This window comes from Camellia sinensis, chromosome 10 (assembly GCF_055761805.1).
Source record: "Camellia sinensis isolate YWXY chromosome 10, ASM5576180v1, whole genome shotgun sequence".
Classification (NCBI taxonomy): domain Eukaryota; kingdom Viridiplantae; phylum Streptophyta; class Magnoliopsida; order Ericales; family Theaceae; genus Camellia; species Camellia sinensis.
Window position 1 is genome coordinate 21,325,380 of NC_138970.1, and position 72,089 is coordinate 21,397,468.

General features: G+C 33.3%; 1 protein-coding gene and 3 long non-coding RNA genes across 6 annotated transcripts in view; 2 read left to right on the plus strand and 2 right to left on the minus strand.

Moving 5' to 3' along the window:
• The first annotated feature begins 1,330 nt into the window (after positions 1-1,330).
• LOC145801004 (uncharacterized) lies at positions 1,331-16,218 on the plus strand. Of its 2 annotated transcripts, XR_014341786.1 has the most exons (4): positions 1,333-3,011; positions 5,731-6,362; positions 13,934-14,686; positions 16,035-16,218. It is a non-coding gene; the product is annotated as an uncharacterized LOC145801004 (long non-coding RNA). The 2 variants fall into 2 exon arrangements; XR_014341785.1 differs by lacking the exon at positions 16,035-16,218 and having other exon boundaries at positions 1,331-3,011; positions 13,934-15,115.
• Positions 16,219-40,816: 24,598 nt separating this feature from the next.
• On the plus strand, positions 40,817-60,014 carry LOC114261960 (disease resistance protein At4g27190). Of its 2 annotated transcripts, none has more exons than XM_082891020.1 (5): positions 40,817-44,835; positions 51,714-52,451; positions 55,473-56,124; positions 58,207-58,275; positions 59,602-60,014. In XM_082891020.1, exons 1-4 carry the CDS (start codon positions 41,563-41,565, stop codon positions 58,227-58,229), a joined length of 4,686 nt encoding a protein of 1,561 aa, XP_082747146.1. In that variant the 5' UTR covers positions 40,817-41,562; the 3' UTR covers positions 58,230-58,275; positions 59,602-60,014. The 2 variants fall into 2 exon arrangements, with proteins under 2 accessions (XP_082747146.1, XP_082747147.1); XM_082891021.1 differs by having other exon boundaries at positions 55,473-55,676.
• Positions 60,015-70,691: 10,677 nt separating this feature from the next.
• LOC114261974 (uncharacterized) lies at positions 70,692-71,622 on the minus strand. Its single transcript, XR_014343191.1, has 4 exons — positions 71,538-71,622; positions 71,317-71,371; positions 71,089-71,236; positions 70,692-70,969 (listed from the first exon to the last, which is right to left on the minus strand). It is a non-coding gene; the product is annotated as an uncharacterized LOC114261974 (long non-coding RNA).
• A 235-nt stretch (positions 71,623-71,857) lies between these two features.
• Positions 71,858-72,089, minus strand: part of LOC114261976 (uncharacterized) — a 1,549-nt gene continuing 1,317 nt past the window's right edge. The window contains exon 3 of the long non-coding RNA XR_003629185.2: positions 71,858-72,089. This exon is cut by the window's right edge and continues 67 nt beyond it. This is a non-coding gene — a long non-coding RNA (uncharacterized LOC114261976).

Below are 72,089 nucleotides of genomic sequence, written 5' to 3' on the forward strand. Positions count from 1 at the left end.
AATTTATACACATTTAAAAAATATAAAAATATAAAAAAAAATCTTTAAAAAATTCACAAATACAAAATATAAAAATTAATTTAGTATATATTTTATCTTTATTATTATTATTTTTAATTTCAAAAATATTTTACTTTTTAAGTTTATCTAGAATTAAAATAAATCTAAAAAATACGAAATATTTAATTACAATATTTAAAAAAATTATTAAAATAAAAAATACAAATTAAAAACTTAAAAAATCAGTTGAAATTAGGGGTGGGCGCGGGTCGGTTGCGGCCACGGAACCTCTAATCCACCATTCGTCCGCCAGATTGGCAGATTGGAGAAAATCAATTCGCATCTGTCCGCCAATCCGGCGGATGTGGATTGAGCGGATTGGCGGATGGATGCGAATCGGTTTGGCGGTTTAAAATTTTATAAATTTTCAACATAATTTAACTTGTGCACTACCTCAAAAAAGAAAGAAAGAAAGTATTATAGTCAATGACTTAAAAAATATTACAATCACTGCATGTCTCATCCAAAGTAAGAAAGTTTGAAACTTTAGAATATCACAATCACTGCATGTCTCATCCACATACTACAATCATAACATACCTCATCCACATAAAGTATTACAATCTATGGTTCTTAAAATATAAAAACAATTCAAACCACCAAAACCATGAACAGAGCAGTGGTAGAGATTGTAGGTCTCTGTATTGTTACATCTATATCTGTTTTTGAAAACAAAAACCAACCAGCATATATCATATTTTCTATTTATTATTTTAGAGATAGATTTAAAAATAAAAAATATAGATAAATAATACATTTATTTTTTTCAATTCAAAAAAAATATTCAAGTTGAAAACTTTTTTTCAATAGAATATTTAAACTCTTTTTTAATTTAAAACACAAATAAAATATTTAAACAAATTGAAAACACAAAATCTGATAAATTACTAGGGGCGCTCGCGGTTTGGCGGTTCGGTTGCTGCCAAAGGAATTTCAAATTCGCCATCCGTCTGCCAGATTGGCGGATTGGAGAAAATCAATTCACAACCGTTTGCTCGTCATCACGCATCCGTAAAAAATGCGGCGGATCAGATCGGTTCGATCGATTTTGACGGATCGATATATCCGCTAAACACTAGTATTTTGGGAACTTGCTGAGCAAACTTTTTGACTTTTAAATTTTTTTACATAAAAAAATCACAAAAAGTCAATTTTTTTTTTTTGTCAAAAAAACCACAAAAAAAACCAAAAAATTAATTTTTACCAACTTCCCAAACTATATTATAATAAACTAATCCCTAATAAATGGTAATACCGTAATAACCCACCTCTAATAAAATAATCCCTAATCGTCATACTCAAGAGCAACGTCAGAGCTTCACTTGTATTTGGTCTTGGAATTTCTTCAATTTTTCCGTCGAACCAGTCATCTGCACAAACCCTAATTGTTTCGATTCAATTCGATCTCGTTCTTGCTCTTCCCTGCCAACTGGTTGCTATCTTGTGCATTTTTCACCTACTAGAGCCAGAGAGTAATATTTCAAAGGTTTTTCTTTCTTCATTTCCACTTCTATTTACAATTTTCAACTATAATTTTGTTCTCTCTCTACAGTTTTATTATAATTTTGCTTACCCTGAAAGCTTTGTAATCTCCTCCTCTGCAACTCTATCATTACTCTGTTGTGTTGAGCAATTACCAGAACAATATTTTCTGTGTTCTGTTTTCATTTTACCAATCTCTCTTTCTTCTTTTCTGTTTCTGTTTTAGTAAAAAAAGTTCTCTTTTCTATATTCAACCTTGTTTGCCCAATAAAAAAACTTTGTACCCCTTTTGATTTTTCTCAGTGTTCATTTCCTAATCTTTGTTCAACTATTATCTAACCCCCCCCCCCCCCAAAAAAAAAAAAAAAAAAAAACTTTGTATCCCTTTTTGATTTTGCTCAATGTTCCTTTCCTATATTCATATCTCTTTGTTCTATTTCATTTTGCAAAGCTCACTTTCCTCATTTCCATTTTGATTGTTGTCCCAAAAGCTCTTTGTTCTGTTCTTGTTTTACATTTTTCTTTGCACAATCCTCAAAAAAAAATACTTGAGAAGGGTGGGGTTGGGGGTATGCATGGGTTCTGGCCAGAGAATGTTCGACTAAAAAATTATGCTGTAATTTCATTAAAACTTGATGGTATGCATGGGCTTCCTGGTAATTTAGAATTTCCAAATCTCAAGCTTCTACAGCTGGATTGCAATGCTAGATTACCACGAATCTCATATGATCTCAACTCAACAAAAGAATGGAGGTCAAAGTGCAAGAGACCCAAGATAGTTTCTAACAAGGAATGAAAGAACTTAAAGTGCTAGCTTTATCCTATGTGTTCAGCTTATTGCTGACATCATTTGGATGCTTGATCAACCTCCGAACCTTGTCACTTTTTCGTTGCCGACTTATTGATGATGATATCTCTGTAATCGGAGCATTAGAGAATCTGGAAATTTTGAGCTTTGCTGGCTCTTATATCAAGGAATTGCCAAAGGAAATAATAGGTCACCTTGCTCACTTGAAGGTACTTGATTTGTTGGGATGTATAGTGGAAAGGATTTACCCCGGGGTTTTGTCAAGCTTATTAAAGCTAGAAGAGCTGTATGTTGGAACCACGTTTCAACGGTGCTGTAAAGTTGAAGAAAGCAAAGAAGGTGCTAAAGCAATTATCGTTGAGCTGGTGTCCTTGTCCAATTTGGTGGCTTTGGATATTGCTCTAATGAACATTACCTTCTGGCCGAGAGGTTTGGTCGTTGAGAAGGTAAAAAAGTTTAATATAGTTGTTGGCGTGACTGACTTTGACTACATCATTGACCCTTGTTATTCGTTATCAAATCTGTTGGAGCTCCAAGTTCAAAATGTGAGTGACATTATTGAAACAAGGCTTAAATTGCTGTTGAAGGGCACTGAAATTCTGGATGTAAACTCAAGAACAAAAGGTTTGAAAATTCTGTGTGATTTGGTTGACGAAGATGGGTTTTGTGAAAAATTGAAGTATTATTGATTGAAGTGTTGATGTAGTGTATATTACAATTACAAGGATTCCTATTATATAGGAGTGTGTTTGGGAGTAGGTGGAGAGTAGGTGAAGTGGAGGTGGTAGTGGTGTAGTGGGTTAGGTTTAGTGGAGTAGGTGAGGTGGTAGTGGTGGTAGGTTTATGGTAAATTCTAACAGCCCCCCGCAAACTCAAGGGGGATAGGAACTAACCAACTTGAGTTTGGAGATAGTAACAAAACAAGAAAATACATAAAAATAAAAAAGGATAGGAGACACTGTATGGTCGTGTCAGACCATTGGTGAAGACACTGGATGGTGGTGTCATAACGTTGTAGAGGACACTGTATGGGGGTGTCATAACGGTGTAGAGGACACTGGATGGTGGTGTCAGACCGATGTAGAAGACAGTTTATGGGGTCATGTCGGACCGTTGTAGAAGACAGTTTATGGGGTCATGTCGGACCGTTGTAGAAGACAGTTTATGGGGTCATGTCGGACCGTTGTAGAAGACAGTTTACGGAGTCTTGTCGGACCCTTGTAGAAACTAACCGGAATCTATGTCGGGACAGTTTACAGAGTCTTGTCGGACCCTTGTAGAAACTAACCGGAATCAATGTCGGGACAGTTTACAGAGTCTTGTCGGACCCTTGAAGTAGCTAACCGGAATCAATGTCGGGACAGTTTACAGAGTCTTGTCGGACCCCTAAAAAGTCGCACCCTCAAAAGGTGTGCCCAATCTGTTAAAAGGCGTGCCCTCAAAAAGCGTGCCCAAGTCATCAAAAGGTGTGCCGGACATGATGGCGAGGCACGTGGGCGCCTTGGCTTGCGTGCCCGTTTGTCGGCTGGTGGGAAGAGGCGCGCGATGCGCGTGGCTGCCTCGGCTATAAGACAGAGGCTGAGGCTGAGGCAAAAAACTTGCGAGAGATATTCTGAGAGAGAGTGCTGAGAGAGATTCTGTAACATTCTGTTTTCTGAGAGAGAGTTCTGAGAGAGATACTGTGTGACACTCTGTTGCCTAGAAAATGGCTTCATCGTCTTCCCGCGGGCTGCTCACCCTCTTTCCCGACCTCAACGAGGCAACGAGAGAGAGAACTGGTGCGGTGGCACTGGAAACTCAACCAAGCGCCCCGGAGTTTGCTCCGTTGAACTTTCCGATGCGGTCGGTGGAGCAAAGAATGGCAGTGCAGTCGGATGTGGAGGCCAATCAGTATACTCTGAAGGCATGTGTGGAAAGCATGACGGCGGTCACAAACTTGTCGAACCGGCTGCAGAGTAGGACAAATGAGGTGCAGCATGTAAACTCCCAGCTGGCTCTGCTCCAACGCATGTATAAGGATGCGCGAGCAGAGATAAGCGTGCTAAGGGCAGAAAACAAGGAGCTGAAGCGGAAGGCCACCGTGATGTTCCGATTTGGAGGGCCGCCATATGCTGCAGTGGAGGAGCAGGGAGTAGTGATCGTGCCCAGTGGAGTGGGAAACACGGAGGCAACACCGGCAAGGACTGCCCAGGACGGAGGCAAGAAGAAGAGACCGGCGGCAGAGTAGAGAAGAAAAATCCCACCTGTGGATGTGGTTGTTTGTTTGTATTTTTTTTTTTATTTTTTATTGTTATTTTTATTTTTTTTGGTTTTGTATGGGGTAAAATGGTGATCGGGGTGAGCCCCGACATGAATAAAAGGTGTTTGGTTTGCAGTCCGTCTTCGTTTTTTTTTTTTTTATTGTTTTTTTTGTATTTTTTTTGTTTGTTTATTTATTTATTTATTTATTTTGTTTATATTGTAGTTATTTATTTATTTATTTATTTTTTTGAATAAGAATAATAAGAAAAACATCGTAATGGAGAAAGCAGAGGCGCGGGTGGAAGTTACAGGGAAAAGATATAAAGAGGGATTAAAATAAAAATAAAAGAAAATGATGAGGGAATGTCAGGGAAGGAGAGTGCAGAAATGAGATGATGATGTTTGTTTTAAAAAAAAGAAGAGAAGGGAAAATATAAAAAAATATATAGAGATTAAAATAAAAAAATATATCTAAATGCTGTCAACCACTATCTCAGGTGCATGAACCTTTGCTTTATCTGCATACTCCTCCTTTGCAGAGTGCACAACATGCTCCACGTGATTTAGGTCTTCTTTTCGACAACGCAACAAGACGGCAGGCTCTTTCAGCCTCAGCAAACTCTGAACAATGAGCTCTTGTAGAAGCTTTGATACGAGATGCATTGAGCTGCATAGAGTACTCGATTTTTTTTTTTTTTTTGTCCGAACTTCGACTTGCTTCTCTGACCGACGGGATCCCCTCGCGGGTTGCACCGTCGACCGACCTTGATCTTCCGAGAAGGGTTCGAGTGCGAGTTGGGCGTGAAGGTGGTGGACCCGAAGAAATTTCAAGGTATGTGTAAAAAATTTTATCAGACTAGGTTGAGGTCCGGCGGGCGGCTAAGGTGAGGTTGCCGCCCGCCGGGGAAGCGAAAATATTAGGTTCTAAACCTGCTCTGATACCATGTGAAAAATTGAAGTATTATTGATTGAAGTGTTGATGTAGTGTATATTACAATTACAAGGATTCCTATTATATAGGAGTGTGTTTGGGAGTAGGTGGAGAGTAGGTGAAGTGGAGGTGGTAGTGGTGTAGTGGGTTAGGTTTAGTGGAGTAGGTGAGGTGGTAGTGGTGGTAGGTTTATGGTAAATTCTAACAGGTTTGAATGCTTAACGAAGTTTGTTCCTACGACACATGTATGATTTGGAATACCTCATCAATACAGCAGATGGGGTTCCACAGAGTGCTTTCCCTGTGTCAGAGTTTCTGAATCTTAATGGTCTACATAATTTCAAAGGGATTGCTAGTCATGAAAGCCGACTACCAAACAAGGCTTTCAGTGCATTGAAAGTGTTGGTAATGGAATTCTTGTCTGAACTGACAAATTTGTGGAAGGGTCCCACCCAACTTGTATGGCTTGGCAACCTGATGTCTGTACATGTGTGGCATTGTGAGAAACTGGAAAGTATGTTCTCACTTTTCATAGCTAGAGATCTACTGCAACTGCAGGACCTTTCCATAGGACGCTGTGATATGATGGAAATTATTGTTTGGAGTGAAGGAGGAGAGCATGAAATAGCAACAGATAAAATTGAGTTTCCTAAACTAAAGCAATTGCATCTTAGAAACCTGCCAAGTTTTACTGCTATCTGCAAAGCTATGAATATAATTGAGCTGCCACAACTGAGTTACTTGGTACTGTGGGAAATACCAAAGCTGAAGCCTCTCTGGCCTGCTTGAGATTCAGAGTGTAATTGTGATCCCATCATTCAACCCCTCTTCAACAACAAGGTATGCTTCTCTTATTTAAGAGCTTAATTAATTGCTAATTTGTGAACCGCTTTGAATTTATTTACTATTATATCTCTATTTGAGGTTTATTTTTTTTCATAATTGTGTAATAAGTATAAGATTGCGTGCGTTACTTTCACGCCATATTCAATATAAATTGTGTTTTATATACATTTTTGTGTTTATATATCTCTAATCATACCAAATAAAAAGTAAAATTTACCAACCAAATTCCTAGGCATAAAAAAAATCTATACAAAATGATGTGATAATTGTATTTTGACAATTTTGAGCCGTAATAATCGGTGTTTTGCATTGAAGTGAGAGGGCCACATAAGGTCCCATTGTTCTATATAAAATTTTTTTATTATAAAAAATAAAAAATAATTAAATTACCAATTATTTTATCAACTAGTCACGTGTGACCCTACTGACATGTGAGTAATTAGTAAAATAGAAGATAGTTTGGTTTGTAAATGTAGCAAAATTCTTTTAAAAAAATAAAAAATATATGTTAAGAGCATAATAATAGGGAATGCATCTCTCCAGCAGTTTGGCCCACTGTGAACCCACCTTAGAGCCGTCTTGACAATCCAAATAATTCATCTTGTTTGACCCGTTAAGCAGATTATTTATACAAAAAATTAGGTTGATCGGGTAATAAGAGTCACTGGATTAGATCACATTTGTATAAAAAATAATTAACAAATAATAAAACTTTTCAATTAGTCTATCAGTTTTTTTAGAAAAATGAGATCCGATCAATTTGATTCTTGGCTTGAATGATCTTCTAGGAGGGTCATACAAAATGAGCCATTTCGATCACTAAAAAACAATGCCCAATTAGTGCACATTAATGTGTGTTTGGGAGGAGAAAGATTGGGTACACATCTAACTTTTGGCATAATGTACAAAGTGGTTCCATAATCTCATGGTTATTAGGCCAAGATTTTACCATTAAACTTTCGATCACTACGACAAATTAATATTTTAGAGATAAAAATTTAGAGACGAAATCACTTTCTAGAGACTCAAAAAGTAAACCCTTTTGCACCAAATTGTTTTGTTTCTAAAATTGCATTTATTAGTGACAGTTTCAAATTTTGTCACTATAGTCCTTATTTTACTTTTTTGGACAACCTTTTCCTGACTACTGTAATTTGCATCCTAATATTTTTTATAATGATATTTTTATTTTTTAGGATGAAAATGTTTTTCCCTAGAACTTTTATATGTTATAATGGATCATAGAGGTGGGGCCCTAATAATATGTGATTGACCCATGGATAAACCTTTCCCTTCCAAATTAGAGAATATATGCCACTATAAAATTAAAATAAGGTTCAAAAAATTAATCAATTTAAAAAATATATATTTGAATAGTTTCAACTTTAAAATATTCACTGAAAATATCCTTGGTAAATTAACTTAATCCTTCATTCATATTGTACTGATCATACATGAATAGAGATATAATTAAACATTATAAAATAAGGGTAATTTATTTTGTTCTAATTATAGCTTGAGACATTAAACTTTATAAAATAAAAGTGTATACTGGGTTGTATAGGCTATAGTTAAGTTAGCATCTATGCAAATTTTTTGTTTATTCATTATATAGTCAATGTAACTATATAAAAAAAAGACTTATTTAGACAATTTATATATTAGAAACTTACAACTATTTATAAGAAAAATACAATGTGTATGACAAAGATCAATCTGAACAGTTTTGAAGATTAATATAACGACACTAAAGATTTTCTAAAGAAAAGTTAATACTTACAATTCATAAAAAGGATATCCTATGGTGTGCATACTATATGCACCCTACCATAAAAATGTGTAATTTTATTACAAAATTTCGTAACAACTACAAAATGCGTAATTTTGTTACAAATTAGCGTAACAAAATATCCAAAATTTTGTAGTTGATGTTGCAAAAAATTGTGACTTGGTTATGACATTTTTTTTTTTATGTCAATTTGTGATGAGATTACGCATTTTGTGATTGATGTTATGAAATTTTTTGATAAAATTACATATTTTGTGATAGAGTGCACACCATAGCATTTCCTTCCGGAAAATAAAGACTTGAACTAATTGTTCAATGGGACTTCCAGGATTATAAGAAAATATATGGGGCTCATTATTGTACAAATGTATGGGATTTTCTATTGAAAACCCCTATTTATAAAGCATGAATCTGATAAAGTTGTTTAATATATTGAAGGTTCTTAAAATTATTATTACAAATTAAGGCTAATCCATATAGATTTGAAATATATTGATCAAAGAATGTAGGACAAATTACATTGATAGTCTCTACATTTTGCTGCTTGTGTCATTTTAGTCTTACAGATTCAATTAGCTTAATTTTGACCCTTAATTTTAAATTTTGCTTCAATTTGGTCCAATTGATAATGTCGATAGAGTTTTTGACTAAAAATTTCATGGAATTGTTTGATGTTAAGTCACTAAATTGATCGAGCTTACAATTTTGCTCATAAAAATATGGCAAATGCTGCTCATGTGCGCATTCGCCATAAAAGAATATTAACAATTGGAAGCAATTTGACCAATTTGAGACAAAATCAAAAGTTCAGGATCAAAATTGATCAAACTGAAATTGTAAGGACCAAAATGACACAAGAACTAAAGTACATAGACTAACAATGTAATTTGCACAAGAATCCATAAGTTAACGCAATTTTAATTTTTAAGGTCAATCACACTTTGTGCCCCTAAAGTATTACCTATTCATTTTTTTGGCCTTTTTTATTTCCCAATTTAGTCATTATACCATTAAATTTTGGGTAAATTACACTGACCTTTTTTGAAGTTTGAATAAAATACAGAAAATCCCTTAATTTTGACATAATTACAATGATATTTTTTAAAAAGTTTAAAGAGACCAAAATCAATGCGGATGGTATAAAGACACAAAGATACACAAATTAAAATATTCATTTTAATGTAAAAGAGATGATAACATCATTTTTTTCATTCATATGATTAACAAATTTAATATGATGACATGGGGACCAAGTGTTAGCTGAATTAAAACTTGAAAATAATCTAGTATAATGATGTAAAACCTATGAGATTTATTGTATTTTCTTTAAACTATAAGAGATGCTAGTGTAATTTACCCTTGAATTTATGTTAGTGTGGTCTCTTTGGAAGATTTTAGAATATTCTACTTTCAATGCAAATTAAAATTAACTTTTCAAATTGGTCTTGAACTAATTGTTCAATGGGACTTCGAGGATTGTAAGACAATACATGGGACTTATTATTGTACAAGTTTAACCTAAGGGATTTTCTAGTGAAAACCCCTGTTTGTTAGAGGTGTGCAAAAAAAATTGTGGAATCAATAAATCAATCAAATTCGGTCTAAATCATCGGTTTGTTCAGGTTTTTATTAGCTTGGATTATGGTTCTGAAGTGAATTGAACTGTGACGTATTTTTTTATATTTTTATATGTAAAAAGTAAAGTATAAAAACTTTTTTTTTATAAGATTTGAACACTAGCCCTTCATTGTGAAATTGATAAATTCTAACAAACTTAATTTGTTTACTAATATAAAATATATATTATATTTATTGTTATATAAAATTTCTAAAACCGTAAAATCGTACCGAACCAATCTGGTTTCTATGGTTCGGTTCTAGTCCTGTTTCACAATTTAACGGTTTGGCTATGGTTTTAATTTTTCTGGAACCGGTTCCCATGATTTGGTTCCTTGGTTTTCTCTAAAATCGAACCAATTTAATCCGTGTACGCCCTAATTGTTTATGAAGCTTGAACATGATAAAGCTTTTTAATATATTGAAGGTTCTTCAAATTAGGGTAGATTACATTGACAGTCTCTGTATTTGGGTTTTTGGGCTTGTTTGGTAGAGTTTTTTTTACAGCTTATTTTAGCTTTTAGCTTAATTTAAGCTGTTTTGTTGTGTTTGGTGTAGCTTAATAATATAGATTATAGCTTTTTGTAAGTGAAAAATCAGCTTTTTGTTGAAGTGGCTATGGGGGTGTTTAATTATTCAGCTTAAGCGGCAAGCTGGGAAGGGAGGGGCAAAATTACTTAAATGCCCCTTATCAACTTCGATTATTACCAAAAAACCAAGATATAAACCCACAGCCAAACACTGTTCACTTCTTCAGAGAGAGAGAGAAAGCTTGAGAGGCGATTTCAGACGGCGATTTCCGGTGGCGTGAACTAGCTCTCTCTTGCGTGAAACAGAGCTGGCTCTGTGAGCTCTGTCTCTCTGTCTCTCTCTCTCTTCGCGATCGCTGTAGATCTCTCTCTCTCTCTCTGGTGTTCGTAGCAGATCGCGGTAGAACTCTCTCTCTCTCTCTCTCTCTTCGTGATCGCAGCAGATCTCTGTCTTTCCGGCGTTGTTCGTGACAGATCTCTCTCTCTTCGGTGTTGTTCGCGGCATATCTCTCTCTCTCTCTTCGCAATCGCGGTAGATCTCTGTCTCTCCGGCGTTGTTCGTGGCAGATCTCTCTCTCTCTCTCTTCGTGATCGTGATCGCCACGTCGCCGCTATACCTTCGTTATCATCCCCATCCCCATCCCTTTCCGGTGAACCAGAGCCGTCGTCCCTGCCGGCTAGGTTTTCAGTGCTTTTTAAAAAAAAAAAATAATAATAATAATAAAGCATTTTAAGCCATTAATGAAATAAATTTTATATTAATTGATACTAATTAATAATTTTAGTATTAATTGATACTAATTAAGCCATTAATTGATAATAAATTAAATTAAAAAAATATTAATAAATTGGTATATTTTGTAACAATTTTGTAATAATAAATTAAAAAAATATTAATAAATTGGTATATTTTGTAATAATTTTGTAATAATAAATTAAAAAAATATTAATTGGTATTTGCAACAATTTTTAATAAATTAAAAAAATATAAATTAATATTCATGTATTTATAAACTAAAATGAATATAATTTGAAAATTTTAATTGATATTTCAGTATTTTTCAAAATTTTGTCATGATCAATCTCACCATGCATGTTACAATATTAATTTGAAAAAATAAACTATAAACTAAAGAAAATAAAATAAAATGAAGAAAAAGGAAAAAAAAGGGGCAAAAACGACATTACACAACAAAAAGCTATTTTACAGCTTATTCAACCAAACACTATTAAATCCATAATCCCACAGCTACACCAAACAGGTTAACAGCTTATGTTTATAGCTGTAATCTATAATCTGTTAAGCTATAATCTATAATCACTTTCCCACAACTCTACCAAATAGGGCTTTTATGTCATTTTGGTCTCTATAATTTCAATTAGCTCGGTCTTGATTCTGAATTTATGATTTTGTTTCAATTTAATCCAATTGCTTATAATTGTTAGCATTTTTTTAATGACAAATATGCTATGTGACATATGTCATGCTTTTCAAGGCAAAATTATAAATTTGTTCATCTCAGTAAGTTAATTTTAACCAATTTAGTGATAATTTTTCATCAAAAACACGAAAGGCATTATCAATTGGACCAAATCGACATAAAATCTAAAATTAAGAATCAAAATTGAGCTAATTGAAAATGTTGGGACCAAAATGACACAAGGGCAAAATGTAGGGATTATCGGTGTAATTTGTCCTTAAAATTATTATTACAAATTAAGGCTAATCCATATAGATTTAAAAAATATTGATAAAAGAATCTATAAGTTAAGGCACTTAATTTTTAAGGTAAATCATACTTTGTGCCCCTAAAAAGTATTCCTGATGTAGGACGAGTAGGGATTACCGTCCTACAAGTAGTGAGCCCGAGTTAAGTATACTAGCAGCAATAACAATAGACTTACAGGGCCAGATTTTGCGACTACAAAACTATTTGAAAAAATAGGAGTTTAAGGGTTTGTAAAAGGATAGGGTTTTGGGAATGAAAACACAAGTGTTTAGGGGCTGTTGGTGGCTGTTCTAAGCACTGCGAACAGTAACCTTGTTGGATAGAAGAAGAGACGGAGAGAGAGAGAAGTGCTTCACCCTCATAAGGGATAGGCCAATCACACAAACACAATCTCAAATTTTCATAATAATGGCTCTTCTCCCCAATCATTGAGATTATATATATATATTTATAGGCTAAAGACTCTTCTAATTTTATAAGGACTATTACTCAAATTTAGAAACTAAAAATATTTAGCAACTACTAATATTCTAGACCAACTATGACTTCAATTCTACTTCAATCATGATAGGAAACTTTAATGATTTCTAATTCTATTTCAATATCAAAATTAAAAATTTAGACTTTTGACTACTAAGATTATTTTAGACATAATAAAACCCATATATATACCCCTTTAATAACTTGACTCAAAATAAAACCCATGGGTGACCCCTACAACCCATGTCCAACAATTGTTGGAATTACCATTATACTCTTAATTACTAAAACTTACTATAATGACATGAAGATTCAAAATTATTCCAAATCTTTAATTCTTGATGCCCTAAATGTGCTTCATATGAAATTCCAGATTTACTTTTTTTCTTCTTTCCATGATCTTCATCAATTCCAGATTCTTTTTTTGGCCCTAAACTTTATTTCCCAATTTAGTCCTTACACCAATGAATTTTTGTTAGTGTGGTCTCTTTGGAAGATTCTACTTTCAATATAAATTAAAGTAAAAAATATTGATAATGATAATGTATAACACACAATTTTAAAATCATTAAAGAAAAATGATAAATTTGATATAATGCATCTTCAAAGTTAACATGAATTAGAGGAGACATGTGAAATGAGTTTATAGTCAAATTTATATATAGACATACACATATAGATACACACACACATATATATAAGAAATAAATAATAAGAAAAAAAAAATTAGTAGGATTGGGATTTTAATAGAATTGGGATTGTAGTATGTGGGTGTTTGGGAAGTTGCTATTTGAGTAGGCTAAAATTTTTGTGTTTAGGAAGATGATTGGATTTTTTTGTAGTTGGATGTGATGTTTGTAAGAGAAAAAGTGAAATGATTATGAATTTGATGTGATATTTTGTCTTATTGACTATTTTAGTCTATTTTGTCTTTTTGTGGATTTTAGCTTAAAAGAGGCTAAAATCTTTCTTCCCAAACACCCCTTATGATTCCACTCGATTTTCTGACTAGTTTTGTGGTCACTTTAAGATTCTATTGTGATCTAAATTGTTTAGCCCAATTGAAATCACAGAATCGTAAAATTCTACTATCTCATCAAGATTTCGATAATCATGATGATAATTCTTGTATCTCATTATCTAGTGATTGATTCGACTCCACCTTGATCACCATCCAGTATTACCAAAAAGAAACTTAATGTGTATTTATATTTGGTGAATTCAAGAATCTAACAAAATGGGTTGGGCTTTTAGCTCGAGGATCTAAAAATGTTTTGCAATAGATTTGTAAGAACTGTTTTACATTTAATTATTCAAATATGAAGTATATTAATTTGAAAATTAAATTAATGGATGATGTTTAATGGAATAAAGTATGTTGTGCTTACTACGTTTATAACCTCGTGAATGGACTCGTAGGTTAAATTGACCACCATTGAATATTTGTACATCTCTCAAATGGAGAATCTGATGGAGATTTGGCCTGGGAAACTTCAAGCTAAACTAAGAGGGATGGAAGTTCACAGGTGTGATGGGCTCTCAAATATTCTTTTCTCATCCAATTCAATTAAGGGCATGCAAAATCTTGAACTACTTGATGTACAGTGGTGTCGATCTATTGGAGTAGCATTTGACCCTGAAGGACTTGTTTGGAAAGGCATATTAGATATGGCATTGCCTTCATTAAAAAAGGTGAAAATAAGCTGTCTACCAAGTTGACATATGTTTGGAAGGACAATTCACCAGGAATTCAAGGCTTTCAGAACCTAAGATCCTTAATAGTAAATGGTTGTGGCAGTTTGATAAGTCTATTCTCATACTCTCTAGCCAAACTTCTTGTGAAACTACAAGACATAGAGGTAACGGAATGTGGTGGGATGGAAGCTATTATTGCAAATGAACCAAATGCAGATGATGAAGTGACAATGAAGATAATCATGTTCCCTCAACTGAAAAAACTCAAATTTAGAAATCTGCCAAACCTTGAGAGCTTCTGCTCTCGGATTTATACGTTTGAGGAATCATTATTGAAGACCGTGGAAGTAAACAACTGTCCCAAACTGAAGACACTCCCTCCAGCATTTCAGTGCAAGCTAGAGTAACAAAGGAACAACGTTGGATTGCATGAAGAAGTTTAAAAGGTGGACTTTCAACCATCTCTTGGATGAAAAGGTATGTTGATTTAACTTAAATTATATAGTACTCACCATTAACTACCAATTTGTTTCAAAGAAAATGTTTCCAAGATCCGTTAAACTAAGGATACAATCATTCATTTGAAGAGGAAAAGAATTGTAAACAAAATCATTGAGGGTTGTATGTGAAACATTGCTTTGGATAGAGATTTGGAAAGGAAAAAAGAAAAAGTGGGTGAAATGTGAATGAAATATAGTTTCATTTTACAAATTTTTCCATTAATTTCCAAATCCTTATCCAAACACAGCCCGAGAGGAAACTCCGACTCCGTTTGTTTTGATGTAAAATATTTTATATTGAATTTTTTTTTTTTCGTTTAATTTGATTTTGCACACAAAAAAATCTTTCTCTTTTTCGATGTTTGGTTGACACTATTGAAAATAATAAACTTTCTTTTTATTATTAGGAGTTATTTTTTCCTACATTTAGTTATGCTAATTATGGAGGAATAATGGTATGCATGTAATGGTTGATAATGGTGTGCTAAGAGTCATTAGTATGTTAATGTGTTAGTGGTTAAAAAGAATAATAGAGTTAGTGGGTCTTAATGTGAGTGTGTGAGTTGCATGTTAGGATCTTATATATATGTAGTCATGCAATCTATATGTGTAATGAGGAATAAGAATGAGTAGGAGAGTGCAATGATAATAATATGAGTGAAATATAAAAGTTGAATTTATTTTTCTTCAATTCTCTTCTAAATTTGTGTGAGTAATTGTTGTGTGGCCAAATTTATTTCTAATAGACACTTGAAAAAAAACTTTCTATTGTATGCGTTGAGTAGAAAACCACACCCCCCCCCCCCCCCCCCAACTTTTTGAAAGATCAATGTGTTCGAGAGCTAGAAGTGAACTTTCTAAATAAAAAATTGACTCACCGAATTTTCAATGGTAAGTCATTTTGGGGACTCTGATGAAAAAAAAATTTCTTAAAATTTTTTTACTTACTTTTTGTTAACCAAAAATGAAAAATGTGTAAAATATTTTTGAGGAAAACATTTTACTTCAAAACAGATGGAGCTTTTATCACTAATGCAGTCAAGAATTTTGTCTTTAAAAGCAATGTCAATTGAGTCCCAAAAAAATGGGTAAAAACTCACTAGGCTGAGTTCAGTTCAATTAGATCAAATGCTAGTTGAGTTTTTCATACCAAAATTTCATCTTAGGTAAAAACTCACTATTATTTCTAAAGAAATGACAATTTGTTGTTGCATGTCTAATTTTGAAAGTGCCATAAGTATTATTTTAATAGAAACTTTGTATGAATATTTTGTTTGTTAATGCAATTTTGCATCCAAACTGACTTAAATAAAAATGTTGTACAGGGAATGGGCTTCTCGATAGTTGGCCTGTTGGATTAAACAGTATGGTTAGATTTGTGAGGGTCTACCACAAGTTCCGCTATGATGATATATTCGAATAAACAAGAGTTTTACAGATATGTTCAATTTCGTCGTTAAAAATATGACAATGACATTTATGGCAATATAAATATTTCGACTCTAAAAACTTGTTTTGTTTCTAAATTTTTTTCTTTGAAACCTTAATTTGTTGTAGTGATCTGAATCTTTCATTTTATAATCACTATGTATCCATAAAAATTCAAATTTATTTGATAATCTTGATAATATGATCATTTTTGCTTTCAAAAGAAATGAAATTTACTTTTTTGAAGATAATTAAAAATGATAAAATCATGTTGTTATAATTATCATATCAATCTAATTATTTTTAGAGGTAACACTACAATGATTATGTCTTTATACCATATAGGGTTTACCATCTCATAAATACAATGGTTGAATGAATCCTATCACTTATGTCTGTTATCAATATAGTGATGACACATCCTATGGTAAACCAAATGAGGGATAAAGACGTGATTATTGTGACACTACTAAAAATAATTGGAGAACTGTTGATGAAGCAATTAAGCTCTATGGAATCCAAATGGAATAACTGCCAACAAGCCCATTCCTTGTATAAATATTTTGCACAATCACTTTTTCAAATTTTTAGTACAAAAAAATTATTAGGAAAAATTACATTGACATCCCTTGAGATTTAGAAACAACACAGTAAATTTTACAAATTTAGCATAATTACATTAGACTCCTTTTAGTATTTTGATTCACAAAATACTTAGCCCCTTTTTCATTGATAATTTGTCAATCATATGAATTGAAAAATGGGACTGTCATCTCTTTTATCCTGAAATATGTATTTACGGTGTTTATTTTTGTGTTTTCACATCATCTGCATTTGTTCTGGTCTTTTTACCTTACTAAAAGAGAGGGCGGTGAAATTATGTAAAAACTGTGGGACTTATACTTTCTCTTCAAATCTCAGAGGAGATTAGAGTAAATATATAGATAGCTAGCTCTTACATGAAATCGCATTTAATGTTTCCATTTGGCAACTCCAGTTTTTAATTTCTTAACAAAGGATGTGATATATATAGTTGAGACATCTATGTTGGATATGTGTTTGACCTCCAATATTAACTTGATAATAGATATTTGTGTCTTGCAAAGCCTAAAAAATGCTGCATTCATTAGACACAAGCACATTGAATGTAATAAGCTTCTAACTAGTCTTTAATGTCTTTCATTTTCAAAATTTGATTGCAGGTGATTTGTTAGAATAATGGTATATGTACTGTTAAAATTTATGTATTATTGATTGATGAATTGTTGATTGATGTATTACAAGATTGATTGATATCTGTATATTACAATTCCTATATATAGAGGAGAAGATGGTAGTGGAGTGTGTGATAGTGGAGGTGGATGGTAGTGGAGTGTGTGATAGTGGAGGTGGTAGGTGTGGAGTGTGTGATAGTGGAGGTGGTAGGTGGAGAGAAATTCTAACAGCCCCCCGCAAACTCAAGGAGGATAGAAACTAACCAACTTGAGTTTGGAGAGAGGAACAAAACAAGAAAATACATAAAAATAAAAAAAAGAATAGGAGACACTGTATGGTCGTGTCAGACCGTTGGTGAAGATACTGAAAGGTGGTGTCATAACGTGGTAGAGGACACTGTATGGTGGTGTCATAACGTTGTAGAGGACACTGTAAGGTGGTGTCATAACGTGGTAGAGGACACTGTATGGTGGTGTCATAACGTGGTAGAGGACACTGTATGCTAACCGGAATCAAATGTCGGGACAGTTTATAGGGTCATGTCGGACCGTTGAAAAAGCTAACCGGAATCAACTGTCGGGACAGTTTATAGGGTCATGTCGGACCGTTGGAGATGCTAACCGGAATCAAATGTCGGGACAGTTTATAGGGTCATGTCGGACCGTTGAAAAAGTTGCACCCTCAAAAGGTGTGCCTAATGTTGTCAAAAGGCGTGCCATCAAAAGGCGTGTCCAATTCATCAAAAGGCGTGCCGGACATGATGGCGAGGCACGTGGGCGCCTTGGCTTGCGCGCCCGTGTGTCGTCTGTCGGCAAGTGGCGCGCGATGCGCGGATCGGCCCTGGCTATTTAACCAAGGTTGAGGCAGAGGCTGTGCAAACCAGTTGGAAACCTCTGAATTTTGGCAGTCTGAAACACTCTGTAAACCCTGCGCTGAAACACTGAGCAACCCAAAACATGGCCTCTTCTTCCCGTCCAGCTACCCAGAACCTGCTCACGCTCTTTCCAGAACTGAACGAGCCCACAAGAGAAATAACTGGTGCGGTGGCCAGTGAACCTCAACCAAACACCTCTGGTTTTGCTCCATTGAACTTTCCGATGCGGTCGGTGGAGCAAAAAATGGCGGTGCAAACGGATATTGAGGCCAATCAGTATACGCTGAAGTCATGTGTGGAAACCATGACGGCGGTCACAAACTTGTCGCACCGGCTGCAGAGCCGGACAAATGAGGTGCAACAGTTAAACTCCCAGCTGGCTCTGCTCCAACGCATGTATAAGGATGCGCGAGCAGAGATAAGTGTGCTGAAGGCGGAAAATAAGGAACTGAAGCGGAAGGCCACCGTGATGTTCCGTTTTGGAGGTCCGCCATATGCTGCAGTGGAGGAGCAGGGAGTAGTGATCATGCCCAGTGGAGTGGGAAACACGGAGGCAACACCTGCAAGGGCCGCCCAGGACGGAGGCAAGAAGAAGAGACCGGCGGCAGAGTAGGTCGGTGGGTGGCCGTCTGCAGAAAAGAAAACAAAGCTGTTGATGTTGTGATTTTTTTTTTTATTTTTTTATTTTATTTTTATTTTATTTTTAAAATGTGGATCGGGGTTGATCCCGATATGAATAAAATGAGTATATTGTGCAAATCCGAATGGCGTGAAGGGACAAGACGGAGCAGAAAAATTAAACTGGAATGAATTTATTTTTTTTTATTTTTTATTTTTTTTAATAAAATAATAATAATAATAATAATAATAATAATAATAATAATAAATAAAATGAAGTGGGGGAAATCAGTGGAATCAATAAAGGCGAGGATGAGATATTTTAGTGGTATCCACTGACTTTGTGGGCGACAGCAGGTCGAGCATCTTTGATTCCAAGGCTGGGATTGCTTTGAATGATTTCTTTGTTAAGTTGGTGGCATGGTCTGACAACGAGTGGGGTGTCATGTAAAGAAAAAAATAAAAAAATAAAAGAAGAAAAGTAAAAAACAAAAAAAGGGTGGTGAGTGGAGCATATGGTGATGAATAAAATAAAGGAGTGGGGTGTCAAGTGATGCTAATGGTATCTTGAATGTCTCTGCTGAGGACAAGACCACTGGTCAGAAGAACAAGAACCGGTTAGTAATGGCGACGTTGGTGGTCAGATTTCCGCGCCGCCCCCGTGTGTGGGTCAGATACCAGCCACCGGCATGAACCTAACGACGGCGCTTGCGGCGGAGCGCAACCTTCGGCCCGCGGGTCCCACAATTGACGCGGCGGCGACAACTAACGGAGGGACGATGCTGACATTCACGCAGTTGAGATCGTTGATGGGATTGTTTGAAGAAACGGACGGCGAGGATCGAAAGAGGAGGGAGAATTGATGAGGTGTTTGTTGACTTTGCCGATGAGGACCATGGAGACGATTTCCATGGTGGAAGCGTCGGTGACTCGGAGGCCGTGGAGGAAGTTGGGTTGGAGGCCGAGTCGACTCAGCCATTGGTTGATCTCGGGGCCACCGCCGTGGACGAAGACGATGCGGATGCCGACGCAGGAGAGGAGGACGAGGTCGGAGATGACGAGGTAGAAAGCGTCATTTGCCTTCTCTGCAATGGCACGGTACTGCACAGATGCTACAACATTGACAAATACATTGTTCTTTGTTTTCGTCTCACAACGAACATCCAACTGCTGCAGCCGGAGGGAGAGATGACCGGCCAGCTGATTTCCAAGGATCCAGGGCAAGCAACCATTCCGTGTATCCTCATTTGTTGTGAGCTTTTACGTTCCAAAAGAGAACCAAGCTAGCACGCCTCCGGCCAAAGGCCTTCATGCCCAGAGATGGGAACCAATATATGCAGCCGTAAGACAATTCAGCGGATTCGTATCCGACTCTGATGTTGGAGAAGAAGCTGCTGCCTTGCATGCCAGTCTTTCAGGCACCGTTTGGTCGGCTGCCATTGAGAAAAGCCATGCCTCTGAGATTGCCACGGAGTACACTGTTGCTCAGTACAATTCACCATTTGAGTTTGAGAACAGAGTGAATGAAATTTGGTTGATGTTTGATATGGAATAATAATCACGATGGCGTTGGGATGGATCATTTCCTGTGAGCCTCTTGCTGGAGTTGATGGAGGTTTCAATTGGTTGAGATCCGGCGGGCGGTCAAGGCAAGGTTGCCGCCCGCCGGAAGGTGGAGAACACCGAGAACACCAAGATCTTTAACCTATTGCTCTGATACCATGTTAAAATTTATGTATTATTGATTGATGAATTGTTGATTGATGTATTACAAGATTGATTGATATCTGTATATTACAATTCCTATATATAGAGGAGAAGATGGTAGTGGAGTGTGTGATAGTGGAGGTGGATGGTAGTGGAGTGTGTGATAGTGGAGGTGGTAGGTGTGGAGTGTGTGATAGTGGAGGTGGTAGGTGGAGAGAAATTCTAACATGTACTAATTAGTGTACTAATTGATGATTTGGCATAATTTAAAAGGTTTTTGGGATTTGTAATGTGATTAATGAGTAAGGTCAATAATAATGTCATGTTAAAATGTACCAAAACACTACCTACTACACCTACTCCACCTACTACTTTACCTACTACATCTCCTATATAAAGAACATACTCACCATTTGTAAGATACAAAATATCAATAATCAATCAATAATACAATTCTCTATTTCTCTTTATACATTAAATTTTAACATGGTATCAGAGCCAAGTTAAAAACCTAGTCATTCTGCTTCACCGGCGGGCGGCAGCCTTGCCTTGGCCGCCCGCCGGACCTCTACACATACCTTCACTCCGCTGCCACAAATTCCATAGCTGCTCTCTTCTCAGCCAATGAAGGAATTCCACCTTCCCTTGCACAGCACATAAAGAATCTTCTCTGCCCATCAACTCCCAATTTCTTCAACACCTTGTATGATCCTTTTCGAGATGGTGCAGATTTCGTCCGTGGATACCCTTTTAGCCTTCGCAAGGGTGTTCCAACTGTTGTTTCTCACGGCCTCTGGCTTAACATCCCAGATTATGATGCCCCCACACAGCTCGTGAAAGCCTCTTGTATAGGCTAACTGAACATCGTCTCTGTACTCATGATTCGATTTTCGCCTCTTTCGGTCATCCTCTTAGTCTCGATCTCGTCGATCATCTATGAATCTTCAAGCTCCTCGATCATCAATCCCTCTAAAGTCAAGCAAGTTTCATCCAAATCCAGAGCTTTGTATACGAGGGTTTTCTCACGGACGAAGAGTGCAATCATTTGATATCTCTTGCGAAATCGGAGCTGAAAAGATCTGCTGTTGCTGATAATGAATCTGGAAAGAGCAAGCTTAGTGAGGTTCGAACTAGCTCCGGAATGTTCATCAGTAAGGGAAAGGATCCTATTGTTGCTGGTATAGAGGACAAGATCGAGATGTGGACCTTTCTACCAAAAGAAAATGGCCTCTTGCACGAGAACTGTTTTCATATGGTCATAGTATTTTCTTCTGCTCCAGCAGCTCCCATGTCTGATTTTTCAGAAAGTTAAAATAAAAAGAGAATAATCTTGGAGGGGTGCTTGAGTCTGTGATCTGGAAGCTCTCTCTCTCTCTCTCACTTCCTGTTGTCTCCCATATGATCCCCTTTCTTTTCTTTTCTTTTCTTTATTCTCCACCCACACAACCCAACCCTCGACTCTCACTCACCTTTCTTTTTTCCACACCCATCCACCGCCCAAATTTTATTTTTTATTATAAAACTTAATTGGTGCTCTATTTTTATTCATTATTATATATTCATCATCACCATCTCCATATTTTTTTTATTATTCGATTCCCTTACTTTTCACAAAAAAAAAAAAAAAAAAAAAAAACAAAAACAAAACAACATTCATCATTCCACAAACTCATTTTATTCATGACGGGGCTCACCCCGATCACCATTTTACACCACACACAAAAAAAAAAAAAAAACAAAACAAAACAAAAAAACACAACGACTTTGTTTTCTTTTCTGCAGACGGCCACACACCGACATCCCTTCTCTACTCTGCCGCCGGTCTCTTCTTCTTGCCTCCGTCCTGGGCGGCCCTTGACGGTGTTGCTTCCGTGTTTCCCACTCCACTGGGCATGATCACTACTCCCTGCTCCTCCACTGCAGCATATGGCGGTCCTCCAAATCGAAACATCACGGTGGCCTTCCGCTTCAGCTCCTTGTTTTCCGCCTTTAGCACACTTATCTCTGCTCGCGCATCCTTATACATGCGTTGGAGCAGAGCCAGTTGGGCGTTTAACTGCTGCACCTCATTTGTCCTACTCTGCAGCCGGTTCGACAAATTTGTAACCGCAGTCATGGTTTCCACACATGACTTCAATGTATACTGATTGGCCTCCACATCCGACTGCACTGCCATTCTTTGCTCCACAGACCGCATAGGAAAGTTCAATGGAGCAAACTCCGGGGCGCTTGGTTGAGGTTCCAGTGCCACCGCACCAGTTATCTCTCTTGTTGACTCGTTGAGGTCGGGAAAGAGAGTGAGCAGACCGCGGGAAGACGAAGCCATTTTTCTGGGCAACAGAGTGTTACAGAGTATCTTTCTCAGCAAAACGAAGAATTTTTCAGAGGTTTCTCTCAGTTTTTCTGTCTCAGCTTCTGCCTCAGCCTCAGCCTCAGCCTCCGTCTTGGTTAAATAGCCGAGGCAGCCACGCGTATCGCACGCCACTTGACGCCAGACGACAAACGGGCGCGCCAGCCAAGGCACTTACGTGCCTCGCCATCATATCAGGCACGCCTTTTGATGGCACGTCTTTTTATGGATTTGGCACGCCTTTTGAAAAATTGGGCGCACCTTTTGAGGGTGCGACTTTTTAAGGGGTCCGACAAGACACTGTAAACTGTCCCGACATTGATTCCGGTTAGCTCCTTCATGGGTCCGACAAGACTCTATAAACTGTCCCAACATTGATTCCGGTTAGCTCCTTCATGGGTCCGACAAGACTCTGTAAACTGTCCCGACATTGATTCCGGTTAGTTTCTACAAGGGTCCAGCAAGACTCTGTAAACTGTCACAACAACTGTCACAACATTGTCTGCTACAACGGTCCGACATGACCCCATAAACTGTCTTCTACATCGGTCTGACACAACCATCCAGTGTCCTCTACAACGTTATGACACCATCATACAGTGTCTTCACCATCGGTCTGACACGACCATACAGTGTCTCCTATCCTCTTTTCTTTTATGTATTCGTGTATTTTCTTGTTTTGTTACTCTCTCCAAACTCAAGTTGGTTAGTTCCTAACTCAAGTTGGTTAGTTCCTATCCCCCTTGAGTTTGCGGGGGGCTGTTAAAACCTACCACTACCACTACCACCTACTACACCTACTCCACCCACTTCACCTACTCCACTTCACCTACTCCACCTACTCCACCCACTTCATCTACATCTCCTATATAAGGAGCCTCTCATATTTGTAATTTATACAAGATAACATTCAATCAATCAATAATACAATTCTCTATTTCTCTTTATACATTAAATTTTAACATGTCATAACTAGTATTAGTACACTAGTTAGTTCACTAATTGGTGTATGTAGCACCACCGGATTTGTTATGCTTTTCTTAATAAAGAAGTTGGAGAAATAGATATTGGTCCTATTTATGAAGAAACCAAGGCTACAAGGTGTTCTTCTATATGAAAAACTGTTTAGTTGTTAGGATTACATTTTATCTATTGTTGGGCTTGTATAAGTAGTGTGGCATCTCATTGGTTGGGTTGATTGTGCTAGCATAGCTTTCTCTGTTGTGGCATAACTGGATTGACTTTATTATAAACCATGTAATAATTTGTGTGAATTTGACGAGTGTGCTTTGTGTGAAATTGTAACAATGACATCATGAGCGATTGTCAATATCCTTAAATAAATTTGTAGATTATTTTCTCTACGTGTGCGTTTGTGTATACAGAATATGAAAGTAAATAAAGGGGACTGAAAGAAGCTCCATCAAATCGTAATACAGATTGATTGATCTTTGATAAATCTTAAACCTGCAATTTATTGTCTAGCCCATGTTGCCATCTTTGTTTAGCTGCCCTTGAACTATATATGGTGAAAAAATTTAGAGAGTTAGTTATCAAAATCATAGTTGTGTTAATTACTAAAAAAAAATTCATAGATATATGCATAATTGGCTGCAAACATTTAACATACAATGCCCTATTATCTACCTGCAGGGATGATGACTATTTCTGGGGAAAAACTCACTTTTTTCCTCTTTGTTTCACCTATATTCGATATTTCCCTCTTTTTTTTTCTTTTTTTTTTTCCTTCTCATTTTTCCCTGAATTCAACACTCCTTTGGTACTTTCTCTTTTCCCTTTCAATCTACTCTTGAAAAATGGAATGGTGGATTAACATAACACTATATTGGAAAGAGCATATATGGGGTTGTTTGAAATAGGGTTATGATTTGGTTCTCTCTGGCCATAGCAGAAATTCAATTAAAAATTCTGTTTTTGACTTCGATTGATCTAATTTCCTTCAAACCTTTCTGGAAATCTGTAGCAGAGTACTCCTGAATCTGAAATCATGCTTTGGCCCATAATGCAACTCTAGTGTTGGCTATGATATAAGAAAGAAAAATCTATAAATACCTCAAAAAAAAAAAAGCACTTTGTATCCAAGTTGAGCAAAGCCAGCCATGATATGATCTGCCTACTCCAAGTAGTCCTACTGGTTTTTCTGGGTTCTATTTCCTAATAAACTCTCTCTAGCCAAACAGGTTTTCAGATAATAACCCTACTCCAAAAATATGTTGTCATCAATTCCTAGTAATCAATCAACGGTAATATTATTCACACATTCCTAGTAATCAATCAATGAGCTACATGGTAATATTATTCACACATTACCTAATTGGAGTATTTGAGAATTTGATTAACAAACAAGTTTCCACATTCCGTCTTCACTCCCTCAAATCCGAGACACCAATTCTGCTATGCCTCTCATAACGGTCACTTTTGACATCATCCATCACTGCCAACCTATGAGGTATGAGTATTTCAAAAAACATGCCGTATCCGTATCGGGGCTGTACCAGCGTATGGTATCTCGTATGGTACTTTTGCATGCATACTGGGTATATGAAACACGTATTTAAATTTTTTCTTCTTAATTTTTGACATACCCAGATGTACCTAGTATATACCCAAATCATATCGTACCTCAGTTAAAACAATATTTTCTTCTACTACAGAGATAAAACTCCTTTCACTAGACTTCTTTTTAATTTTTAGTTCTATGCTTAGCATGATTTTAAAATTAAACTATGGTTTGTATGTTATTTAATATATTGACATTTAATTTTGATTTATACCTTTACTTTTGACATTAAAGGTTAATTATAGGTTGGATCTTAATAAATTAAACCATTTAATTATCTAAATTAAAAATAAATATTTTTTTACAAGCATACCAAGCCGAACCCATACCCTATTTTTTTGGATTTTAGCGTAAAGATATACCCATATCGTACCAATACCAATACTCGTATCTGTACCCGTGCTTCATAGCATTGCCAACGTAGCGTTTTAAAAAATGCGTTCTATCAGTTATCCTTTCGAAGTGATAAAAGATGCTCTAAATGAGTTCTATCAGTTATCAATTGGTAATAGGCCAAACTTTTTTATTTTTTTGATCAGAAAGGGGAAAATATATTAAGATGTGGGTATAATTACATTATTGTAAATCAAACAACTCAACTCATAGGGAGGCAAAGCAACCCAGTTAACAGGTAAAAGTAAAAGTGCATTTGCATTAGCAATCCAATGTGCAACTTTGTTAGTATTTCGCCTGGTCCAGTAGAAAAACAAGGGCCAAGTCTGGGAGATCCAACTAATATTACTGAATCAAATTCTGCAAGTTCCAGAGGGTATTATTCCTATTAAATATGTGGGTGTTACCCTCCTCTCGATCAGATTAAAATATACAAGGATTGAGGACAATATTCCTCAAAAGAAAAAAGAAAAAAAAAGAAAAAAAGGACAATTGAAAGATAAAATTATCAAATTTTACTGGTAGCTCTTTATTCATTTTACCTACTAAGGTGGTTAAAGACATTGAAAATGTGTTTACAGATTTGAAACTTGGGGAAAAAAGTTGTTTGGAATTCTATTTGTACTCCAAAAATTAAAGGGGATGCGGGTATCAAACTTTTGGGTTGTGTTTGGATTATGAATTTAAAAATGAAAACGAAAATGAAAAATGTGAGTCAAATGTAAGTAAAATGCAATTATATTTTATCTATATTTCATTTATATTTTTCCTTTCTCTTTTCAAAGCTCTATCAAAATCCATGATGTAAACATCCTTAAAGCTTTGGAATAAATGGATTGATACTTGTAATTAAATATGTCATTGGTGATGAGGTGGACACTTTCTTGTGGATTGATAATTGTTATTTTCTTGAAGCCTCTCCATAAGAAATTTGCTGATAAAAACAGAGAAACAGAGCGATTCAAGAATTTGTGACAAGCAGTCCCACTAATTTCAGGCTTATGCTTAACATTGCTAATATAGTGGTTTGGATTCTACCTGCCGATAGGACATATGTTCCTCTACAATTGCCTGAGAAGCTATCTGTATAATTCATTGGCCCAAAATTGTTTAGCTCACTCAAAATATACATAAAAGTGCATTCTTCTTAGGGAAAAATTTGTAGTAAAATTTATGAGTGGCAAATCAAATATACATAAAAGTGAATTCTTCTTAGGGAAAAATTTGTGGTACAATTTATGAGTGGCAAATTTATGATATGCACCATAAACTGGAAGTGTTGTACTTTTTGTGGCAAAAAAATTGAATTTTATTTTATGATTTATGTTATAAATTTTTGTGATATTGCTATGAAGATATATCATATACATACTTTTAAGAGTGCAAATAGTAACATCTCCCTTCATCTTATGGGCCCTCTGTCATGGAAGAATGGTTTCAAAGAAAACATTGCTAGAAAGAGGTATGATAGTAGATCCTATCTTTTCCTTTCTGTGACAAGTTTTACCTCTCATGGTTAATTGGTTAATTTGCTAGCTTGCATCTAGGAGTGTAAAAATGATCTGCAGTTCGTGAGCAGCTTGAAGTCCGTCCAGGCCTGGGGTGAGCCTAGCCCGTTTAGGTCTATTTGGGCCTGGGCTCGAGCCCAACTCGAGCCCCAAGACCGAGGCCTGGGCCTGGGCCATTATTTTGAAGTTTGACCCGCCCGCTTGCCTGCCCAGTGTCTTTTTTAATGAAAAACAGAGACCAGGCCCAGACCCACCAGCCTGGCCCGAGGCCCGGCCCATTCTAGTCCCGAACACTCCTGGACCTGGGCTTGGGCCTAATTTTTTGGCTTGTGGCCCGGCCCGATCCAAATTTTGGCTACAGCCCGTGAGGCCCAACATGGGCCCGACCAGATTTACACCCCTACTTGCATCTTTTTGATGGGATTGGTAAAATTTAACTGGATTAATATTTTTAAAATCTTTAAATATGATATAAATTAGTTGTTAGTAAAATTTATGTTTGGTTTATAGATTTGGAGATGAATAAAAAAAATAAGTGAAATTACGTAAAATGTAAGTAAATTTTATATATATTTAATCTATTTTTTTTTTTCATTCTCTCTTTAAATTTATGAACCAAACATAATTTTTAAAAATCTTTAATATGTGATATAAATTAATCGTTTTATTTATGCTTTTAAAATCAAATGTATTTCTACTCTAAGAATTGTGTTTTTTTTTTTGTTAGGTTGACATAAGATTATATTTGTATCTTATATTTGTGATGGGAAAGAAAGAGGAGGTGAAAGGAGAGGCGCACAAAAACCAATTTATGTTACGTCCTAACTTTATTAATTGAGCCATAAGGTTAACTTTAATAATTGAGCCATAAGGTTGAGTCAAAAGTAAAAGTAAAAGCAAACGCAAACGCAAAAGTAAAAGTAAAGTGGGCCACCCACATCACATGGGTTGTGGGTTGGGTCAATCGAAGGACAAATGCACTTTCCTTTCGTCCGGTGGGTAGATACATACAAATTGTACGAAAATGACAGCTCCTTTTTATTTTTGTTATTTTTTTTTTAGCTTTAGAAAAAATTAAATGGAAACAATATTTAAAAAAAAATTCTATGATTTGACTATGGAAATAAAATAGATTATGAATTTTTATTTTCGTTAATTTTGATCATAATTTTTTGATGTATTTTTAATTTAAATTATTATCTATTTTTGACAAGTAAAATTAATGAAAAATAATAATATTTTAGCTATTGAACTCAATAGTAATGCTATAAATACTAATTAATTTACTAATTAACATACTAACTAGATACAATATTATGTAGATCAAGTTAAGTGGTAGAATCCACATGTATGTCTTGTATTTTAGTTAGTGTGTTAGTACGCTAAGGTGTGTTTGATTGGGGGATAAGGAAGGGGATTATTCACTATTGGGATTACAATCCAGAGGAAGCTCTTTATTCGACGTTTGTTTTTTTTTTAGTCTGTTGGACATGGAGTCCGACCGGACTTCTTACCCCCCATATGGGGGACTATTGTATCCTGGGGGGGGTATGGGACAATTTTTTGAGGACTATCCACTGTTGGGATTAGGTGGTGAAATGAACATTTTGACCCTCTACTATTTAATTATGTATTATATTTAGTAAAATTCAATAAAATTTAAATGTCTCAATTTAAAAATAAAATAATTTTATTTAACTTTTTATTGATGTTTTATTTATTTATTTTTTTAAAATAATTTTTTATAGATATTTTATTGATGTTTTATTTTAAAATTTTGTTTATATTTTATTTAATTTCATGATTTAAATGTTAATAGATGTTTTATTTAATTTCATTGTTTAATTATTATTATTTTTAAAACAAATTTATTTAAAATTTTAATTAAAAAATAACATATATTTTTATTGATATTTTATTTATTTAATTTTTTAAAAATAAATGTATTTAATTGTGTAAAAAATAAAATAAATAAATTTTTATTTAATCTAGCTAAAAATAATTAAAATATTAAAGATATGTTTAATATTGCTATTACTTAATAAACAATTGAAAAAGGATAAAATAGTTTTTTGTTCATTTATCATATCCAGTCCGTCCAACCAAACGTTGGATTCACAAAAAATAGTCCTTTCCAGACATCTAATCCCATGAAAAAATAAACACTGGATACATATCCAATCCAACCAAATAGTCTGGGGGATTCACAGTCCTAGGACTCAAGTCCGATGGATTCTAATCCCCCCTTATCCAATCCGTCTAATCAAACACACCCAGTGTTTCTAGCATTACTCTAAACTCAATGTAGGTTTACATAAGATGTTTAGAATATTTTTTTCATTGAGTTTAATAATTAAAATTTTTTTCATCAATTTTACTTAACAAAAATAGACAATAAATTTTTTTTGAACCAAAAAATAGGTAATGATTTAGATTGAAAATAAATTAAAAGATTATGATTAAATTGATAGAATTAAAAAATTAAGATTTATTTTGTTATAAAGGTTAAACATTGAATTTTATTTATTTATTTATTTATTTCCTTTAGTAATTTTCCAAATTTAAATTTTGAATAGTTAAGCAAACAAGTGACTGGTATTGAAATTTTGTATAATGGATATATCATGTTAATTTACGCCTAATGTCATCTTAATCTCCCCACTTAAGATGTTTGGATTGGATTTCCAAAAATCTTGACCCGTTAATTTAATTATAATTTTATGGAAATACACTGTTTTTTATCATTAATTTGTAATTTTTTCTTGGGCAAGGCTTCTTTAGTTCACTTTGTAGATTAGACGGTATTGATGAGTATATGAGGTTTATTATGAGTTTTATTTTGATAATTTGAATAGTTTAATAAGTAAAATTAATTGAGTATTTCATCTTAACATGTTAATCAGATATCGATAGCCTCTCAATTAGAACACATTTTTATCGATAATTTATTGTTAAAATTATATTTACTATTGACAAAAAAATAATTTGATCGAGGAATTATCAATAATCGATCAAATTGATTTTTTCATAGATGAAATACTTAATAAATTTTACATATTAAATAATTTATATTATTAAAATAAAATCCGTAATAAATCCACGGATCCAACTGCACTGGTCAGTCGTCTGTTTTTTTTTTTATTTTCATCTTTTCAACTGACATGTTATTTCTCATTTAATAATTGAGCTATGGTCCAAAAGCAAAAGCAAAAGCAAAAGTAAAAGCAAAAGCAAAAGCAAACGGAAGCCACTCCCCTCCCATGGGTTGTTGTAATGGGGTTAGGATTAGAGTTGGGGTTAGGATTAGGGAATGGCTCGTTTGAATTTAGTCGGTTAAATTTATATTGTGCATAAATTTGTTAAAATTTTAATAAATAAATTTAAATATTTAAAACTCATCTCGTTAATTCGGTTCGTTAGTTGTTTTATTTAATGTTTATTTAAATAATAATAAAAAAATATATTATTTATACATTAAATAATATAAAAATATATTTAAAAATAGGATAAAAATAGGAGTGGTCATTGATTTAATGATAAAATCTTAGTCTAATAATTTTGAGATTATGGTTTAAGTCTTGGGACAATCACTTTGTAAACTATTCTAAAGTTGAGGTGTGTACTTAATTTTTTTCCTCCTAAACACATATTAATGTGTACTAATTGTGTATTATCTTATATATTTAAATAATATAAATATAAATAATAGTTAAATTTATTTACAAGTATATAATAGTTAACTATAGATAATATATATTTATATAATAGTAGTGGTAGATATTATTATTTTGGTAATATATTGACTTTTTTTAGCATATTTATATATATTGTATATATAATTGTGAAAGCAAAATTTCAATTGCAACTTTAATCTCATACTTAAGTATGAATTTATAATTTCTTTGACTTGTTAAGACTCGTGAATAAGTTCGGGCTTGAGTCAAGCTTAAGTCAACTTGGTTCGAATTTGTTAAAATCTTAATAATCAAGTCTAAACATATTAAAATTCGACTCAACTCGGCTTATTTGCAACTCTTGTTCGAAGCATAAATGCACCTTCCTTTAAATGGCTAGTACTTTTTATTTTATTTTTTCTTTCATAATTCAATTAATTTTTAAATTTTAAAAAATAAGAACTAATTTTTGAATAATAAACTATAACAGTTTAACATATAGTCTCTTACAATATAAATATATATAAACAATTAAAAAAATATTACACCAAATAATCCAAATTATAATAAATTCTGAAAGTTAAATCGTGCGTCTATAATTTAGTCCATGTATGATTTACTCATCTCACATTTCAAAATAAACACATAATTTTTATGATTTTTCTCACAATTATTTATTGGTTAAAAAACTCATTTGACTTAAAAAAAAAAAAAAAAACTTTAACTCATTTGAAATATCTATTTCCCACTAAAAAACTCATTTTAGCCATTATAAAGGCAATTTGAAAAGTAACCCAAAAGAAAGGAAAAAAAAAAAACAACAGGCTTCAGTTGGATTGTGTTGTTTGGGCTATGGGGATTTGTCACGGCTCCGTCTCAATGATTTGAGTTGTTTAGTTTTTAAATTATAGTATGTCAATTACTTATGAAAAAAAAATCAGATCGATTCGATAATTATAATCACATTAGTTCATGACAAAAATAAACAACAAACAATATTTAAAAACTTGATCATTCATTTTTTGGAAAACAAATGTAATGAACTAACATGACTATGGTTATTGGATTGACCTAATTTTTTACATGATTGATTTATACATTATGATCTAACAAAAAAAAACGATTTAGATCATTTGAACAAAATCCGGATATTCCACGAATCAAAACAATACGATTGTTGAGCCCAAACTATAATATGTCAAAACAAACTAATTATTCTAGTATTAATTTTTTTATAGGCTTAATTTTTAGCTAGTAAATTAACATTTTAGTTAACTCTAAAAAAAACTTTAAAAAGTTCCATCTCATTATATAAATCATGAATATTTCCCTTACTTTTTAAGGCAAAATACACTTTACGCTTTTTGCTTTGTTCTATATATGTAAAATAAATTATACTTACCTCTCATAATTTTTAAAAAAATGAAGAAGTTAATCTTATGCTTTTGACATAATTATATTGACTTTGTACAAAATTTTAATTCATGTAACACTTAAGTCATTTTTCATCAATAACTTTTTCGTCATATAAATGAAAAAATAATATTACAGTATCGTTCATACTAAAATGCTTATTTACCATTATTTATTTCAGTATCTAAATGGGGTTTAAAATGTTTATTTACCATTATTTATTTCAGTATCTAAATGGGGTTGTTTGAAATAGGATTATGATTTGGTTTTCTCTAGCCATAGCAGAAATTCAATTGAATTCTGTTTTTGACTTTGATTGATCTAATTTCCTTAACCTTTCTGGAAATCTATCACAAGGTATTCCTGAATCTGAAATCATACTTTTGCCCATAATGCAATTCCAGTGTTGGCTATGATATAAGAAAGAAAAATCCATAAATACCTCAAAAAAAACACTTGTATCCAAGTTACGAAAATCCAGCCATGATATGATCTGCCTACTCCAAGTAGTCCTGCTGGTTTTTCTGAGTTCTATTTCCTAATAAACTCTCACTAGCCAAACAGGTTTTCAGATAATGACCCTACTCCAAAAATATATTATCATAAATTCCTAGTAATCAATCAATGAGCTACATGGTAATATTATTCACACATTACCTAATTCGGGTATTCTAGAATTTGATTAATAAATAAGTTTCCACATTCCCTCTCTTCACTCCCTCAAATCCGAGCCACCAGTTCTATTATGCCTCTCATGACTATCACTTTTGACATCGTCCACCATGACCAATATAGCATTTCAAAAATGAGTTATATCAGTTATCCTTTCGAAGTGATAAAAGATACTACTTCTTAGTTATCAATTGGTAATAGGCCAAACTTACAAATGTGTCTAGTATACTTCTCAGGCACTTCTACTGAATCAAATTCTGCAAGTTCCAGAGGGTATTATTCCTAGGTGTTACCCTTCTCTCAACCAAATTAAAATACAAGGATTGCAGACAATTGAAAGATAAAATTATCAAATTTTACTGATAGCTCTTTTTCATTTTACCTACCAAGGTGGTGAAAGACATTGAAAATGTGGCTATAGATTTGAAACAAAGTGAGGGAAAAAGTCGTTTGGGATTCTGTTTGTACTCCAAAAATTAAAGGGGATATGGGGATCAAACCTTTAGACTGTGTTTGAATCATGGATTTGGATAAAAATTTAAAAATAAAAACGAAAACAAAAAATTGTGAGTCAAATATAAGTGAAATGTAATTATATTTTATTCATATTTTACGTATTTTTTTCCCCTTTTCAAATCTATATCAAAATCCATGATGCAAAAACATCCTTAAAGCTTTGGAATAAATGGATTGATACTTGTAATTAAATATGTCATTGGTGATGAGCGGGCACTTTCTTGTGGATTGATAATTGTCATCTTCTTGAGGCCTCTCCATAAGAAAATTGAACAAAGAAACAGAGCAATTCAAGAATTTGTGACAAGCAATCCCACTAATTTCAGGCCAATGCCTAACATTGCTGATATAGTGGCTTGGATTCCATCCGCTGATAGGACATATGTTCCTCTACAACTGGCTGAGAAGCTATCTATATAATTCATTGGGCCAAAATTGTTTTGCTCCCTCAAAATATACATAAAAGTACATTCTTCGTAGGAAAAAATTTGTGGTAAAATTTATGAGTGGCAAATTTATGATGTGCACGTGTTGTACTTTTTGTGGAAAAAAATGAATTTTTTAATGATTTATGTTATAAATTTTTGTGATATTGTTATGAAGATATATCATATACATTCTTTCAAGAGTGTAAATAGTAGCATCTCCCTTGATCTTATGGGCACTTTGTCATGGAAGAATGGTTTCAAAGAAAAGGTTGCTAGAAATAGGTATGACAGTAGATCCTATCTTTTCCTTTTTGTGACAAGTTTTACATCTCACAATTAATTGGTTAATTTGTTGATTTGCATCTTTCTGATGGGATGTATAAAATTTAACTGGATTAATATTTTCAAAATCTCTAAATATGATATAAATTAGTTGTTAGTAAAATTTATGTTTCGTTTGTAGATTTAGAGATGGATTTAGAAAGAAAAAGAAAAAAAAATGGGTGAATTACGTAAAATATAAGTAAATTTTATTCATATTTCACTTTTTTTTTTTTTCATTCTCTCTTTAAATTTATAAACCAAACATAATTTTAAAAAATCTTAAATATGTGATATAGATTAATCGTTTTATTTCTGCTTTAAAAATCATATGTATCTCCACGAATTGTGTTTTGTTTGTTATGTTGGCATGATTATATTTGAATCCTATATTTGTGATGGGAAAGAAAGAAGAGGTGCAAGGAGGGGGAAAAAACCAATTTATGTAACGTCCTAACTTTAATAATTGAGCCATGAGGCTGGGTCAAAAGCAAAAGAAAAACAAAAGCAAAAGCAAAGTGGGCCACTCACATCACATGGGTTGTGGGGTTGGGTCAATCGAAGCACAAATGCACCTTCCTTTGTCCGGTGGGTACATACATACAAATTGTACGAAAATGACAGCTACTTTTTGTTTTTGTTATTTTTTTTTTCAGCTTTAGAAAAGTAAAAATTAAATGGAAATAATATAAAAAACAAATTCTATGATTGGACTTTGTACGGGGAGTAAATATTTCGGTGAGTCCGTACTCCTTTCTTCTGAGCTTTTTGTCTGTCCGATCGACTTGCAAACACAACGACGGTGAGCTACCCAGCGGTGTGTGACCGAAAAACCTCTCTGACGGTCAAGTTGGCACACACTCAAGGACAGAGAGAGAGAAGAGAGTTGAGTGTATCTCACCAAATGATCATCTGTCTAGCATGGGGGCGCAGACACGCTTATATACCTTCTGCGCCCCGAATCTACTCCCATTAGTCTCTCGACACGTGGTGCTGTTATCCCATCTGTCAGCACATATCCAGCAATCACCATCTAACCAAACTGTCAAGATACCTCGGCGGAGCTCGGCAGGACGGCAGAATCACCTCGGCATCACGCGGCCGTGCTGCACGGCATACGTGTGATCCCCTCGCCGAGCCCCAGAATATCCGAGCTCGGTTGCATTCCGACAAGCCGAGCTCAAAGTAGGCCGAACTGGTTAACTTTAGGCCTTTCTACCGAACTAAACGCGCGAACCGCGGAATCCGGAATGCAGGCGGTCGTCTCGGCCGAGCAAAGTAGCTCGGTTTCCACACAAAACAAGCCCAAGTAGTTCGGTCCAACATGGTCTTGTGCCTTAATCAAGCAAAACCTCTCTGGACAAGCCCAAGCTACCGCGGCCCAGATGTGCTCGGCGTTCAACTTGCCCCGCCTTTGCCATGGCCCATTTCAGCTCATAAAATCTCCCTCTCAGACTCTATAATACAATAGATTATGAATTTTTATTTTTGTTAATTTTAATCATAATTTTTTGATTTATTTTTAATTTAAATTATTATATATTTTCGGCAAGTAAAACTAATGAAAAATAATAATATTTTAGCCATGAAATTCAAGAGTAATGTTATAAATATTAATTAATTTACTAATTAACACACTAACTAGATACAATATTATGCAAAACATGTTAAGTGGTGGAACCCACATGTATGCCTTGTATTTTAGTTAGTGTGTTAGTACGCTAATACTGTGTTTGGTTGGGGGATTTGAGGAGGAATTTAGAAAGGAAAATGGAAAAGATAGGTGAAATGCGAATAAAACATACCTATATTTCACCTAGTTTCACATACTTTTTCCCTTTCTCTTTCTAAATCCCTCCCTAAATCCCCCAACCAAACACAACGTAAGTGTTTCTAGCATTACTCTAAACTCAATGTAGGTTTACATAAAATGTTCAGAATATTTTTTCGTTGAGTTTAATAATTAAAATATTTTTTCATTAATTTACTTAACAAAAATAGACAATAAATTGTCTTTTGAACCAAAAAATAAGCAATGATTTAGATTGAAAATAAATTAGAAGATTATGATTAAATTGATAAAATTAAAAAATTAAGATTTATTTTGTTATAAAGGTTAAACATTGAATTTTTTTTTTCCTTTAGTAATTTTCCAAATTTAAATTTTGAATAGTTAAGCAAACAAGTGAATGGTATTGCAATTTTGTATAATGAATATATCATGTTAATTTACGCCTAATGTCATCTTAGTCTCCCCACTTAAGATGTTTGGATTGGATTTCCAAAAATCTTGAACCGTTAATTTAATTATAATCTTATCGAAATATACTGTTTTTTATCATTAATCTGTAATTTTTTCTTAGGCAAGGCTTCTCTAGTTCACTTTGTGGACTAGACAATGTTGATGAGCAGGGTTTATTACGTGTCCTATTTCGATAATTAGAACAGTTTAATATGTAAAGCTAATCGAGTATTTCATCTTTACATGTTAATTAGATATCTATAACTCCTTGATTAGAACACATTTTTGTCGATAATTTATTTTTAAAATTATATTCATTATTGACAAAAATATAATTTGATCGAGGAGATATCGATAACTGATCAGCGTGACTTTTTTCATAGATGAAATGCTCAATAAATATTACATATTAAATAATTTATATTATTAAAATAAAATCCGTGATAAGTTCGATGGGTCTAACTGCAGCGTCCGGATCCTCTAGAGTCATCCTCTAGAGTGATCCTCTAGAGTGGTCCCTTAGAGTGCAACACGTGTCCCATTATCGCATCCAACGGCTGAGATGATCCCTCACCAAAACGGCGTCGTTTTGGTGAGCTAGACCAAAAAAAAAAAAAAAAAAAAAATTTACAGAGCTGCAGATCGAGTCGAGAGAGGGGAGGAAGAAGAAGAAAATGGATTTGAAGGGAGGACAGATCGAGTCGAGAGGGAGGAGGAGGAAGAAGAAAATGGATTTGAGAGAAGAAAATGGATTCTGTCAAATCTATTGTTGGGCTCTGAGGGAAAGATGAAAATGGATTCTGAGGGAAATATGGGTTTCGGAGCATACAAAACTCAAACTCGGGGGAGTTGGAGTCGCTGCTTCGTCTTCCACTGCTGCAAGGTGAGAGTATTGTTGGGCTTGCCATTTGAGAGAGAGAGAGAGAGAGGGAGAGAGGAGAGTTGGGAAGTTATATTGGGTTCCTGAGGAGAGAGAGGGAGAGAGGGAGTGTTTCGAGTAGTCTACAGATGCAATAGAGAAAGGACAAAATCCATTTTCTCTCAAATCTATTTTCTTCCAATTTTTCTTTTTTGGTCTGGCTCACAGAAGAAAATGGAAGTTCATCCATGGTGATGAACTGCAGCTCTGTAAATTTTTTTTTTTTTTTTTTTTTTTTTTTGGTCTAGCTCACCAAAACGACGTCGTTTTGGTGAGGGATCATCTCAACCGTTGGATGCGATAATGGGACACGTGTTGCACTCTAAGGGACCACTCTAGAGGATCACTCTAGAGGATGACTCTAGAGGATCCGGACGCCTAACGGCACTGGTTAGTCGTCTGTTTTCTTTTTTATTAAGCTATGTTCCAAAAGCAAAAGCAGAGTCAGCCCCTCCCCTCACATGGATTGTTGTACTGGGGTTGGGGTTATAAATGAATAGAATTATTCGTAAACAAGTTGGAACTTAATTTGGGAATGACTCGTTTAAATTCCGTTGGTTAAATTTATATTGTGCTTAAACTCATTAAAATTTTAATAAATAAGTTCAACCATCTAAAACTCAGTTAGTTAGTTTGGCTGGTTAGCTGTTTTGTTTAATATTTATTTAAATAATAGAATAAATATATTATTTATACATTAAATAATATAAAAATATATTTAAAACTAGGATAAAAGTAAGGGTGACCATTAGTTCAATGATAAAACTTTAGCTTAATAACCTTGAGATTATGAATTTAAGTCTTGGGACAATCATTTTGTGCACTATTTCAAAGGTTAGGTGTGTGCTCAATTTTTTTTCCCTCCTAAACACATATTAATGTGCACTAATTGGGCATTATTTTATATATTTAAATAATATAAATATAAATAATAGCTAAATTTATTTATATGTATATAATAGTTAACTATAGATGATATATTTATATAATAGTAGTAGTAGATATTATTATTTTGGTAATATATTGACTTTTTTTTAGTATATTTATATATATTGTATAAGTAAAATTTCAATAGCATCTTTAATCTCATACTTAAATATGAATTTCTAATTTCTTTGACATGTTAAAACTCGTGAATAGGTTCAGACTTGAATCAAGCCTAAGCCAACTTGGCTCGGATTTGTTAAAATTTTAATAATCAAGTCTAATTATATTAAAATTCGGTTCAGATCGGCTAACTCTTGTTGGGGTCCATCGAAGCATAAATGCACCTTCCTTTAAATGGCAAGTACTTTTTATTCTATTTTTTCTTTCATAATTCAATTAATTTTTAGATTTTAAAAAACAAGAACTAAATTTTGAATAATAAATTATAAGTAAAAGTTATATCAAACAATTTAATATTATAGCGCTGTTTGGGAAGTTTGGTTTTGGGTTTTTTTTTTTTTGATTTTTTTTCACTAAAAGACAAATTGGTTACAAAATAAAAAAAAAAAAACGAATCCAAACAAAATATCACATCAAATCCCATAATCATTTCACTTTTTCTCTCACAAAAATCACATTTAATCACAAAAAAACTCAATTATTTTTCCAAACACAAAAAAAAATTTCTCCAATAATATCCTACAACTAAAAAAACTACAAAAAAGCCTATTTCCCAAACACCCACATAGTCTCTTACAATATAAATATATATAAACAATTAAAAAATATTACACCAAATAATCCAAATTATAATATATTGTCAAAGTTAATTTAGTCCATATACAATTTACTCATCTGACATTTGAAATAAACACATAATTTTTATGATTTTTCTCACAATTATTTATTAACTAAAAAACTCATTTTACTTTTAAAATAAAACTTTAACTCATTTGAAATATCTATTTCCCATTAAAAAAACTCATGTTAGCCGTCATAAAGGCAATTAAAAATGTAAAATCCCCAGTGTGTTTAGTTTGAATTTTTTAAATTGAATTTTTTAAAAATTGAATTTTTTGATTTTTGTATTTTTTTTTGTTTTTAGTGAATATTTTTAAAATTTTAAGCATTTTTTTTTACTTTTTTAGACGCACCTTACTTAGATGTATCTAAAAAGTAAAAAATTTGCGAAAAAATATTTTAAAAAATTAATAAATACATAAAATACAAAAAAATGTACTAAATTCTTGTGTTTTTTTTTTGGTATTTAGTTAATTTTTAAAAGATTTTTTTTACAATTTGTTTACTTTTTAAGTGTATTTATGTTAGGTGTGTCTGAAAAGTAAAAAAATTGCTTAAAATATTAAAAAAATTCAGTAAAACAAAAAAAATACGAAAAATAGGAAAATATAATTTTTTGAAAAGTGTTTTTAGAAAAATAGAACCAAACAAGCTGAATAGGCTTCCGTTGGATTGTGTTGTTTGGGCTATGGGGATTTGTCACGGCTCCGTCTCAATGATTTGAGCTGTTTAGTTTTTAAATTACAATATGTTAATTATTCATAAAAAAAATTAGATCGATTAGATAATTATAATCACATTAGTTCATGACAAAAATAAACGACAAACAATATTTAAAAACTTGATCATTCATTTTTTGGAAAACAAATGTAATGAACTAACATGACATGACTATTGGATTGACCTGATTTTTTTCATGAATGATTTACACATTATGATCTAAAAAAAGAATGATTCAAATCATTTGGACAGAACCCTAATAGATTTCACGAATCAAAACAATACGATAGCTGAGCCCAAACTATAATATGTGAAAACAAACTAATTATTTTAGTATTAATTTTTTTATACACTTAATTTTTAGCTAGTAAATTAACTTTTTAGTTAAGTCTAAAAAAAACTTTAAAAAGTCACATCTCATTATATAAGTCATGAATATTTTCCTTATTTTTTTGAGGCAAAATACACTTTACGCTTTGTTCTATGCATGTAAAATAAATTATATTTACCTCTCATAATTTTTTTTAAAAATATAGTTAATCTTACGTTTTTGACATAATTATATTAATTTTGTACAAAATTTTAATTCACGTAACATTTAAATTATTTTTCATCAATAACTTTTTTGTCAAATAAATGAAAAAATAATATTATAATATCTTTCTTACTAAAATGCTTATTTACCATTATTTATTTCAATATTTAACTATCATTAGTATTAATTTTGATAGTTTTAATTATACTAAAAGATAAATCAATATAATTATATATTAATTTATTAACTGTATTATCTCAAAAGGGAAAACCTCAAAAGAGGTGAGTGTAGTCTGCATCAACTGTTAAAGAGTTCATTGTTTGGCTTTTGATACCCTCCTTCTATTTGATTTCGTTGTTGTCTTCCTGAAAAGCTTACTCTTCACTGCCGGCGAATGATTATGCAGTGCATTTTTTATCTGCAAGAGACGGAACAAAATCTCAAAGGTTTTTCTTTCTTCATTTCAAAAAAAAAAAAAACTCTCTGTAATTTTACTTTCTTCCTTCAATTTTATTCTGTGTTCGAGTGTTACTTACCAGAAAGAGAAAAAAAAAAAAAAAAAAACTCTGTATTCCTTTTTGATTTCAGAGATCTTTGTTATCTTCTCCAGTACAGCTCTATTAGAACTCATTATCAGAATAATATTCTGTTGTGTGTTCTGTTTTCATTTTACAAAGCTCCCTTTCTTGGTTTCTATTTCTGTTATAGTACAAAGCTCCCTTTCTTGGTTTCCCATTATATTACAATATAATTCTCCATATTCAACCCTGCTTGTCAAAAAAAAAAAAAAAAAAATTTGTTTTCCCTTTTGATTTTGTCAAGTGTCATCGAAGTGTTTCTTTCCTGTCTTCATATCCTCTGCAAAATAGTATTACTCTCTTTGTTCTGTTTTGATTTGCAAAGCTCAGTTTCCTCATTTCCATTTTGATTGTAGTAGAAATCCCTTTTTGTTGTGTTCTAGTCTTTTACATTTTAAGTTTTCACTATCCTCAGAAGAAAAACGTGCGAGAAATGGTCGTGAACTTTGTTCTTCCTGTAGTAATGAAGATTGGAGAATATCTGGTTGCCCCAGTTGGCCGCCAGTTTGGTTATTTGATTTTCTATGACAGAAAAATTAAGAATCTGGAGAAGCAGGTCCAAAAGCTGGAAGATAAAAGATTTAGAGTACAAAAATCAGTTGAAGAAGCAGAGACAAAGAGAGAAACTATCGCACCAGATGTCCAGCGGTGGTTGAAAACAGTGAACGAACTCAACGAAGAGGCTAAGAAATTCCTCGAGGATGAAATGAAGGCAAACAAAGGGTGTCTGAATGGGTGGTGTCCAAATTTGAAGTCACGCTACTCCTTGAGCAGAAAAGCTACAAAGAAAACTCAAAGTGTGGAAGAGCTACGTGGAGAAGGAGATTTCTCTAGAGTGTCCTATCCTGCAGTTGCACCTACTGTGGGGACAACATTTGCATTCACTAGAGGTTTTAAGGGGTTTGAATCTAGAAGATTGATTATGAATGGAGTTATGGAGGCACTGACAGATGATAGTATCTATGTGATTGGGATATGCGGGATGGGAGGGGTTGGTAAAACAACTATGGTGGAAGAAGTTGCCAAGAAAGCGGAAGAAAAGAAGATGTTTCATAAAATCGTGATGGTAGTAGTGTCCCAAAACCCAGATTTGATTAATATTCAAGGTGAGATAGCCAAAATATTGGGTTTTGAATTACCTGGGGGAAACAATTTATTTGCCAGAGCAGGGGAACTAGGATCAAGAATATTGAAGGCAGGAAGAATCCTTGTAATATTGGATGATGTTTGGGAGAGACTGGAATTGAATAAAATAGGAATTCCATTTGGAGATAATCACAAGGGTTGCAAAATTGTGATGACTTCAAGAAGTGAAGATGTATGCAACGGCATGGACACACAGAAGAATTTTGAAGTTGGTGTCTTACATGAAGAAGAAGCATGGAATCTCTTCAAGGAGATGGCTGGAATTTCTGACGAAGGTACAAGTCACTCAACTAATTTACAATTGACGCAGATGGCAGTTGCGAAGGAATGTGGAGGTCTGCCCATTGCTATTGTTATAGTTGGGAGGGCACTCAAAGGTAAAGGCAAGCCTTCATGGGATTCTGCTCTTGAACAATTACGGAAGTCTATAGTTAATAACATCAAGGGAGTGTATGACAAGGTGCTTAAATCTTTGGAGTTGAGTTACAATTTCTTAGAAAGTAAGGAAGCCAAGAAATGCTTTTTGCTATGTTCTTTATATCCAGAAGATTTTGCTATTCCAATTGAAGATCTCGTTAGATATGCAATTGGGATAGAGTTGTTTGAGCGCATTGATAGTGTGCACCAAGCAAGAAATAGAGTATATTCTGTAGTTGATGACTTGAAAAAATGCTATCTATTGATGGAAAGTGGACGAGTAGATTATATCAAAATGCATGATGTCGTACGTGATGTGGCTATATCAATTGCATCTAGGGAGGAGCATTCGATTGTCGTGAGATGTGATGAAGTATTGAAAGAATGGCCCAAGAAAGACCGACTCGAAAAAAATGCTATAATTTCATTAAAAGTTGATGGTATGCATCGGCTTCCTGGTAATTTAGAATTTCCAAATCTCCATCTTCTAAAGCTAGATTGCAATGCTGGATTACCACCAATTTCATTATTAGATGATCTCAACAAAGGAATGGAGGAAGTCAAAGTACAAGAGACCCAAGATAGTTTTTACCAAGGAATGAAAGAACTTAAAGTGCTAGCTTTATCCGGCTCATTGACGACATCACTTCGATGCTTGACCAACCTCCGAACCTTGTCACTTTTTCGTTGCCGACTTATTGGTGATGATATCTCTGATATCGGAGCATTAGAGAATCTGGAAATTTTGAGGTTTGGCTGGTCTTATATCAAGGAATTTCCAAAAGAAATAATAGGTCACCTTGCTCACGTGAAGGTACTTGATTTGTTGGGAAGTGTGGTGAAAAGGATTTACCCAGGGGTTTTGGCAAGCTTATCAAAGCTAGAAGAGCTGTATGTTGGGTCTATCTTTCGAAATTGGTGTAAAGATGAAAAAAGAAAAGAAGGTGCTAAAGCAATAATCGATGAGCTAGCGTCCTTGTCCAATCTGGTGGCTTTGGATATTGCTCTAACAAACATTTCCTTCTGGCCGAGAGGTTTGGTCATTGAGAGGTTAAAAAAGTTCAATATACGTGTTGGCATTCCCATTCGCTATCCCAGTCACATTCGCTCTTACATGCGTAAGAATTTTCGTTTCTCTTCGTTATCAAATCAGTTGCAGCTTGGAGTTGAAAACATGAGTGACATTGTTGAAACGAGGCTTAATTTTCTGTTGAAGAGCACTGAAATTCTGACTTTAAACTCAAGTGTAAAAGGTTTGAAAATTCTCTGTGATTTGGTTGGCGAAGATGGTTTTGAATGCTTAACGAATTTGTCACTAGCTGAGTTGTGTGATTTGGAATACCTCATCAATACAGCAGATGGGGTTCCACAGAGTGTTTTCCCTGTGTTAGAGGGTCTATATCTATTTAATCTGGATAATTTCAAAGGGATTACTAGTCATGAATGGCGACTACCGAACAAGGCTTTCAGTGCATTGAAAGTGTTGAGGATGGAATCCTTGCCTGAACTGACAAATTTGTGGAAGGGTCCCACCCAGCTTGTATGGCTCGGCAACCTGACGTCTGTAAAAGTGCGGGGTTGTCATAAACTGGAAAGTATGTTCTCACTTTCCATAGCTAGAGATCTAGTGCAACTGCAGGACCTTCAAATAGATGATTGCCATGTGATGGAAGAAATTGTTTCGAGTGGCGGAGGAGAGCATGAAATAGCAGCAATAGCAACAGCAAATTTGTGGAAGGGTCCCACCCAGCTTGTATGGCTCGGCAACCTGACGTCTGTAAAAGTGCGGGGTTGTCATAAACTGGAAAGTATGTTCTCACTTTCCATAGCTGGAGGTCTAGTGCAACTGCAGGACCTTATGATATTAAATTGTCTTATGATGGAAGAAATTGTTTCGAGTGAAGGAGGAGAGCATGAAATAGCAGCAATAGCAACAGATAAAATCGAGTTTCCTAAACTAAAGATATTGGATCTTCAAAGACTTCAAAGTTTTATTGGTATCTGCAAAGCTATGAATGCAATTGAGCTGCCACAACTGAGTTCCTTGACACTCTGGAAAATGCCAAAGCTGAAGCGTCTCTGTCCTGCTTCAGATTCAGAGAGTAATTGTGATCCCATCATTCAACCCCTCTTCAACAACAAGGTGTGCTTTTCTTATTTAAGAGCTTAATTAATTGCTAATTTGTGAACCACTTTTCATTTTTTTTACTATTACATCTCTATTTGAGTTTTAAATTTTTTCATATTCAATCGTCTGCGTCACTTTTTTAAATCGTTTGCGTCACTTTTATGCCATATTCAATATAAATTGTGTGTTTACATACATATTTGTATTTATATATCTTTATTCATACCAAATAAAAATAAATAAAATTTATCAACAGAATTACTATGCATAAAATTCATACAAAATGATGTGATAATTGTATTTTTACAATCTTGAACCACAATGGCGGGCTTTGCATTGAAGTGAGAGGATCATATAAGGCCATGTTCTGTATGGAAAATTCTATTTTAAAAAACAAAAAATTAGCTTGATCGGACACTAAGGGCTTGCTTGGTTTGTTTTTTAGAAAAATTTTTGGGAAAAATTCTCTACAAACAAATTTTTAAGAGTAATCAAACCAAACAAATTTTTTCAAAAAAAATCTCAAAATTTTGTATGATTACCTACTTTCCAAAATCACTCTCTCTCTCATACACATCAAATCAATCACTTTTTTTAAAACTCTCTTCCCAAAATAATTTTTCAAAACCATTTCTAAAAAAAAGAAAACCAAACAAATTTTCGTACTGTTTATCTCAAAAATTACTCTACAAACACAAACCAAAAGTGTCACTGGATCCGATTACATTTGTATAAAAAATAATTAACAAATAGTATAACTTTCAAATGTAGTCAATCAAATTTTTTTAGACAAATGAGATCTAAATAACTAAATTTTTGGTATGAATGATCTTTTAAGAAAGTCATACAAAATGAATGGTTCGGATCTCTACAACAAATGAAAAGTGCAGTTTGCATCACAACTACAACAAATGAATAGTTTGGATCACTATTCATGTCAAAAAATTACATTCACTTTGTATATTTAGTAATGTGACATTCTATTAAAATATCTAAATCAACTCTCTCTTAATTATTCTCTAATTATCAACCAATCATCTTATTGACAAATTATTAAATTAAAAAAATGAATTTATAATGTAGATTTATATATTATTTTTTTAATATTTATATTGTAATAAATCATTGAGGTGGAGCCCACCCCATAGAGCAAAAAGTTGAGAAAATTCATCATTCCTTTTTTTGTCAACCCACCAAGCTCAACAACTCCATAATAAGGAGGAAGAAATAAATCAATTATCATAAAAGCATCAAATTGCTCTCTATAAAATTGAGTTCGAAATTTTACACCATGAAAAGTGTTACATAATTACTAAGTCAATTTTTTTGCTGATCAATTTAAAAATGGTATATTTGAGTAGTTTCAATTTTAAAATATTTACTCAAAATATCTTTTTAACTTTGGTAAACTAACTAATCGTTCATTCATTTTCTCTGGATCATAAATGAATAAATAGAGATTTAATTAAACATTATAAATTTAATGTAAATTGGGTTTTAATTTATTTTGTTCTAATAATAACTTGAGATATTAAACCTTATAAAATAATAAGAGGAAACACTATGGAGCACACTCTTTAAAGGGTGTGCATTATATGCATCTTATAACTAAAAAGAAAAATGATATAATTTCATATTTTATGAGTTATAACTAAAAAAAAAAAAATCATAACTAAACCCAACATAAGACATAACTAAAATAATATCATAACTTAAAAAAAAAATTGATTAAAACCGAAAATGACATAACTAAGGGTGTATATGATACACCCTTTTAAAGGTGGTGTATATTAGAATTTTCCAATAAATGAAGTGTAAATTGGGTTATGTAGGCTACAATTAAGTTAGCATCTACCCAATTTTTTAGTTAATCACTATATATATAGTCAATGTAATTATATAAGAAAAGATTTAGGGCAAATTATATTTGTAGTTTTTGTATTTTAGTCTTTTTGACATTTTAGTTCTTATAATTTTAATTAGCTCAATTTAGGGCCAGTCAACAGTTGCCTCGGCCTCCAAATTTTGATAAAATTTAGGGCTCACAATTAGAAATAAGTATCATGTGGTTTCATTTTAAATTTATGTCATAATTACTTCAATACTAATTTAATCTATTTATTTTTTTATTTTATTGTATCAGGTCATTTTTGGTTTGTGTCTATTTAATGTTTCATGTTAAAACTTTCACTCTTAGTTAAAAGTACCAAGTGTATGGAGAATTTTTTTTTTTTTTTTTTTTTTTTTTTGCAAGTTAAAATTTTATGAAACTAATCTCCACTAAATAAAATTATTCATAAAATATTTGATTTCAACTCAATTATATTTCCTTATTTAAAAAAAAAATATAACATATAATTATTATATATTTTTTTAATAGAATGACTCTATATGTAACAAACAATTCATATCTTAAATGAAAAAAATTATAACATATAATTATATATATTAATAGAATGAATCTAAAATATGTAACAAAAAATACATATCTTAAATGGGGAAAAAAAAATAAAATCATATTAGTTTAACTTTTTAATTCAACTAATCTAAGTTCACAATCAAAACTGAAAGGTCATACTAAGATGATCTAAATAAGTGCACTTTTTGACTTTTTATGAAATATGGGTTATGTATGAGTTGGGTTTGAAGTGATGTGGTAGAGAGGTGATGTGGCTTAAATAAGATGATGTGACTTAAATAGGATAGTGACTTTTTGACTTTTTTAGGTTATGACAAACAAGGCCTAAATTATGAATGCTTATTAGTTCTATATTTAAAAAGGGTTTGGCTTCCCTCCCATCCGTGATCGGATTGGAGGGTACTGTTGGGTTCATGGGGGCTGACTACGGGTCTCGTTTCGATAATCTGAACCGTTCAATATGTAGAACTCATCGAGTATTATATGTTTGTAAAAAAATCACGTTGATCGGATATCGATAGCTATCTCATTGGATCAGATTTATGTCAACCGTTTATTTTTTCACCAGAATTTTTTTATATACAAAACTGATTTGATCACGTAGCTATCGATATCCGATCAACGTGATTTTTTGCAGTATATAGTACTCGACAAGTTCTACACATTGCATGATTCAGATTATTAAAACGGGACCCGTGGTAGGCCTCCATGGGCCCAACAGCACCCTCCAATTAGATCACAAACTGGAGAGAAGCCAGACCCATTTAAAAATACAATAAAAGTACTATTTGATTAATACTTTTCCGTAATTGTTTAAATTTTATTTTGTATTATAAGTTTAATATTTTTTTCTTTTGTTGTAATCTAGATTTGTTAAATCATAAAGCAGTTAGACTATATATATATATATTTTTGTTATTGTAATGATTCTTCATATCTTGAAATAAATAAATAAATGTTAGTGGTGTTAGTTATAACTCATTAGTGTGATGTTTCTTATGACTTGGTTATACACATTCTCATATTGATTATGACATTGTTTTGGCTATGATTCAAAATGTGTTTAGTTATGATTTTTTTTTTTTTTTAGTTATGATTGAGAAATAATAAGTTATGACATTTGTGGTAATCAACCCCACAAATGTCATACCTTGCAAATAGTTTACACTTTTGAGGGTGTATACAATAGTATGACGTGCACCTTCTGAAACGATATATGTATGATATGCAATTATTGTGTGATTCATATTGTGTCGCATTATAAAAAGTGACTTGTTAAACCGGTCATCCAACATGTTACATGAAAGAATCATAAATTTTTCCAAATATCATAACAATTACAATGAATAAGACACTATCAATCATACTAATACGATAATGACTCATAACAAATATAATTAGTTCTAAAAAATTATCATAACATTTTTTTTTATTATGATTCACCATAACAAATCATAACTTTTACTAATAAATCATAACCATAACATGTTGATTATAACTTTTTCTCCAAAATCATAACAATATTCACGAAATATCACCACTATGAAAATTTCAAACACAATTGTGTAATCAATTGTATAACATATAACACAAATATCATGACACTGTCCTAACTTTTGTCATTATAGCACAAGTAATTGTTTATTCAATTGGCATGAAAGAATGAATGGAAAATCATAATTGATGGCAAAATCGGTTGGGCCGAAAGACCACAATTGATCGTACAATCCATTAGTAGCCATTGTAAATGAAAGGTGGATTGAACAATTACAATTGAATGTACAATCGATTGATATGGGTTTATATTATTGTTATTTAAACGATTGTACCATTCATTAGAGTAAGAGAGATTCAATGACCACAATTGATTGTGAGTTTTTGGAGAGAGAGTCTTCAGTAAAGAAAATTATAACCGGTTGAGAAGGTCCTCAATTTTTTTAATTAAATTATTTAATGGTTCAAATTAAACTTCTTGATATCTATTGGTTAAAAAGTAAGGTGCACATGATGTGCACATTTTGATGATGTACACACCCTAACAGTTCCCATGAATTTATAACAAAAAATATCAATCAATATGTATGACAAAGGTCAATCTAAACAATTCTGAAGATTAATCTAATGACGCTAATGACTTGCTAAACAAAAGTTAACACCTACAATTCTTAAAATAGAGACTTGAACTAACTGTTCAATGGGACTTCAGGGATTGTACGAATTCAATATGGGATTTTCTATTGAAAAACCCTACTTGGCTTCGTTTGGGAAGCCAAAAGCCAGGTTTTTTTGGCTATTTTAGTTACAAAAAATAAAATAGACCTTTTAGTCCAGTAAGATAAAACATCACATCCAACTTATAATCATTACATTTTTCTCTCACAAAAAAGTTAAAAAAGCTAAAAAAGCAAAAAGTCCTTCCCAAACTAGACTTTTCAGTCCCAGGCTAAAATAGCCAAAAAAGCAAAAAAGCCAAAAGCCAAGGCCAACCTACTTCCCATACGAACCCTTACAAAATCTGAATTTGATAAAGCTTTTTACAATGTTCTTAAAATTATTATTATGAATTAAGGCTAATCCATATAGATTTGAAAAACATTGATAAACAAAACTATAGGTTAATACACTTTTAATTTTTAAGGTAAATCAACTTTGTGCCCCTGAAGTATTACCAATTCATTTTTTGGCCCTAAACTTTATTTCCCAATTTACTCCTTACACCAGTGAATTTTTTTAGTGTGGTGTCTTTGGAAGATTCTACTTTTTAATTCAAATTAAAATTAAAAATAAAAATTATTGATAATGAAAATGCATGTTACATAATTTTGAAATCATTAAAGAAAAATGGTAAATTTAATATAATATAGGACAAATTACGACGGTAATCTCTGTATTTTACTCCTTGTGTCATTTTAGTTTATGTATTTTCAATTGGTTCGATTTTGATTCTGAATTTATGATTTTGTTTAAATTAATTATTATTCTTAGCATTTTTTTTTAATGGAAAACACACACATAAGTGTCATGTGCCATATTTTAAATTGAAATAAAATTTAAAATTAAGGATCAAAATTGAGCCAATTGAAAGTGTAGGGATTAAAATGACCCAAGGGATAAAATATAGGGACCGCCGGTGTAATTTGCATTATAATATATTTTCAAGAAGAATTTTATTATATACACCTCATACCATATGCACCCTTAGTTATGGCATTTTCTTATTTGGTTATGACCAGTTTTCTTCTTTAGTTATGACATTATTTTGAGATTTTGGTTATGAATTTTTTTTTTTATTTTTAATTACGACTCAGAAAGTATGAAATTATATCATTTTCTTCTATTGTTATAAAGTGCATATGGTATACACCCCTCAAAGGTTGTGTGTCGTAGCCTTTTCCTATTTTCAAAGTTAACATAAATTAGAAGAGACGTGTGAAATAAGTTTATAGTCAAATTTATAGATATACACATAGATATAAGAAATAAATAATAAGAAAAAAATTTGGTAAGAATGAGATTGTAGTAAAAGCAGATCATAGTGCTAATAGAATCGGAATTATAATGTGATTCTATACGATTTTGTAACTATAATTATAGTCACTTCAAGATCTTAGGCTTCTTTTGAAAATTGTCAAAAAAGTCAGGTTATTGACATATTTGGGTTATATCATTTTTTAAACTTTTTCATGTCTTTTCGTAATAAATAAAAAAGTTAATTTTTTTTGCACTTGTCAAAACAACCCTTAATAAATTTAAGATTTTACTGTGATTTGAATCATTTAACCCAACTAAAATTGTAAAATCATAAGATCTTACCATCTAAATTAAGATTCTGATAATCATGAAAAAAATCCTTGTACCTCATTTATCTACTGATTGATTCGATGCCCCATCACCTTGAATTTAATGTGTATTTTTATGTTTGGAAAATTTATGAATCTATGGTGTATTAAGATTCTGATGGATTAAGAATCTAGATTGAGGCCCTATTTGGAAAGTTGAATTTAGGTTAAAATAGTTAATAAAGATAAAATAGACTAAAATAGTCAATAAGATAAAATGTCACATTCGAACCATAATCATTTCATTTTTTTTTTCACAACTATCAACTCAATAATTACAAAAAAAAAAAAAAATAGCCAATTATTTTTCTAAACATAACCTTTTTAGACAGGCTAAAATAGTAAAAAAGTCAACTAAAATAACCTATTCCCAAATGGGGCCTAAGATTCTCAGTATGCCAAAAATAAATTTAATGTGTATTTTTATATTTGGAAAATTCAAGAATCTAAAAAAATGGGTTAGGTTTGTTAGGTCAATGATCTAAAAATGTATTGCAACAGATTTGTAAGAACTGTTTACATTTAATTATTCAAATATGAAGTATATTAATTTGAAAACTAAATGGATTATGTTTAATGGAATCAAATTTGTATTGCTTAGTTATGTTCGTAACACCATGTGAATGAACTCATAGGATAAATTGGCTACCATTGAAGAATTGACCATCTGTGGCATGGAGAATCTGATGGAAATTTGGCCTGGGGAACTTGAAGCTAAACTAAGAGAGATGACAGTTCAATGTTGTCATGGGCTCTCAAATATTCTTTTTCCATCCAATTCAATTAAGGGCATGCAAAATTTTGAAGTACTTGAAGTGACGGACTGTCGATCTATTGGAGTAGCCTTTGACCTTGAAGGACTTGTTTGGGAAGACAGCATATCAGATATGGCACTCCCTTCATTAAAAAAGGTGAGATTAAGCCATCTACGAAAGTTGACACATATTTGGAAGGACAATTCACCAGGAATTCAAGGCTTTCAGAATCTAAGATCCTTAATAGTAAATGATTGTGATAATTTGAGAAATCTATTCTCATACTCTCTAACCAAACTTCTTGTAAAACTACAAGAAATAAAGGTAACTGAATGTGGTATGATGGAGTCAATCATTGGAAATGAACCAAATGCAGATGATGCAGTGATAACAAATATGATCATGTTCCCTCAACTGAGTAGTCTCAAACTCACTGATTTGCCAAATCTCTGTAGTTTTTGCTTTGAGGCTTGTACGTTTGAGGGATCGTTGTTGAAAACAATAGAAGTAATCAACTGTCCCAAAATGAAGATACTCCCATCAGTATTTCAGCGCAAGCTAGACCAACAAAAGGCAGACTTTTCAACCTCATCTCAACACCATCTCTTGGATGGAAAGGTACGTTAATGAACTTTAAAATATAGCATTCACCGTTAATTAATTATCAATTCTTACAAAGAAAAATTTGTGAAAAATGTGTGTTTTTAAAATAGGCTAACCATTTTTTTGGGGTGTGTCAAACATGACAAATTGAATAGGTTACAATTATGAGATAATTTTTTTTTGTTTGGAAGATTTACACGAAAGACCTTACAAAATAAACAGTCTGGATATTTCGATAATTTAAATTGTTTATTTTGTAAATTTTGTGCATAAATTATCAAAAACAAATCATATTGATATGATAATCATAATAATGTAATTGTCATATTTGTGTTCATAAAAATGAAAAACCTTCCAATTTTGTGAATCCATTTTTTGAAGTCAACGATCATAAAATCATATTGTTTTAATTATCGAATCAATATTATTAGTTTATTTATTTTGTACGATGATCCATACATAAAGACTTTTATAAGGGAAAAAAAAAAATGATGTAAATTACCAAAGTGGACTTGTGATAAAGGTGCCCAGCCCCACCACTCTTTCAAATTTTTTAGCAAAGATTTATTAGGATGACAAATTTGTAAACATCAATTCTTGGAGTTCTCTACTTTACTGATGAACAATAAATGGGCAAATAGATGGACACGTGGACAAATTGACAAATATGTGAATAAATAGATAGATAGGTAAGAGTTATATGATATTTCAAAATGTTGTTATTTTTGTGGATTAAAAAAATATATAATTTGAGACAATTGCTCCCAAAATTTTAATTTAAAATTTAAATGATTGACCCGAGTTTTATTTATTAAACTAATATATTGATAATATATGAGATGATAAATTGTCTTAATTCCACACCATGATTTGATCATAATTTTGATTGACCCGAGTATTGTTTATTAAACTAATATATTGATAATATACGAGATGATAAATTGTGTTAATTCCACACCATGATTTGATCGTGATTCCCAATTGATTTGAACGGTTTAAGATGTCCAATTAGTCAATCAATACCCATTCAATCTAATTTTGTTCATATTTAATTGGTGCATAATAATAGGATTTATTATTTTGCGTGAGATCATTACACGCAAATTCATTTTCATGCTATGCAGTCCTTAATTTGTTTTAATTTTGTTTAATGTATAAAATGTGTCCTATGGTATTTCTGTCAAACGCGGTTTGCCGTAGTCATTAGAATTATGGCTCGTTGAGAAGATTATACTTGTAAAAAATTAAATTGATTTGAATACTATAGACACATTAGTCGATTACATTTATCTTCAAAATAATAAACATTCTATCATAAAAAATATAATTATTGTCCATTTCTATATACAAATGTGATATAACCACGTAATTATAGTTGTCCAAATTAACAATTTGATTTTTTTGTAAGGATGGTATTCTAACATGTTCTTAGATATGAACGGCACATATAATTGAGGTGGCCCCGTGGTGGGCCCACAAAAACCCAACAACATCTTCAGTTAATTTTGCCAACTAAAGGAAAACGTTACCCTAATTTAATAAATTATTAAGGATTTTTAAGTGTCTTTAGTCTTACTGATTTATCCTTACTCAAATTCTCCATTCTCCATTCAATGTTCATAATATATATATACATATTTTTTTTAAATTTTCTGTAGTCCATAATTTTATATTGTTACTTGTGATAATGTGACAATATCACTTTTTGAATGTTATTTCTTAATGAGTTTTTGAATGTTATTTCTTAATGAGTGGAGCTTTCTTTAGAAATAAATAAATAAATGATAAGCTATATAAGCCTTAACTATGATATTTAAAAAATAAAAATAATTTACAAATAAAATTTAGTTATATGTATATATATATAACTTATAAAAAATTTGGTGGCCGGAACATTTTACAGTTATGAACTACCACAAGATGGATGCTTTTTTGTTTGAAATAAAAAGACTATGAAATGTCATATTATTTGTATAAAATTTTTTATAATTATTTTATTTTGTTTTATTTTATTTTTATGTAACATTATCGTAAAAAAATGTAGAGTATTCAAAAAAAGAAACCTAAAACCTTTCCTTAGGTGGCTTTATATTAAAGAGGTGAGGGTGGTAGTTGTGATAAAGTGGTGGCAGTGTTAGGATAGCATTGATAGGTGATAGGTGGGTGGTGGTGGCAATGAGTGCTGATGGTAGTAGAGTGCTGGGGGGTGGTGGTGGTGTTAAGATTTTAGTATGAGAAATGTTTTTAATTTTATAAAATAGAAAATCTTTTTTACACAAATTAATTCATTTTTCGATGTCTTTCACACAAATTAAGTCACTTTTTGTAATGCTTGTCATTCTTGTATTTTGATTCCTGAGTAATTTTGGTTCCTATAATTTTAATTGGTTCGATTTTGATTATAAATTTATGATTTTGTCTCAATTTAAACCAATTGATTACAATTATTATCAGTTTTTAATAAAAAAATGCGCACATAAATAACATGTGTCATACTTTTAGGTTCACAACTATGAACTTGCTCAACTCAATAAGTTAATCTCGATCAATTTAGTAATCATTTTATGTAAAAATAAAAAATAATAAAAAACACTAAAGGTGTTATTAATTTGACTATATTGACATAAAATCTAAAATTAAATATCAAAATTGAACCAATTAAAACTATAAGAATTAAAATGGCACAAAAGGCAAAATTTAGATGGTAATTGTTAACAAATGTTAGGGGAGAGAGTTGGATGTGTCAAATTTAATTAGAAAAGGCTATCTCCCTATTTAATTTTTGGCTCGATGCACTGCTTACAACAGTTTTTTTATTTTATAATATTAATTGATTTTGCATTAAGTTTACCCCACTGTCAATTGTTGTTCATGATCAAATGAAAGTTGTTGATATAACATCTAAATTTCAATCAAAATTTTATTTTATCCTCAAATTATCTCCAAAATATCTATTACACCCCTGAATAAAATGAAATTTTGGGTAAAATAATTATGTCACTAACACTAACACAGTTAAGTTTAATGGTCTTGCAGTTTATTTTCAGTAGTTGGTCTCTGTACGAATTTGGAAAACTTACTATCACAGACATAAATGGATCAATAGAGATGTGGCACAACCAACTTGAAGTTGACCGCCTTGACAAAGTGGCATTCATGTTGGTCCAACGTTGCGGGAAATTATCAAATGTGATCTCATCGAACTTAATACAGAGACTACGAAATCTACAACGGCTGAAGGTATGGTGGTGTGATTCACTGGAAACAATATTTGACCTCCAAGGGTCGGTACGCGCTGGTACTACTGGTGTGGAATCAATCATTTGGCTAAGAGATTTGAAATTGATGTATTTGCCCAAGTTGATGCATATATGGAAGAATGTTTCCCAACAAACTCATTGTTTCAAATTTCTAAAATCCCTAGAAGTGGAGAGGTGTGACAACTTGAGATATCTATTCACAATTTCCATGGTCAACGTCCTTGAGTGTCTAAATTATCTAAGAATTGGAAATTGCGAGAAAGTAGAAAAGATTGTCACCAGAGAAGTAGAAAAAGAAGAAGTATGGGGCAAAATCAAAATTTTGAATGTGGAACTTGAAAATCTTCCAAGTCTCGTGTGTATTGGAATTTCAGAATCCCAAATTCATATCTCCCAGTTGCGTGTAGATTTCTGCCCCAAGTATCGAGGTAACCAATTATACTTCCACACAAATATGCTTCTTTCATTCTCGTTGTTTTCAAAAAAATAAAACTTTCTCAAGAAAGCAACTTCACTACCCCATATATATATTTGCCACATCGACATCCCAAAATGGGAGTGGTTTAAGGAAAAAGATTCTCTAGCATTTTCCTCATTCGTTCATCATTTAATAGTTTATCCAAAAGCCACAGCTAGTAATAATGATTAATTGTTGAATTGTTTGATGAAGAAAGTGCGCGAGAGAATTCGAATACACAATTTAGCTGTTGTCATCCATGGTTTGTTTACATCCAGTCGTACTTGTTGGCTTCATTCAACATAAAACATGTGATGATTGAAGCTAACACCTCCAGAGACCACTCTCATTTTGTTTGTCCTACTTGCTCAAGAAAGTGACTTCACTGCACTGTACTTGCCACATGGTTATCTAAAATAATAATAGGATAAGAGATAATTTTGTTTTTCATTTTAATCCCTTAAGTTTCAATTTTGACATTTTAGTTCTCAAAATTGTCAATTTGAGTCAATTTAGTTCTAGGTGTGACGTTCTTCTACGTTGATGACAAGATTATAGATAAAACATAATTTTGATTCTTAAAGTATACGTTTTTTGTCATTTTAGTTTCTTAAATTTTAAATTTTGTCATTTTGGTCTTCAAAATTATCAATATGAGTTGATTTCGTCCTAGTTTAAATTGACGACTTTGAGGATCAAAATGACAAAATTTAAAATTTGAAGGACTAAAATAACAAAGAGACACATACTTTAGGAACCAAAACTATCTTTTACCCAAGCATAAAATATTTTTTCTGTTATCAATGTAAATAGACGTTAGAGAACTAAATTGACTCAAATTGATAACTACGGACTAAAGTGATAAAATTAAAACTTGAGGGATTAAAATGATAGAATGCATACTTTAAGGACTAAATCTATCTTTTATCCATAATAATAATAAGAAGAAGAAGAAGAAGAAAAACAGAGACAAATAAATTGGTCCTATATGCATTTGTGAATATAAATCTCATTATTTTGTTTCTAGGAATGATAAAAAGAGATAAGAAATAAAATTACATACAGCATTGCTCTAATAATAATAATAAGATCTCCAAAAGTACTTATCCTTAATAAACTGTGTGCATGTTTTTAATCTTAAGATTTGAGATATAATTTTTGTCTCCAACAATTTGTATGTTTCAGATATTAATAGTGTATCCTCCAGATTTTGAGCATTGTCTATACACTAATTTCTTAACAACGTCACAACGTGATTGTCTCTAATATAGTATTGGTTAGCAATAGATTAATTCATTAACTTATGCTTTGTTTGGATATTTTGAAACGAAAAGTTTAAAAAATAAAAATTAACCTGTATTACATTCCTATTATTCTCACATTTTTTTTTTCTTTTCAAATCTTTGCTCAAATTCGTGATCTAAAAGCAGATCATGATTTTGGGTAGGGATTTAAAAAGAAAAAGAAAAAAAAGTGAGTGAAATATGAATGAAAATATAAGTTAAATTTTTTTTTTTCTCTATTTTCACTTACCTGTTCTATTTTCTCTCTGTCCAAATTTATTAGTCAAACATAATGCAATCTTTTCTTTTTTTTTTAAGCCAATAGGTAAAAGGCAAATTACAAATTACAAATCTATCTACCTATCAATACGATTATATAAGCAAGCATACTGTGTGGTGATTGATGCTCAAAGTCTCAATCTATTTAATGCTAGGGATCATGAGATCATGAAAAATTCTCTATCTTTGGATCACACATGCAATAAAACACCACACACTAATCAAAAGATGAAATATCTTCATGATGTATTTCATGATATTTTTTTCATGATACCTAATATTATTCATTTTTAAAAAGTTGAGTCCTTAGATAATTTTTTTTTTTTTTTTTTTTTTCTTGTAAGTCATAAGTGACAATTTCAATAACTTAATAATTGAGTGATCTTTAATAAATGATATTCGAAAGGAGAGGTGGTGTTGACAATAATGATGTATCAAGTTGATAGCTATATTTTTAGTTTTAGTAATTATTTGATACTTGCCATATGCAGGTTTTGATGTGGAAGGGGAGTAATATTTACCATTTGCTGCGGTGCATCGCCAATCTCTTTACAGAAAAGGTATGCATTATTGCTACACACACAAATAATAATAATAATAATAATAATAATAATAATAATAATAATAATAATAATAATAATAATAAAGTAAAAGCAAAAAAATTATTACACCAAATGCCTCTTCATCTTGTTGATAAATATACTGTGAGTATATCTGTTTATGCTCATATCCTTTAATTTTTAGTGTATATATTATATTTCGTTTGAGGCATTCCAAATAATATTTTCTTGGGTAAATTATATTAATAATCCTTGTATGTAGGTTCTTGTGTCATTTTAGTCTCTATAATTTCAACTAATTTGATTTTTATCCAGAATTTATGATTTTGTCTTAATTTGGTCCAATTGATTATAATTGATAGCATATCTTTTAATGAAAAATGTGCAAATGAAAGGCATGTGTCTAGCTTTTAGGGTGAAATTGTAAACTAGATTAACCTAGTAAGTTAACATCAACGAACTCAATGATAATTCTCCTTTTAAAAAAACCCTAATGACGTAACCAAATTGACCAAAAAAAAAAAAATTAAAGATAAAAATTGAGCCAATTAAAAGTGTATCTAAAATGACGCAAAAGATAGAATGTAGAGACTATTAGTATAATTCACCCTATTTTATTTTCAAAATCTAAACACTCTGCTAAACTATTTCATTGTGTGAAGTAAAGAGTTGTATTTTTTGTTCTTTGGTTGTTTATAGAATTCGTTTGTGTGAATTAGAGAAATAGTTTTTTTAATTTATCAGCAAAGAAAAAAAATTGTATTAAAGAGAGAAATTTCCTCTACAGTCTATCCAATTCTCCTAAAATTGCTTGGGGGATCTTGAACAAGGATAAATTAGTAGACTGTTAGGTTGGCCAAAGTTTAGACAGAATTCATCAATTTTTATTTTCATATAGTACAATTTTCATGTTACTATATACAGAATTCATTTCATTGGCCAGGTACGTTCAAAATAAATTGATCTTATAGTAAATACATGAGTTTAATATTATTCTCTAACGTAGGTTTATCTTGTTCAACTTTATTTTGATGATTTAATTATCACAAATAATTCTTTAACCAATATGTCTCTACTAGTTATTTCTTTCTTTCTTCCCCAACATCCTACCATCACCACCACAACCACTACCACTACAGCACACCTTGACTATTATTAACCCATTATTTCAAAGTTCTAACTAAATATTGGAGAATATTTTCTATGTATTACATTTTGTAAAACAAAAAAAAAAATTTCACATTGCACCCATTAGACACAAGCACATTGAATGTAATAGCTTTTAGCTAGTCTTTAATGTCTTTCATTTTCAAAATTTGATTGCAGGTGCTTTATTGGGTATGCTTATCTTGATAAAGAAGTTGGAGAAATAGATATTGGCCCTATTTATGAAGAAACCAAGGCTACAAGGTGTTCTTATATATGAAGAATTGTTTAGTTGTTAGGATTACATTTGATCTATTGTTGGGTTTGTATAAATTACGTGTCATCTCATTGGTCGGGTTGATTGTGCTGGCATAGCTTTCTCTGTTGTGGTATAACTGGATTGACTTTATCATAAACCATGTAATAATTTGTGTGTGAATTTGATAAGTGTGCTTTGTGTCACAGTTTGTAACTGTGACCTTAAGTTCTTAGTCTCAGTTTTTATAATAAAAAAAGCGTGATGTGAGTGTGACTATTTGTCTGTAAAAGATCTTGCTTTTTATGAGAAAGCGTGATTGTTTATTGGGTGCAAATGAAAATCTGTGGGTGCAAGCGTGATTGATAATATTTTTCCCCAATTCCTAGCTGCATATATAGTTTCCCTCATAGCATGTCATCTTCAAACTCTATCTAAAATTAATATTAGAAGAAATGGAGCAACAAAGAAAAGGAGGATGGATTCCGGCTGTAAATCAGTGGAAAGGTGGAAGAGGGAAAGGCATGGAAGCATCGCATGGTCTTTTCTCTGTTTTTGTGGATCATATACCATCAAAAATGGATGCTAAATCATTATTCAAGTTCTTCTCAAAATTTGGCATAGTTAAGGATGTTTTCATTCCTTCCAAAAGACGAGTAGTGTCACATTCAAGGTTCGGATTTGTGAGGTTCGATTGTAATGTAGCAACTGATATAGCCATTCAAAAAGCCAACGGTCTTCTGGTGGATGACAAAGTTCTAGAAGTCAAAGCTGCAACTCTTGATAGAAGAAAGAGGGAGGAGCATAACAGGCGAAATCCAGAAGTTATGAAACAGTAGTTCATCCGGAGATCTTTTGAAGCAAGCAGATCCAGAGGACATGCTCCATTTACTGGCCAAAGATCCTTTGCTGATGTTGTGCAAGGGGTGAATATGAACACCTCTATCAAAGTCACTGAAGAGGGCAACGGTTGGCTCTATGAAAGTGCCTTTATCTGTCTGAATACAGAACACTCCATTCATAGCGTTCGTGAAGCACTGAAGGAGAAAGGTCTGGAGCATATTTTGGTTCGAAAAGGGTGTGGAAGGGATGTAATATTAACTTTTAACACTCAGGAGGTGTTGACATCAAACATTGACAACCTCAAGGCTTGGTTTAAGGATCTGAGTCAGTTTGTGGCAGAGCTCAAATCTGGAAATCATTTTGTCCAAGAAAGATGTGTATGGCACAAATGCTGTGGGATACCCTTACATGTTTGGAACAGAAGCACTCTCACCAAGATTGGTCGTTTATGGGGCTCGGTACTCAGCATTGAAGGAGATTTGTGTGAACCAAAATCATTCTCCCACACCAGGATCAGGATAGCCACTTCAAATATGGAATTTATTGCTAAATCTTTATCTTTGGACTGCAATGGTGAAGATCATAAGATTTTTGTGTGTGAAGACCTCCAACCAGATCTTAGTAGCCTGAACCATAATGGCATGTACGAGTCCAATTCTCTTGCAAGCTGTTGCAGTGTTGAGGAAGTGAATTTTCCAGTGCTAGATGGTAAGGAAAGGGGAGAAGATGATGAGGTGGCCGCGGTTAAGGCCATGTTTGAGGAGACACCCTGTGATGGAGGCATAAACAGAGGAGGAGCGTGTGCTGAGAGGCCTCTGATAGATTTGATGGAAAAGGTTGACCACTTTTCAAATAGCAATGATGAGAGACAAAAGTGTATTGAACAAGTTTATACACCTGGGTTTATATGTTGTATGAATGAAGTAAGTGCTGGTGGTGGACCCGGCATCAATTTAGAAGTGGACTTGGCCCACTTTGAAAAGCAGCCCGTCAATTGCAGGCCCATTCATTCCAATGGCTCTTCTAGTAGGCCCAATGTACCTGCATCAGATAAGGGGTTACTTTCTGGCCCTATGTCCAACTTAAACCCGTGTGTATAAGGAGTAATTTTGCTCATACACAGTCAATCCAAGACTCAATCTCAGCCTCCAGCAAAGATCACAAGCGAAACCTGAGGAATAAAGGAAAGATGAAGTCACAAATGGAGGGGTTCACTAGCTTTGCTAGGATTCATGCGTACACAAACAATGCAGCCAAGAAGCACTATGCTAAATCTGTTATTTACAGGCCTACTGTTAAAGCTCTAGCCCAGTCTAATTCATTTGCAGGTGATTCTTCTCTGAGAAGCCAGATTCTTTCTGAAGCTGCAGCTACAATTCAATTCAGGAAGTCTCTTGGAATAGACTACCATGGGAAGGAAGGCATTGTGCTCAACAAAATTGCTAAATTAGAACTTAAAGACAAGGAGAAAATTGCCAAGGAGGGGAAGGCCTAGCAGTAAATGGAAGGAGTAGGGCCTTGTGAGTGAATCAATGGGTTTATCATGAAGTTAATATCTTGGAATATCAGGGGTATGGGAAAGGTGGAGAAACAGGGTAGAATCAAGAGGCTCCTAAAGGACAGAAATGTTGATATTGTTTTTTTTCAAGAAACCAAAAGGGCAGTTATATCAGATGGTGATGCTAGAAGGCTATGGGGAAGTAAAAATATGGAGTTTATGTCTGTTGATCTTGAAGGAACAGCCGGAGGCCTGCTATGTATTTGGGATCCTGCAGTTTTCACACTCTCTGGCTGCTGCTGTAATAGGAGGTACATCTTACTCTCAGGTTCTTTATATAATACTTTTGACTGTGTCCTGCTCAATATTCATGGCCCCAATGATGTTGGTGCCAGATCTTCTTTTTTGGGCTAATGTCTTAAAGCTTAAATCCCTTTTCCCTCTTCCTTGGTGCATGGGTGGTGATTTTAATGAAATTAGCCATATTAGTGAAGGAGTTGGTTGCTCTAGGAGAGATAGGGGCATGAAGCATCTTAATGAATTCATTGGCAATAGTGAGCTTCATGATTTACCACTTCATGGGAGGAGATACACATGGTGCAATGCCCAAGAATCAGAGAAATGGAGCAGAATTGATAGGATTTTACTAAGTCCTGAATGGATGATTAATTTCTCAATGAAATTGTGGGGTTTACCCAGGCTAATCTCAGACCATTGCCCTTTATTAATGATGGAGGATACCAGAGTTTGGGGGCCAAAACCCTTCAGGTTCCTAAATGCGTGGACTCTTCATCCCAGCTTTGCTCAGTTATTTGTCTCATCATGGTCAGATACCTCTTTTGTTGGCTGGTCTGGGTATATACTCTCCCAAAAGCTAAAGCATCTAAAGCAAGTCTTAAAATCTTGGAACATTTAGGTGTTTGGCAATATGGCTTCTAAAATAAAATCTTTAGAAGATGGACTACATGCTCTGGATATCACTGCAGAGGAAAGAGCACTGAGTGCTTCAAAAAAGGCAAGAAGAAGGGAGGTTAAAGGTGAGTTGTGGAAGCTATATAGAATGGTAGAATGGATGTGGCATCAAAAATCCAAATTGAATTGGGCTATCAATGGGGATAAAAACAGTAGGTTTTTTCATGTAGTTGCAAGTTCTCGGCAGAATTGAAATCTCATAAACTCTATTTCAGTAAATGGAGTGTCCATTGAGGATCCTACTGGAGTTAGGGAACAAGTTCTCTTTCACTTTAAGGCCCAATTCTCTAAATCATGGGTTAACAGGCCTTCTTTGTCAGGGGTATTCAACACCATTGACCCGGAATATGTCTCTCAACATCTGGTAACTGAGTTCAGTGCAACTGAGTTACTTGCAGCAATAAAAGACTGTAACAATAACAAAGCTCCAGGCCTTGATGCGTTCAACCTACTGTGTTATCAGAAATTCTGGAAGGTTATGAAGCTGGACATAATGCAATTTTTCAAAGAGTTTCATTCTAACAGCAAGCTTGCATATGGCATCAATAGCTCATTTATCACCCTTATTCCCAAGGTGGACAACCCTATTGGTCTATCTGACTACAGACCTATTAGTCTTGTGGGATCTATCTACAAAATCTTGGCCAAAGTCTTAGCATCCAGATTAAAGTCAGTGCTCCCCTCAATCATTGGTGAAACATAGACAGCATTCTTGGGAGGGAGAAATATTCTGGATGGGGTGTTTATTGCTAATGAGGTAGTGGATGGTTAAAAGAAGGTCAAAAAACACGGGTTGATTCTCAAATTGGACTTCGAGAAAGCTTTTGACTCTGTCAACTGGGAATTCTTATTTTCTTTGATGGCCAGTTTTGGTTTCGGGGATAAATGGATCCCTTGGATCAAGATTTGTGTCTCTACAGCTAGAATCTCCATTCTAGTGAATGGCTCACCAACTAAGGAATTTTCACCTCATAGGGGCCTTAGACAGGGAGACCCGCTCTCACCTTTTCTATTCAACATTGTGGCAGAAGGTCTTAACATTCTTCTAGTCAGAGCCCTCAATCTTGGCATTCCCAAAGGGGTAGTTGTTGGATCTAACAATGTTCTTATCTCACATTTGCAATTTGTCGATGATTCAATTCTTTTTTGTGAAGCTGATAGTGATCAATTGGTATCCATTAAAACAGCTCTCAGATGCTTTGAAGTATTATCTGGCCTCAAAATTCATTACCATAAGAGTGTTGTGTATGGTGTTGGTGTAGATGAAGGCTGTTTAAACACCTTTGCTTCTCTTCTCAATTGCAAAGTGCAGAGTTTTCCACTAAAATTTCTGGGGCTGCCTCTAGGAGCAAATCCTGGAAGGAAATCTACTTGGAAGCCTGTAATTGAAAAAATCAAGGCTAGACTATTAGGTTGGAAGAGAAAACTGTTGTCCTTTGCTGGTAGATTAACTTTAATCAAGTCCACTCTACCTAGCTTACCTATTTACTTCCTTTCCATGTTTAAAATGCCTGAAGGAGTGGCTAAGGAAATAGAAATGATAGAGGCTGCCTTCTTAGAGGGTAGTAATGATCTTAAAAGGAAAGTGCATTTATTGAAATGGGAGGAGGTTACAAAGAGAATTGATCAAGGGGGACTTGGCATTAGAAAGGTCAGAGATGTTAATGTTTGTCTCCTTCTCAAATGGTGGTGGAAGTTTGGAATTCAAACCAATGCTCTCTGGAGGTCAATTGTGTGCAGCAAATATAAAATTAACAACTCCTGTTGGCTCCCTCCTTTGAGTCTCTCATACAAGCACTCTAGAGTCTGGAGGGACATTCTCACAATAGGGCTCTTAATAGGTCTATCTTTAATTTCTTTGTGGGCAAATGTGGTTTCAAGGTTGGGAATGGCATTAGAATCAGATTTTGGTTTGATAGTTGGTGTGGTGGCCTCTGTTTGAAATCTTCTTTTCCCCTCCTCTTCAATTTGTCAAATGATAAGGAAGGTTCCCTCAATCATTATTACGCAAGGAGGTCAAGTCCATTTGTTTGGAATCTCCTCCATAGAAGAGAGCTTTATTCATGGGAATTGGCTGAAGAGGTGAGATTGAATGCTCTCTTATCCTCTGCTCCATCTCTGTGTTTGGATTGTGAAGACTGCTTAGTATGGTGCACAGATTCTGGTTAGAGCTTATCTGCTTCTGCTCTCTATTCTCATCACTCATCTCTCTTTGGCCCTCATCTCAAGCTTAGCAAATTTGTTTGGAATTCATTATTGCCCCCCAGAGTATCTTTTTTCACCTGGCTAGCCTGGAAATCTAGAATCAAATGTTCTGACTTTCTGCTCAAGATTGGTTCTCTTGACAACAATGCTTCTCCCCTCTACAACTTTTGCAACTCTAAAGTAGAAACTGCTTCCCATGTATTGCTTCATTGCTCTTTCTCTCGATCAATCTGGTCAATAGTTATTGAGGAATGGGGCCTACATTGGTGTATTCCTAAGTCTGAAGATAGCCTGCTTTATTGGTGGATGGGCTGGAAATTCTATAATTTTGACTGACTAATATGGAGAGCAACCCCCTTAATTGTACTATGGTCTATTTGGAAACTCAGAAATGATTGTGTATTTTTTAATGCACAACCCTCTTCTTCAGGACTGCTAGATCTTATAAAATTCAAATCTGCCATTTGGCTCAAAGCTTCCATTAAGGAATTCCCATACTCAGTTGATGATCTCGTCTACAATTGGAGACAGATCAGGGGCAGAGTTTAGTGCTCTGGATTCAGTTTAATGCTATCTGGGTTGATGCTGTCTGCTGCATTGGTGTTCTGTCAGTGTGTTAATATCCCTTGTCTGCTGTTTTGTTCTGTCTGCTATCTGCTGGTTTGTTCTCTTTGTGCATCTGTGCTCTATCAGTGTTCTGGCAGTCTAATTCTGGTCAAAGCACATGCACTGCCTGTTGTTCTATTTTGGTCTGTGGGTGCCTCTGAACAGTTCTATTTTGTGTTGTTGGGGACTGCTTCTACTGACAGTTCTGTTTTGGTAAAATCATTTTGGTCTGTGGATGCCTTTGCAGTGTTGCTGTTATATTCACACTGTTGCCGCAGTGTGAATAGGCCATGTCTGCTGGCTTGATCTATCTGCGTAATTTACAAGCAGTTCTATTTTGGCCCTGCCAGCTGTTCTGTTTTGGTCTGTGGGTGTATCTGTAGTGTTGCTTGCAGTGTTGCTGCTCTGAGCTTGGAGGTTTGCAAACTGCTACTACTAGTTTGTCTACTACCAGTTAGTTTGTTTGTTTGATGTTTTCATTTCTTCTTCTGTTTTCTTTCTTTGTTGGTGCCTCAACTCCAAGCTCCTCTTTATTGATGTAATATGTCATGCTTTGTATGCGTCATCAATAAAGATTTGGTTTAGCCGATCAAAAAAATATATATATAGTCCCCTCATTGTTTAAAGTTACAATCTCACTTTTCAATAGAAAAGCGCAACTATTTTTAACTTACTATCTCACCTTTTATAAAAGCGTGATATATACTATTACATATCTCTTGCTAAAAATCTCATTTTTTTTTGAATTGAGATCATTTATAGAACTCAATTCTCTTCCAATAAATTTTATTTACTACTTCTTCAATCAAACAAATGCATCAGACAAGACTAACTCCAATGAAACAAATACATTAAATAAGAATAGCTTAAATCAAACAAATTAAAAACAATACATTTTCAACTTTACCATTCAAGAGTCTCACTAAATCCAGTATCAATACTACTGTTGCAACTACCACAACCATAATCAGCATGTGCACAATAGTGATTCATCTCAACCAACTCCCCATCAGTTTTGGATTGAATCAAACGGTGAACACAGTTGTCTCGGACATAGTCTTCAGCACCTGCTTTGGCTTCCCACAGACAAAGATTAATAGTGTTCTTAGTTTTGTATTCTAGAATGGGGCACATCATATGCTGCAAAAAAATTATTTCTGAAATAATCACAAAACAATATTCTCATCCTTACATCAGCACAGAAAAAAAAGAATAAAAAATGCTTCCATACAAATGTAACAAAACAATTCGTTACCATCCATTTGGTTGATGAGAAAATATAGGCAAACCATTGAAATCAATAGCAATAAGGGCGTGAAAGAAACAAAAATGATGACAGATAAACCAAAGTCCAAAGTAGAATTGCTTCAGCTTATACAATTGTAATGTATGTATTATTACAATTGAATATGACTGAGAAAAACATATTCCATGTTTGCATGAAGGGCCCACTATGGCGGCCTAATTTGTTATGCCATTGAATTTCAGATTGAAATAAATCATACCTGAAACCTATGAAACTTTACAAATCTCTTATCATCCCATATCAGTATCGGGAGAAACAAGTCCTTCATATTCCAGCTACACAAAACAAAGTGAATATGGTCAAGTGATCAACATATTCAATTGTAACCATGAAGATCAGAAAAAAATAATAATAATAAATAAATAAATAAATTAATTAATTAAATTCTATTACCCTTCTAGATTTAATTCAATTAAATGATGGTTGAATCCCAACCATGAGATTGGTATTGCCAGGTGCACTTTTCCAAAAAAGGGGTAAGCATCAAGCCAGCTCAACCTGACAAAGTTTTCATCAAATTAGAACTGAACATTGTCTGGAAGAAGATAAATAAAGATCAACGATAAAGAATGCAATCCAGTTCAATGGTGGGCCGAGTTTTTTCAGAAGCCTCTCACAATTCAACAAGCTTAGCTTCAAGATTTCTTATCTTATCTTATCTTCTTCTCTCTCACCTCATATTAAAGGGCAATCTCAAGAAATGAAGTAGCTTGGCCTGTTGATCCTGCACGCCCTGTCCTTCCGATTTTGTGTACATAGTCTATGAGAATATGCCTATTCAGTGTTTCCTTTTAGGATTAGAACTTAGTGTTCTATATTGTAACGCCCCAAATTTCTAGCCCAAATAATAATACAACTATTCACCCAAAAAATCATGGCTCTTTCAAGGAAAACCAAATATAAATCTCCAAACTTACATTACGTGATACAATAGTTCTTCATGCAACAATACACTAATCCAACAACAAGTAAATAAACAAATAAATACCCCCAAGGGTTTACAAGTTTCCAAGGCTTAAGCCTGGTTACACAAAATGGTTATTCAAGCCCACACACATACAGCTCTTGGCTTACACACAGAGTCACAGCGAAATGAGAGCATTGTACTCCCGACACACATACTTCCATGCCCCTAGTTGGGTGGAATCACGACATCTTTTCCTTCACAAAAATCCCGCATGGTGAACATAAAGCTCAAAAGTATATACATTTTATACAAGTCTCAAGAGATGAAATGCACATGTCATGCTATGTTTTTTTTTAAGATAAATCACATTTTCATCTTTTGAAAACCATCATGCTCAATGATATCATGCAATTTCAATTATTCAAAACTTAACAATTTATTTCAAGGGCAGTAAATACGACTCTGGTAATCCCTAGGTTAGTGTCTACAAGTAGACTATACAAGTACTACCAATTTGTCATTTTTATCGGTATTAACCGGAAAGCTCGACTCCTATCCGCGCGGGTTTTCAGTCTTTCACCCCGGACTCTCAAGCCAACTTATTCAATATCATCTACACCACCTATCAAGAGTTACCAACATATTTACCCCAAAACCATTCCATGAAAACTTATTTTTCAACATTTTTTTCTCAATGCAAATTTTCAAATCAACTTTCAAAGTTTAATGTAATAAAATGAATTGATATGCCAATAACACAAGATGAATATAAATACTTTTATTTCAATTTATCATCCAAGGAATAACACAATTCCCTCTTCTCAAGTATCCTCAACAATTAGTCATTTCAACACTATTTCAACGTTTTGAACAATAATTTTCAAAATGAACAATAATTCTCATATTCCCTAAAATTCATTATTTATATAAATATAAATAAGAAATTTTCTAAACATTCATTTATTTTGACACACAAAATAAATATGACAATATCATTTATGGATTTTCAGTCTCTTAAAAAAAAATCTCCAAATTCTAGGTTTTCTCACCAAAACTATACAACTCAAATCTTTTGAAAGAAAACTTTCCAAAATCATCTTTTCATCAATCAACGAAGATCAAAACCTATAATATCATTTTAAAAGAACAAGAGATAAACCCACTTTCAAAATCGCTCAACTTCTTAAATTAACAATCAATTTTCAAAGCTATCGAAAGATGATTTCAAAAATCATATAGATCTTGCAAAAACATATATTTAACTCTAAGAAAATCCCTACCTCAAGTTTTGAAGAAGAAATGAAATGAAACCCCCAAATTCAACAGTGCCGAAACTCGATCTTCACCGCACACAACGAAGCCCTCGAGAAGTTAACCAACTGATGAAGAACTTATGGCAGAACTCTAATGGATCTTGAGAAATCAAGGTTTTGATCCAACTTGGCATAGGGAAATGTAGAGAGAAAGGAGAGGAAAGGGTTTTTAGAGAGAGAGATATACAAAAGTGATATGAAATATCAGATTCACGAACTGATATAACATGGTCTGCTCGAGCGTGGAAAGCTCCGCTTGAGCGTCAAATACACTTTTCCAATACTTTTGCAGACAGGTCAAACTTCTGAAACCAAACATTCTCCGTTCGAGGGAATAAACGACCGCTCAAGCAGACAAACAACTTCTAATGCATTTTGCATTTTTTGATTACCGAAGGCCTCTTAACAGATTAACATACAGTTAGGGGCTACGGAAGCAAATATACAAAATATACGAGGTCCAAGGAGCTGTGATGACATACATGAGACGAATAATCAAAAACTTTTATAAACATACGAGTGATAAGGACTAAAAGATACAGTATTTACATATCACTCCCAGAAGTGTAATATCAGAAATTCATCCAGACTTAACCAAACAAACAGAATCCAAAATGATTACAAAAATAGCCATGGAAACTTGACTCCAACAGAAACTTCCTCGGGAGGCACAAGGGTTGGCTGACAAAATTGGAACATAGGCCGTCAACTCTAGGCCTGGTCACGTGCTTGCTCACCTACATATATAATATAAATAGTGAGCGGAAGCCTAGTGAATAATAACAGAGTAAAGGGTTTTAATGAATGAAGTCCATACAAATTCAGAAATCGTAAGCCAAATTCATAATAATTTCATATTCACATTCTTGCCCAAATCATATACAGAATTCATAATTCATGCTTAGTCATACGTGGTACATCCCTTAGCGCAACAGAGCAGATGCAGAGCAAATACAAAACATATCACTGCTGGAAAATTGACTTTTAGCGGCGTTTTAAAAATGCCGCTATAGGTACTGAAAACGTCGCTAATTAATTTTGTGACGTTTAGTACCAAACGCCGACGACGCGGCCGTCGCTATAGCTTTATGGCGTTTGAAAAACGTCGTTATATTAAAAATGCCGCCAAATGTCCTACCCTAATTTACTGTGACGTCACTATGACATTTAGCGACGTTTTGGAAAAGCCATTAAAGACATTTATACATTTTAAAAATCTAACCGTTGGGGTAAGGATATAGTGACGTTCAAAAAACGCCGCCATAGCCTTTATTTTTATTTTTTTTATTTTTAAAGTTGTGCTAATTTTATATGGTTGAAAAAATACCTGTCATAAGCAATTATAAGAACTAATAATTGATGTTTATTAAAATAATAAATAAACTAAGTTTGAAAACAAAATTAAAAATAAAAAACAATGCAATAAGATGTGATACTTGTACAATTGCAGAATATATCTAGACACAAAATATATTAGAAATCCGTGAGGATTTATTTACAAAGTCAGGCTTGAGAACTCATGCAGAAAGCAGAGAAGACATCCATACTCCTAATGACACAATACCGATAGTAGCAAAAGCTTGGCCCAGTTCATAAACAAAATTTTCTTTCTGAACGAGGCAAACTTTGCCAATTTGTCCTCCTACAAAAAGTAACAGCCAAGACCAAATTAGAAAGGTTAATATTAGTACAATAGATTGACACATTAGATTAGAATGGAAAACATTAGATTAAATTAACTTAATGCATACAAGTGCATACCCCAAATCAACAATGATGATGCTGACATTATCTTGTGAACGTCGGTCCTGTAATATAGATAAATTTGCAGGTATGATCAAGCATTGTGCAAGAAAAATAAACATCCATGCATCCATTACCAGAGCTGCTCTTCCAAGCGCCTCACAAGCTAACAAAAATCAGAACAAAAGAAGTTAAAACTTTGTAAACCATAACACTGGTATACCAGAATTGAGGCAAATTTTTTACCTGAACATCTCCATGTTGCCGAAGCTGATTCCTAACAAAATTAACCGCTTCTGAGCTGAAACAATAGCAAAGTTGATGAGATAATACTCATCTTGTGGTTAATTGAGAAAAATATTAAATAAATAACTATCATGCTAATTTAAGATAATTTACAGAGTGTAAGTACAAGGTTCAAACAGGAAACCACAAACAGCACTGTCAGTATAAAGCACAGTTTTTACGTCGTCATAGATATCTTCATCAACAGTTCCAAGAGCTACCAAGCCCAGACCCAAGCATGCACCATGATGAATAACCTGCACCAATCAAAGTTTCCAACACTATTATAACAGAAATTCATGGTGCACAAAAGTAACCGAACAATAGATTATAGAGAGCAAGCACCTCTACATTGGTACTGCATAGGTTGTCACGAAGAAATTGTTTGATACCCTCCCCATGGTTTGCATGAATCAAGCCTAGACTACTCAATAAAGCTATATATATATAGACTACTCCATGTTAATATATATAGAAATTGTCCAATCAAACATTGAACTTAATTTTAAAATTACAATATATATATAGACTACTCCATGTTGATAGTAAAATTGGACATCAGGACTCTCCTACAAAGTAAGAAACCAAAACAATCAGGATAAATACTTGACAGAAGCTAAGGGAGCATTTCATATATCATTAACAAATGCTAACTTCACAATTTAAAGTAGCTTACCGATTCCAATTTGTATGATAGTAAACTTGAAGAATGGGTATGGGGGACGGACGATGGA

Bases quoted from the DNA above. Each gene is read 5' to 3' on its own strand.
- LOC114261960 (XM_082891020.1), top strand. From the start codon at position 41,563: ATGGTCGTGAACTTTGTTCTTCCTGTAGTAATGAAGATTGGAGAATAT. The intron at 44,836-51,713 runs GTGTGCTTTTCT...ATGAACTCATAG, and splicing joins AACCCCTCTTCAACAACAAG to GATAAATTGGCTACCATTGA. The intron at 52,452-55,472 runs GTACGTTAATGA...ATGGTCTTGCAG, and splicing joins ACCATCTCTTGGATGGAAAG to TTTATTTTCAGTAGTTGGTC.